Source organism: Malus domestica, chromosome 06 (assembly GCF_042453785.1).
Source record: "Malus domestica chromosome 06, GDT2T_hap1".
Lineage (NCBI taxonomy): Eukaryota > Viridiplantae > Streptophyta > Magnoliopsida > Rosales > Rosaceae > Malus > Malus domestica.
The window spans coordinates 1,263,034-1,334,476 of NC_091666.1; the positions used below are offsets into that span (position 1 = coordinate 1,263,034).

The 71,443-nt window shown below is 38.4% G+C and overlaps 5 protein-coding genes and 1 pseudogene across 6 annotated transcripts in view; 3 read left to right on the top strand and 3 right to left on the bottom strand.

The window, feature by feature from the left end:
* Positions 1-2,114, top strand: part of LOC103409417 (abscisic acid 8'-hydroxylase CYP707A2-like) — a 3,327-nt gene extending 1,213 nt beyond the window's left edge. The window contains exons 3-7 of the mRNA XM_008348235.4: positions 122-520; positions 625-805; positions 904-1,010; positions 1,101-1,219; positions 1,406-2,114. Coding sequence (XP_008346457.3) covers positions 122-520; positions 625-805; positions 904-1,010; positions 1,101-1,219; positions 1,406-1,505 — 906 coding nt within the window. The 3' untranslated portion in view covers positions 1,506-2,114. The remainder of the gene's footprint in view (positions 1-121; positions 521-624; positions 806-903; positions 1,011-1,100; positions 1,220-1,405) is intronic.
* A 12,771-nt stretch (positions 2,115-14,885) lies between these two features.
* Positions 14,886-18,758, bottom strand: LOC103436757 (uncharacterized). The gene is made up of 6 exons (XM_029104364.2): positions 18,533-18,758; positions 17,051-17,253; positions 16,760-16,927; positions 16,168-16,278; positions 15,647-15,713; positions 14,886-15,561 (listed from the first exon to the last, which is right to left on the bottom strand). The coding sequence occupies exons 2-6, from the start codon at positions 17,222-17,224 to the stop codon at positions 15,269-15,271; spliced, it is 813 nt and encodes a 270-aa protein (XP_028960197.2). The 5' UTR covers positions 17,225-17,253; positions 18,533-18,758; the 3' UTR covers positions 14,886-15,268.
* A 651-nt stretch (positions 18,759-19,409) lies between these two features.
* Positions 19,410-33,459, top strand: LOC103436758 (decapping 5-like protein). 2 transcript variants are annotated; one of them, XR_011581889.1, is made up of 7 exons: positions 19,410-19,721; positions 20,891-20,991; positions 21,854-21,925; positions 22,053-22,907; positions 32,405-32,558; positions 32,695-32,802; positions 32,910-33,459. XR_011581889.1 is itself a non-coding variant. In XM_029104365.2 (7 exons), exons 1-7 carry the CDS (start codon positions 19,592-19,594, stop codon positions 33,057-33,059), a joined length of 1,611 nt encoding a protein of 536 aa, XP_028960198.2. In that variant the 5' UTR covers positions 19,461-19,591; the 3' UTR covers positions 33,060-33,459. The 2 variants fall into 2 exon arrangements, 1 of the variants encoding a protein (XP_028960198.2); XM_029104365.2 differs by having other exon boundaries at positions 19,461-19,721; positions 32,405-32,599.
* Positions 33,460-33,494: 35 nt separating this feature from the next.
* Positions 33,495-36,010, bottom strand: LOC103436755 (protein MODIFYING WALL LIGNIN-2). Its single transcript, XM_008375206.4, has 3 exons — positions 35,648-36,010; positions 35,274-35,521; positions 33,495-33,866 (listed from the first exon to the last, which is right to left on the bottom strand). Exons 1-3 carry the CDS (start codon positions 35,750-35,752, stop codon positions 33,617-33,619), a joined length of 603 nt encoding a protein of 200 aa, XP_008373428.3. The 5' UTR covers positions 35,753-36,010; the 3' UTR covers positions 33,495-33,616.
* Positions 36,011-61,405: 25,395 nt separating this feature from the next.
* On the bottom strand, positions 61,406-64,428 carry LOC114825590 (CASP-like protein 2A1). Its single transcript, XM_029104366.2, has 3 exons — positions 63,552-64,428; positions 62,045-62,162; positions 61,406-61,908 (listed from the first exon to the last, which is right to left on the bottom strand). The coding sequence occupies exons 1-3, from the start codon at positions 63,863-63,865 to the stop codon at positions 61,630-61,632; spliced, it is 711 nt and encodes a 236-aa protein (XP_028960199.1). The 5' UTR covers positions 63,866-64,428; the 3' UTR covers positions 61,406-61,629.
* A 2,192-nt stretch (positions 64,429-66,620) lies between these two features.
* LOC114825564 (galactinol synthase 1-like) lies at positions 66,621-68,644 on the top strand (annotated as a pseudogene).
* Positions 68,645-71,443: the final 2,799 nt, after the last annotated feature.

The window sequence follows — 71,443 nt, forward strand, 5'->3', positions numbered from 1 at the left end:
CCGTCGGACAGAAGATCAACGGACATAAATTATCCAGGATGTGTCATAATTAAAATGAGATGTATGGATAACATATTCCATATTAAATTGTTGTACTGATAAACAATTATTGGTGGTGCAGTTCACATTCAATGTTGCACTCCTTTCTATATTTGGTAAGGATGAGATTCTGTACAGAGAGGATCTGAAGAGGTGCTACTACATTCTTGAGAAGGGTTACAATTCAATGCCCATTAATCTTCCAGGCACACTGTTTCACAAATCAATGAAAGCAAGGAAGGAGCTGGCTCAGATCTTGGCCAAAATTATATCTACAAGGAGGCAAAGGATGCAGTTAGAGGAGGAGGACCATAAGGATCTTCTGGGATCATTCATGGGTGACAAAGAAGGCCTCACTGACCAACAAATTGCCGACAACGTCATTGGGGTCATCTTCGCTGCCCGTGACACCACAGCCAGCGTCTTGACTTGGATTGTCAAGTACCTTGGGGAAAACCCAAGCGTTCTTCAAGCTGTCACTGTAAGCATTCTAATCATCCAATTCGCTTTTTTTATTTTATTTAAAAACATTCTAATTTCCTTTTTTAGGTTGTAATTAAGTTGAATGGGATGTCATATTTACAGGAAGAGCAAGAAGCAATAATAAGGTCAAAAGAAGAAGAAGAAGAAGAAGAGGAGAAAGTTCTGAGTTGGGCAGATACCAAAAAGATGCCCTTGACCTGTAGAGTGATTCAGGAGACACTAAGAGTTGCTTCCATTTTGTCTTTCACTTTCAGGGAAGCTGTGGATGATGTTGAATATGAAGGTCAGTAATTACCAAACCAATGATTTACTTTTTCACCTTTTTTAACTTGAAAGTTAAAATCTGTTTGCTGATGATCTCAAATATGGATATGTTTTCAGGTTATCTGATACCAAAAGGGTGGAAAGTTTTACCACTTTTCAGAAACATTCACCACAGCCCAGAAATCTTTCCTGACCCTGACAAATTTGATCCCTCCAGGTTTGAGGTACACAACTCATCATTCATTCAACAGATATAATGGCTAATGTTGGAGATAGATGTATACTCATTACCTTTATGTCATTGTGTGACACAGATTGCTCCAAAACCCTATACCTACATGCCATTTGGTAGCGGGACCCACGCATGTCCAGGGAACGAATTAGCCAAGCTGGAGATTTTGGTCTTTTTACACCATCTAACAACAAAGTACAGGTGGGTATTTTCACTTATTTTGGTAGTTTTGAATCTTGAGGGTGAGGGTAGGCATGCAGTGGGTGTGCTGTGCCTGCGGCAGTGGCAGCACTGCAGAGCTGCTAGCACCACCTCCTCATGCTTTAACTTAATTTGTTGATCTGGTTGTGGAGGTGGCTGACATGTTATGTATGTGGGATCGTGCAGGTGGTCTATGGTTGGTGCACAAAATGGCATACAGTATGGCCCTTTTGCTCTTCCCCATAATGGCCTGCCCATCAGATTATCTCCTAAAACTATCATATAAAACCCCCATAAATCATAAACTCCCAAAAACATTCCAAGTCCCCAACTTTCAGACCCTCCCTCCCCGTTCAAGCTAGCTACTTGACATGTATTACCATTTCATGCATGAGGAAGAAACCCACCACTCCAAAGTCCATTTCTTATTGGCTGAAAGAGATAAGCAACATAAAATAAACACGTGAGATTTAAAGAAACATATCGTACATCTTCATTGCTTTCATATGTCCCATTAATATCCCAGATGACTGAAAGTCACTGAATATTAGGGACGTGCCCTCCGAAAGTCAGAAAGTTCAAGATACAAGAAATTAAACATGTTACAGCAGAGGAAGCCAAGTGTACAGAGAAGAGTCTTCCTACCAAAACATGATATGCAAACCATATCATGTTTTCTTTTTCTTCCCTTTATTTTTTTTTTCTTTTTTTCTTTTTGGCATGCAAGAGATCATGAAGAGGAAAATTCCTCACCCAATGTGATAAGTGTATTTAAGTAGGTAGGAGTATACTAATTTCACCATAATTTTCTTCTTTACTTAAATAAATGTAAACAGCCGCAAGGCAGAAATGAAGATTCAAATGAATGGAATTAACAAAGTTAATTTTGTTCTTATATTCATTTTTTCAGTTTTAACCTCTTACTTGCATGCATCGTAATATCCCACCCAGAGCCGGTCCAAGAGATTTTTGAGGCCCGGGGCGACGTAAAAAAAAGTATCCTAACTTCATGTAAGAAAATTATTTATTTTCACACATAAGACATCGATAAAATTATACTTAGAAAAACACTTCAAATTCAATAATTTAGAAACACAAAAAAACTAATTTATTTTGTATTGAGAGAGAGAAACAAAAAAACTTCGGGCTTACAAGTAGATAGATGATGAGTTTTGTTTTCCATCTGAACTTTGAATGTGTTTTTGAATAAATCGTGAGGTGTTTTTTTTCTTATTTACTAACCTTGTCAATATGGGACTAAAAAATAATGATGTTCTCAAGTCTTTAATTGATAAGTATTATTAATGAATGGACACTAAATTAAACATTTTGATGACACATCATATAATTTGCAAATTTGGTCTACGTATTATTCTTTGTTGAAGATTAGACTTGAATTAAAACGAATATTTAAAAATAACAACCCACATAGCTACTAGATAGTAACTAAAAATAAATTAACAACCAAACAAAAATTTGTAAAAATTGAAAAGAATAAACATGCACATAGCATTTCGAACTTATGACCAAATTTTAATTAATTTATACTCTTATAAAAAGAAATTTGTAAAAAATGGAAAGTAAATAAGCACACATGGTGTTTTGAACCCAAGACCTCCTCATTATTTTCAAATGACAAACCACCACTTTTAGTTAAATTTCTGTGTCTTTGAAACAAATTTTATAAATTTATACTCTTATAAAAACTTATATAAATATATCACCCTAATAATTTTGGTGCCCCTAATTTTTTTGGGCCTCGGACGGTTGCCCTGCCTGCACTGGGCCTAGGCCGGCCCTGATCCCACCACTAACACTAGTATATATTTACTTTGATTATCATAGTTGCTTTACATGGGCAGGGTACTAATGGCAACTTAAAATAAGCGACCTCAAGCCAGTCTATAGAACGCATGAAAATTATTAATAGCCTATAGAACGCAAGAAAATTATTAATAGCGCTCTTAAGAAAATTATGTGCATGGCTCATTTATCAAAATGTAAAACAACAATTGTACTTCTTAGAGTGCATGATGGTTTTTTTATTTAGCGCCAATAACAGCTTTTAAAGAAAAAAAATTCAATCATTCTTAAGCGAAGATGTATATTTTGTTTACTCACTCATTTTCTTTCGCTCACACGCACTCCATTTTCTCGTTCTCAATTAATTTTGTATGTGACATGTTTAGGCAAAGAAAACCATTTTATCTATACAAAATGAAAAGAGATATTGGAAAAGAATGCCAGATTACTCACGGCACTCTCTGATAAGTCTTATATACCATGGAGGGTACAAGATACATGATTCATATACACATGTTTTTGACTTGGTGCATATCTCTCTCAATTAGGTGAAGATAGGACCATCAATCATTATAATGTCTTGCTAAATTTAGACAGCTGTAGTTGCGTAGACAACAGTAGTGTGTATATATATACTATAATTGTGTATATACACATATACACAAGATATAGGGACGATACATAACATCATTTTTTGTACACATCTTTTGACACACGTTTTCATTGGGCCCACTTCGTAATGTATTTCAATGATCCGAACCATCTAGCTTTTAGATCTTCTCTCAAAGATCATGTCCACAAAAAATCAGCCAAATATATGAAACCATGTGATCGTTACGGTTTCTTTATAGAACCGTATTCATCCATTTTCGTGACTACAAATGAATGTCATATTAGTTTTGAATGTCTTTTTTTATTTTTTTATTTTTTTTTTGTAAGGATGATCTATATACAAATGATGTTCTAAAAGATAGACGGTTCAGATCATTAAAATATATTTATGAAGTGGGCTCCAAAAAATATGTAACAAAAGTTGTGTAGAGAAGTAGTACCACGAATCCGCTCTCAAACATATATGCACATATATATATATATATTAGAAAATCCATAAACAACGATTATGGCTCTGATATGTGTTGTATGTATATGCCTCATCAGCAGCAGCAAGCAGCCTAGGGGATGGCATGGCGTACACGATGTGCCATAGAATGGGTTCTCATTAGTTGAATTTATGGACTACTATATCGAAAATATTTTTTGGTGCAAATTTATGTCAAGTTTCAAAAGAAATTAGCGGTTACAACTAATTACATTGATATTGCTTTAATTTAACAAACTTAATAATCCGATAAGTGTTGATTTTTATCACATAAAGCCTCCTTATTTTAAGTAGTGAAATCATTTGTTTATAAATAATATTCTCTCAAGTTTTCAAAATGAATTTACTTGGGAAAAGTTTTCTTCAATCTGAATCTACTATAACACTCTAATATTAATAGTATTATTTTCTTGTTTAGTGTGCTTGTCAACATGATCACGTCTTGAGATTTGTGATATATAACTTAAAATGGAAGAAGCAACTCCAAAAACATGCGGCAAACAACTCTTGGACCCAACCTACAATGTGGTTTGAACAATAAATCTTTCATTTTCTTCTATTACGGGACCCACTTCATATCGAATTTCAATTATCTGAACTGTGTAGGTTGTAAATCTTGATTCATATATTATTCTTGCAAAAATTCAATTTAATTAAAAAACATTTGCTCATTCAATTGTCACGAATAAATTTCAATGTATCTTATACCATAGTGTTCGTCAAATTTTTTAACTGAATTTTGTTTTAGCACAAACGATATTATTTACAATAAGGGGGAGGGGTGGACTTAGCCTCACAATAAGCTAGCAACAATGTGGTTCAAATTCGCCATTGGCGAAAATCGAACCTAATACCTCTCACTTATATGTGAAGAGGAATACCACTAAACTGTAGTACTAAGTGGATTTAAACTGAATTAGATGCCTCAAATATTTCTGATTTGATCACTAATAAGAAGATCTATAAGGTGCAATTTGAAAAATAGATGGTTCAGGTCGTTGAAGTTCGATGTCGTTTGGACCCCACAACTAATCCCTAATTTTTCTTTAAATGGTGTTCCCTTCACTTAAGATTCTGCATAAATAATAGATGAACACATGTTTTAGATAAAACCACTTAGTACTACGATTTAATGATATTTTTTTTCATTTGTAAGTGAGAAGTTTTAGGTTTGATTCTCACCAAAGACGAATTTGAGCCACATTATTGTTAGTTCATTGTGAGGCTTATCCCACTCTCCACCATTTTAGTGTAGATAATATCATTTGGTTAAAAAAAATCCTATATTTTGCTATTTATATCTTTATAGATGAAGTAAAATAATGAATGTTCCAAACCATGAAAACATATATATTGCATAAAAAAAATATCTCAACAGATTCATCAAGGCTGCTATTGAGATTCCCAAGGTCTAAATAAGCATATTAAGATGGACCTCTTGGGAAGTTTTTGTCATACAATCAAGTTTTATTCTTTGTATTGTTACTGTCCAATAAATATTTATCATGTATTTAAAAAATTGACTATCAATCTAATAAACAATTATCGCGTGATGAATTGGTGAAGTGAGAAAATCTCTTGTTTGGTTTGACCTCATGTACTAAATTTTCTTCGAAATTAATCACAAAGATCTTTGGTTGTATATCATGTCAAGAAAAGGGAAACGATCAAACACATCGAAAACCTATATATTTATTATTTATTTCGGGTGGGAACTAGACGTGCTCTAATGTTTAAGTTTTATTTGACCTCATTAAGTTTTCGAGATTGAAATATTAGTTTATTTGAGTTTCTTTGGGGTTATAACTGGTTCAGTAATATTCGTTGTATCGCCCTAAGTCAATCATTCATGAAGTCTGTTATTATTTTTGATAATTAATTTATTAATCCAAATTAAAGGGCAAGATCATTTTTGGAATGTGATAACCGGTCCTTAACTTTACGATTTTATAAAAAATTTAAATGAGTGAATTGACGAAAATGCCCTGGAGGCTAGATTGTTGACTTTCGTTGACCGCCTTTCGTGACGCGAACGAGTTATTATTTTACCGTACTCTTGAAGTTCTCAACGGGACGATCGTGTAAGCATAATTTGAATCGAAACCGGAGTTACGATAAGGGTTTTAAAGAACTACAAATCCGAAAAGCACTTTTGTAAAGATTACTATCTATTATTTTATATATTTTCCATAATTATTATATTATTAGTTTAATATTAGTAGAGAGGTTGCGGGAAAAAGAAAAAAAATGGAAGGAGGAAGGGGCAAAGCTGCCCAATCGATAGGGGAGAGAGAGAGGTTTGCCGAATGGGAGAGGAGAGAGGAAGGAAGGAACCAATAGGAGAAGAAATAAAGGAGGGAAAAGAGGGAAGAAAGAAGAAGGGGGAAGAAACTGGGTCACCTCCTTGACCCGTTTTGTGACCCGACCTAGTTGGAAACAATGGAATTCGTGGGTTCCGTTGACCAAATTTTGGTGATTTAAGCCGAACCACCACCTGGGAAGTACTCCACGACCCAAAAATCTGATAAATATAAGGAAAGATGGAGCAGTTTTGTCATGATTAGGCTTGGAATTAGGCTTGGAATCACGAAAAATTGCATTGGTGGGTGCAACGGGCCACGTCGGTGATCGGCCTTTTTCGAAGGCAATCACATCAATCTCCACCACCAAAACACTTCTTTTAAGGTCTGGAACAAAGCCCAAGCTGTGGTAGAGGTGTCAGAGCTCACATGGAAGTCGAATCGAAACACACCAAAAACTAGGGTTCTGACCGTTGGGAAACTTCGGGTGTTTCTCGGCCGAATTGGACTTGGTCACATGTATAAAACTTACTCTACTCGTTGAGATCTTCATTCTTGTAAAATTTGAGAATTTTTTGAAATAATTGAATTTTCCGATGAGTCAAGACAGTTGCCCGTCGTGTGCGGCGGCGCATGGACCGAGACCCCACCTGACCTTCCTAGACTAATTTGGATACCCTGATTCCATATGTGACGTTCGATTGACGAAATCTCGTCGTAAGACTAGTTTTGATAGAGACTGTCACTTGGACATTAAATGAATCGATGATTCGACTGATGGATCGTCACTAAACTTTAAAACGTTATAGTGTGTAATCTTTGATGTCATAATTATATCTATGGCTATGAATGTTAGTATGTTGACTAGAATTATTGAATCGTTATGGCATGCTTATATTTATTTAGTTTGCTCATCATTGCTGCACCCAAGTGTTAGTGCTCGCCCAGGGTCAGGGCCAATTTTTCACGTGTATGTTCACCTTCGCACCGCATGCTTGCCTTGGATCCAAGTAGGTGACAGTCCTATCGTACAGATTGCATTAGGTAACTCCGACTTGTAGGTGACTGTGAATAGTGCCAATCTTCACGTGATTGTAGCACTAGAGCATATATTATGATTATACCCAGTCCTGTCATACAGGTTGCATTAGGCGACTCCAACTCGTGTGCTAGCATAGATTGATGAGCATCAGTTCAATCGTACAGGTCGCATTAGGCGATTCCGACTTGTGTGCTAGTATAGATTGATGAGCACCTGATTTTACTTATATTACTGTTGAGATTTTATGATTTTGGATGTCCTGCCCTTAGTTACGAGATATTGTGCCATAATGAATTCTTGAGCTTTTGCAGGCTACAATAAGTTTTTTTATACTATATGTAATAATTATATTTTGGAAACCATACTTGTTTTACAGGAAGGGGTTACAATGTTTTCAGAAAGGTTTTTATAAAACTTTATTTTCAAGACCACTCACCGTTGTTTTTCGCTCCTCCAGGTTTTAATAGTTGAGCTTTCTTATCGATGAGGATTCGTGGAAAATCTTGGTATTGGAGATTACCTTCGATGGTATGATTCTCAATCCACTCTACTGTACTTTACTTATACTTTAACATCACGTGTGAAAGGGGTTCATTCCTGCTCACAGTGCACTCTTATATTTAGGTACTTTTAGGTTTAAATTTATTCACATTTTCCATATCACTACACTTTATGGCTTCGTCACCTTCTAGGTGTTGGCCATCACAGCTCGATTCGGAGTCTTAGTGGACATTCCGGGTTAGGGTGTGTCATGGAAGCATAGTCTTAACCAATTATAAATACGCTTAAACAATAAGAAAATAGTTTGAGTATGATTGTAGCGATTGACATTTCCCTTAAGACCTCCAATTTTGTGATCTAGTCAAAATATAGAGTTTAAAGTTATGGTCACTTTGAGATGGTAGTATTAGATTAATAGTGCTTTGAAGAATTAAAATCTTAACCTCTTCGATCGGCACTCAATTAAGGTATACACATGTGATGCCTAGAATACATCTTAGTAACATGGTATTTAGAGGTAAGAAATCCGGAGACTTATTAATTTAGCGACAAATATCACTCAAAATATGTCCGAAAACCTTATTTTAATATGGTAGTTTAATTCAATTAACCATATTAATTCAATTAAAATAATAAATTATTGAGGGGGCTAAAAACTAGCCCCCTTTGGTTGGAGATGGGTTTTTTGTCAAACGAACTATGTTTTGGCCTATGGCCCTTTGACCCTCTCGGTTGAAGATGATATAAAATATGGTCTGACACTGTTCATTAAAAAATAATTTATTACAGGACTATAGGGCTAAACATGGCCCTTTGGCTCTCTTTCGGTTGGAGATGGCCTAAAGGGGCCACCAGTTTTATTTATTATTATATTTTTAGTATATAAATACTATAAAAGTAGGATGAATAACACAAAAATCTTCTAGCATAGTGGAAAAGAGTGCATTTATTTGCTTAATGTCTCTGGCTTAATATTGAGTTGAATGTTGATTGTTGTATTGTGATTCCCTGATTAAAAACGACTTAGTTATCATGCCTCATATTAGAATATATAAAGAATTGGTTGAAAAATTAGATTATGTAAACTTAATTATTACATATGTGTCTAAAAACGCGAGACATGTAATATTTTGGTAATGTTTGTATATCTTTCTTCTTTCAATATTAATTGACACACCCCGACCGAAATCAAGGCATGCTGGCTGTCACGTGAGGGTGACGTAGCCATGTGCACAGTGCGGAAGCAATAAGGATAAGAAATATATGAATAAATAAAAACCAAAAGTTACTAATGTGCACTCATAAGCTAGAAGTGCTAAGAGTGAAATACAAGTATAAGTACACCTAATTAGAGCGTAGAAAGTCTAGGTGCTATCCAGTAGGACAAGTACTAGTCATACAGTACCAAAAGATGTCCTAAAATTATTTTAATATGTCAGAGCCGCCGAGATCCTCGTACGCCACCAACTGCAAGCTTACCTAAAACCTGGAAGGGCGCAAAACAGAAAATGTGAGTGGGCAAAAACAAATGTTTTACAAAACCATTTCATTTCTCAAAAGTTCTAACCCCTCGCCGTAAAACATGTATAATTTTCCTAGAAATAGAATATAGACATATGCATAAATGTATATGTAATTATCTCAATTCAAATCATGCTTCACATATTCATAATCATAAGTATGCCATGCCAAGATATAACAGAATAGGTAATTCAGGTGAGAATAAATTCAAGGAAAATAACATATTAGCTGGAACCCCTGTAGAAGTCTGTACAGCTGAATTCAAAGCTCAATATTCAATCTAGCCGGAGTCACTAATTTGACCTATACGGCACTACACTGCACACGAGTCAGAACCAATGAAAATGTATTTACGACAAGATTGGGTGTAATATAATTATGCTCAATACTACTTTTTCATGATAGCTAGGCGATAAGTCGCTAGTCACCTACGAATCGGAACCACCTATGATGGTCTGTACGACAAGACTGTGAACCTAAATTGGATCCAATATGAGCATATGGTGCGGGAGGTGACATTATATACAGGCATGTGCCATGTCTCTGACTAAATCATAATTACCCTAGGTGCAGGTTTATGAGCTCAATGTTTCTCAATCACATATCACATCATCGATGATTCACATAACCAAACATAACTCACCTGGTACTTACCTGAGCGTCCACAGCACCATAATTATATTTTATGCATCATATACTATATCATATACAAAATATAAATCTATATGCATGACATTCAAGGCATACTTTCATTTAAATGCATTTTCTGAGAAAATACTGAAAACCAAAAGCCCACTCACTGGTATGTCGAAGGGTCGTAGCCCCCGAGTCGCCCTTGACTGCGCTCGTTCTCGGGATAAGTCTCCCCTATATGCGAAATAACTATAAAAATGTCATTTAAAGCACATAGACAAAACTAGCTAATAACTTCTCATACATTGCTCAAATGGGATGTTTGAATACACCAACGTGATCTACACAACTCTACGAACATTCCCATATTTTTAGAATAATTTCTGACCACCCACGCGCGGCCACGCATTGGCCAAGGCACGGCCAAACGCGCTGCCCACACTCGAGCACGTGCCAGGCACATTGACGGTAACAGTGACGCCGTTAGGAATATTCCGTTAAAAGTAACAAAAGCTGTTAAAATTAACCGACGGCGTTAGGAATATTCCATCAAAGTTGACGGAATATTTCGTCATCCCTAACCTTAAGTCTCTGGCGACAGTCGCCGGCGCCAGAAACTTGGAAAATGTTTAAACCTTCATTTCTCGTCCATTTCTCAGTCAAATTTCACGAATTATATACCAAAATGAAGCTTAGGACAAGTAGAATAAACCCTTACAAGTTTTAGGACCTAAATCCCACGAAATCTCGTCGGGAAAATCCCCGATAATCCGGCCAAACTTAAAACTTGTCGTTCTCTCTATTCTAACGTCCAAATTCTTCCAATGAACCACTCCTAGCCTCGTGAAGACCTCCTTAAGCTACCTATAAGCCTGAAATCCCCAAAAACATGAGATTTTACGTTTACATGAATAAGACCTAAATCGAAGTTCGAGAGGAACTAGGGTTTTTGAAGGAGTTCTTACCTAAAAATGGTACCATTCAACTTGTATGAACCTCAGGAACATGATGGTGTCCTTTAAACCCTCGATCTGCAACTTTCCATTTGTGTTGTTGTTGGTTCGTACGTGAGGGAAGGAGAGACAGTGAGTCCGAGGAAGAGAGAGCATGGATGAGAAGAGAGAGGAAGGGTTTGTGTGTGTGTGAGAGTGGTCCACGTGGGTCACCAACCAAAACCACAAAACTAATTTCCAATTTGTTCCAAAATTTTGGGAAAAATGCAAGTTTGGACCACCATTTACATGCATAACACATCGCAACGCTCACATCCAAGGGTAAAATAGTCAATTCATGTCATCGATAATTTATTTCGGGACGGGCTGTGACATTAATATTTTATGGTATTTGATGTAGGAATATATATATATATATATATATATATATATATATATATATATTTTAATGTATTTAGCGAAATTTTTTTTTCTACATATCAATGTACAAAAAGTAGGGGGTTGGAGAACTCTAGGGTTCCACTTCGAAGGCTCGCCTAGAGCCCCCAAATTCTTAGGGTCGGTCTTGGAGGCGGTTTTGGGGGTAAGCAAAAAGGGCAAACGCACAAGGTCCCTAATTTTGAGGGGGCTCCAAAAAAAATTTGTCATCAAATATTTATATACAATAGTGCTATTTATTAAAAAAATTACTTTTATTAGCACATTAAAATCTCATTGTGCATTTTCTTTCAATTTTATTATATAATAATGTTATATATTAAGAAAGGGTTTTTTTTTATAATTTTGCATAGGACTCCCAGAATCTCAAGGACGTATTAAGTTCATTGAATTTTTAGAATTACAAGGCCAGTTCATCTTGTTTTAGTTTGCCCCCAAGAACACATCATTTTTGGATGCCTATTCGATTGTTTTAAGATTTGACTTATGCTAGCTAGCATGACTAGAGCTGAAGCATCGTGTACCTTTCTTCCATATCGCTTTTCTTTCTCCACTCTTCTTCCTCTCACATTTTTAATGTATTTTTCTTCTACCTCCAAAATCATAAAAAATGCGAACAACAAATTAAAAACGTAATGGTTATCGATTTTAAAATTTTCCAACGTGCATGTATTTGCAATCTGGTGACTCATCAACTAGAAACCTAATAAATAACAAACCTAATTATTAAAGCTAATAAAACTCAACAAAATCATATCCATAAACTGCCCTCTCCATTTCCACAACACCAAAAGCTACGTGAAGGACACATGTCGATTAACTACAAAATAAGCAGTTGGCTATTCAAAGTCAAAACTTTGAACGTTATGGAAAAGTCAAAGAGAGATCGATCAAACGGATATTTATGACGTGAGAGCTTTCAAGTTATGGGAAAGTCAATAAAGGCTTAGTTGTCATACACGTTATTGTAGTGAAATTATAATGTGAGATAGGGAGATGTTTGAAGTTATTGACCGATGCCATCAAATGTAGCAACGTGTTTATTCGTAGCTCATTCTTCGATTACAATACTTGAAAATTTCTTGTATATGAGGTGGTGTGTGATGCACAAAATTGAGTTGACTCTAAAATAGTTATCAATTTGTAATCTTCGTAAGGTTTCTTTGGTCATCAAGTGAATATAATACGTAAAAAGATAGAGATGCATAAGTAAACACAAGATATATGTGGTTCATCTTAAGTTAGGCTACGTCTATGAGAGGAGAGGAATTCTCATTAATACTATAGAGTTCACAAGACACAAAGGTTTAAGTTTAATCATTATTAGTGAGTTCTTGTAATGAATTAAGTATAATAAGATCATTAGAGATCAATTGTGGGAGAATGATCTCCTTTTATGGTTAAGGAGTGTTCCCTGTTTTTGCCCGCAATCGATGTGGGACTCTAGTAGCTTTATTCTGGTGTTGTTGACACGTGTTATGTTGTGATTAATCTCTTGATTGGAGAGGAACTCGTGTTTTGGCAAAGATGTCTCGACACGGACCCTTTAATAGGTCTTCCAAGATACTTAATTGATCGATGCTCGATAGTTTCAGAATTGATGAAGTATGGAACAAACAGTGTGCTAACAAGATCCCTCTACCATTGTTTCATGTTTAGATGAAGTACAGTAACCTCGGTAAATGATTGCTGGATAAATTGATAACCTTAGTTAAATTAATTTATTTAGTTCATACATTGTCTCCCTTTCTTCTCTCACTCTCCCTCCTAACTTCATCATCTCAACTACAAACGTAATGGTAATCAGACAAGAACTCTAAACTTTTGAGAATCAACTAAATTAAAAGTGCTGAAAAAAAGAAAAAGAAAATAGAACTAAATTAAAAGTGCAGTGCTTAATTGTACACAATTTTTATTTTCTTTACCATCTTCAGTTGAACCATTGTTTTTTTTTTCTTTTATAAATTTTTTTATCGTTATAATTATTCAGTGAAAAATAAAATTAAAATAAAAGTAGTGTAAAACAATGATGGCCTAACGTGAACTACCCAATCATAATCAATGTGAGCAATTGACTTGAAGTTGTTTAGCCTTTTTGGTTAGGAGAATGGAACAATGAATGCATTTACGTACGAACAACAAACACATAAGCTGGTTTTCTTTGACATGCTCTTTTTTAAACGTATGAGACGAACGATGATTGAACTTGGCTTCTTTTCTGAGCTCCAACTCAGTTCAAATATTAGATTGAAAGCAAATATTAGGCGATTATTCTCTTGGAGGAATTGAAAAAAGAAGTCCAATCTATTGCACTTTGGTATAAAAGCAGTCGTAATCAACGACGGATTTGTGAGTTTTTTTTAGGTGCGCAAAGCATAAAAGTTTATAAGGCATAAAAGTCTGTTGGTGCAAGGTCTTAGCCATGGTGGCGTCATATGGATTGAAGAAGAAAGTTGGGATGTAGAAATTTGAGGGAATTTAATGAAATTGGGTGAAATAAATTTTTCTTCTTGCGCTCCCAAACACTATTCTTGTCCAGCGAGGTCCTGGGCCACCTGCCTTGCCCAACTACCGAGTAGACAAAATCCAGTATAGTGGAAGGGAATTTCAAGATCTAGGTGGGGCATACGCCAGCCCTTACTAAAGAATAGATGCGCCCACGTATGAAGCTTTATTCTAAAAAGTTGACAATTAAAAATAATTTTATACTCTATGCAATTACTAGTGGATCGCCAACTTTAAAAATTAAAGATTATTATTGCACTCTTTTTATATGAAATGGGGGCACATCATTCATTTGGCTTGTATGGAGGCAAATTGTGAAGAAAATGGTGGTGGTATTCTACCACTTAAAAGTCCCCAAGGAATATTAGAGATCATTTAAAAGGAAAACTAACGAAAAGTAAAAAAAAACTTTCCTTTTAATGAAAAATCTTTTTTAAAGGTATAGTAAATAGTACCAAGGAAAGGTATAAATGTGGTTTTTCGTTAAAAGTAAACAGTACCAGGAGTGTTTTGTTAAAACTCTCTTATTTAAATGAGTTTTAATGATTTTTCATTTTTACAAAATTAAAAAAATTTGGGCTTGGGCTGCAGCCTTGCAGACAAAGCCCAAAACGCATGTTTGGTTTTGAATAAGGTAAGATCGAATACAATTATGCAGGACAAAGGAAACCATCAAAAAGTCGAAAAGGAATTACAAGGATCGTTAATTTGAGCAAATACCACTTGATCAACCCAATCATGAGGTAACGATATGATATGAGAGTTCTGAAGGGCAGGTTGAAATCACTATTGTATGAAGCACTTGATCTCGCTTTTGGCATAAGCACCCTTATTAGGAACCCAAAAAAAATTTCTATTAAAAGTCCAAATATTTCTAGAAAAGGCACTTGGAATTGCTTCCCCATATTACTTTAGCAAAACTATAAGAACCTTGTCAGATTGTTGTCAATCACACCACCAATCTTCAAATCATCATAGTTGTCGACGGCCAGTGCCAAGGTGAAAGAAGTAAAAACTACCTTCTCTGAATGCACCACCTAAAGAGATGATTTGAGATGGTATACCTCTAAGCATTTAAAACAACAAGCGGGATGCAGCCACGACCTGGAACTGAGACAAAGGCTTGATCCTACTCTTGACACTTCAGTTTTTCACACTTCTACACGACATTTTATTGAATTGCAAGGACAAAGGAGGAGCTCTTGAACGTCTCCAAACTCTTTCAAAATGTTAATGCATGGGAAGGAAGATTGCTCATGAAGCCATACCACCTTGTTGACTGGTACTGCCTTTGCCTTTGTAATTGCCGATAAGGTGGTGAGAAACAAATTTATTTTCCTGCTTCGTGAGCCGGAGGCGTTTCTTGATATAGAGAAAATTGTCAGCTCTCTGTTTGCCTATCTCCTCCTCCTCTTCCGGATAAATCTCCCTTAGCATCACCGTTAGTTGGTAATTTGGTCTCACTTTAGTTCCGTCATTACTTTTACCATGGTAGTAAAGTCTGTTCTTGCGGAATCCCAAGAATCCCTTTCCAACCAAGGCCCCAGCTGAGGGGAGAATACAGAACAGTGAGGATTGATTTTTATGAAAAACAATATAATAAATAGAGGGAACTTTACTGGCATTATTTACCAACTAGAAGACGTTCTGGATCCAACCCATGATTATAAGTTGCATCCGCCCGGGCTGAGTGAAGAGCCTGCAAACAGTAGCGTCTTACATAATGTTAATATTCTGTTATAAAAAGTTATGACTCTGAAGGAAAAATATATACCTCTAGAGGCTCTGTAACACATCCAAATATTAGACATTTCTTCATCCGTGAGTTCTAGATGAGCATAATTATGTAAAAAGGACCAAAGGCTAAACAACTTTAAATTCAAATACCAAATAATTCACAAGATAACTGAATTTTGTAAGAAAGGAATATTATTTTGCAAGAGAAAACACTAGATTATACTACTAGAAAGTGCATCTCTCACATTCCAGCCCTCTAACAAATCATAAATTCAGTTGCATCCATCAGTCCTGCAATCCTTGTATATAAAAACACACACACACACACACACACACACACACACACACACACACACTAAGTATTTCTCTAATCAAGAGACTTCCTAGCGCAACAAAGTGTGGAACGGCTCTATCACCTGATACACAGTTTTTGCAGCTTGCTTGTCTGTCACTTGCAGTTGCAGTAATGCATCTTCAACACGCATACCACGAACCAGTTTAGCAACCAAGTTGACCTTATTAGGACTCTGCAAGGAGGCAGTGAGCTAAAGCTAATAAATGTACGATCAGAAAATAACATAAAACATAGAACTTATAGAGCAGCCATTTAGGTAACAAGGCATCTTTTATATTAATGTGAAGATGCAGCCCTTAAATATCATTTAATGGAAAAAAATTGACAAACTTTGATAAAAAGGAATTCCTCCACTTGACATAAAGAACATCTGCAGACTTCCGTTTTGCAATGCTGTCTTTTCCCAAATACAGAAGCCCCCACCTTAACCCATAAATAAAGCAACAGGAACAATATGAATGCAACATCTGTTCTAAGTTGTTCAACAACCCTAAAGGAACTGACCCATTAACAGAGCTTTGAATAGAATTGAAGTGTTCCAACCGGTATGCACATTTTAATGTATAGCACCAACACACCCAAAAAAAAAGAAAAAAAACTTTAGAATCTGTTACAAACCATTAAAAAGATGCAATAAGTGTGAATATGGTAACCTGATTCATGCCCTTTAATACAAATTGAACTTGTGAAGGTCTAGAAGATGATTTCTGGTTTTGTTCTTCAATTTTTTCACCACTTGAAGCTGAGAGAGGAGTGACTGAAGATTGATGAGGTGCTCCATCAGATGAATCTGCAAGCAAGTTCCTTGAACTGGAAATTCCCTTGTGATATGGAAAGAGAATAAGATATATGACAATTTAAACAAAAGGAGAGAGAAAATCAGAAAAACCAAAGGTGCTGTAGCCTGTAATCGATTAAATGGAAAGACGAGTTTTGTGCATTACCAAGTGTTGAAAGTACTGATGAAGGGGCCTTGAGATGGTTTGGTAAGATGGTGTCTGGAGTTTTAGAAAATGAGAAGAAGAAGAAAAGTTTGCAGCAGACGTGTAACCATGATTCTCCACTCTTTTGCCAACATGACGGATTAGGGGCTGTACATGCCTCTGCCAACCCACCATGTCTTCAACAAAAGAAAAGAATTCTCCCGCTACCCCAAAAAACACAAATAGAGCAGAATAAATCAACCAATAAACAGATTAAAAAGAAAACAACATAAAATGTGCCAAACACCGCATTTAGCTGAACTAGGATTCAAAATGGTCTGGGCTGACCTTACATACTCCTTTTTTTTTCCCCAGATTCAAATTTTTATAGAAACTTTGTTAGTCTTTTTTATTTCTTTAGACTTACCCAAAATTATAAAACATGTTTAAAACATAAAGATGAACTAAATAACAAGATTCTAAAAAGAAGTAGACGGTGCGAATGAATTTTCATTAATAAACACAAAATGATACACCTAGTCAAAGGAGGCGTAGTGAACCTAACCCCACAACAGAGTATTCACTTGCATAAACAAAAAGATACACCCAATTATATACACACATGCATACATCTGATTTTTAGGGAAGAAACTGAGTAGTCACTTGCATCCACAAAATAAATCACTGCGTAAACTTGGCGATTTCCAGTAAGGAACTGACTCATTCATAAATGAAATCCAATTCTTTTTTGCATCTTCCAGTTGAAGTTCCAAAAAAGGTAAACATGGCGACAATTACCATTAAACAGTAGAGATTATATATGCGGGACCAGACCTAACTAGCAAACACAAGATTTTTAGCACCATATCAGACCCATATTCCTCACCGTACAAAAAATTAAGGATCTAGCTACTGTCCATAAAAGATCTAGCTTATGCTCTTCCAAAGTCTATTCACCTTCAAACAATTCCACGCTCTATGCGTATGATATGAACACAATTAACTAATCAAATCTTTGTGTGCATATCAGATATTAAGTTTGACCGTCTGAAGATACCTAAATGAAGGTAACCTAATTGTACATTGCAGCAAGCTTTAATTTGTTAATGGTTTTTTTTTAGGCTAAATTTTGACAAATTGAATGCAAGAAACTCATAGGCTGTGAATTTTCTTGAATTCAGGATTAAACAAATGGGTGTCGCACTTTTATTCCAGAAAAATCAGAAATTAGAAGACAAAGTCGTGTACGGTGAAGTTATTGAAATAATACCCATTAATTTTCACAGAAAATAAAGCAAAATGCGTCACAAATTAATCTTCACAGATATAATTTAGCTAATAAGCAGAACCAATAAGAAGGTTTTGAACCCAACAATTTCCAGAAGAAATAAAAACGAAATTAAAGATTTTCTCCACACATTGATAAACACAAAGGCAAGACATGAATTTTCTCAGCAGCCAAACACATTGTAAGGAAATCAAGATTTTTGGGAAGAAAATTACCTGAGAAAAGTGACCCAGAAAATGTGAGTGGTGCTCTGTTTGCGAGTGCTTGGTGTGATGAGGACTGAGACGGCGAGGGAGGAAACTGAGAGAGCAACAAGAGCGAGTCGCAAAGGGTTTAATGTTTAGGATTAAACTTTTCGCGATTTACAAGACTGCCCTTCGATGAGTAGTTAATTGAGGAAATCTCGGCTGGTTTCCAACCAATTTATAAATTTTTGTGTTTATGATCGAAACTGTTATATTATGAGTTGCCTTGTAAAGATTATTTTTGAATTCAAGATCGTTTAGTTAATTAATTGTATAAATAAACAGTTTGTAATGCTTTTATTGACTCCAACCATTTTTATAAAGTTTAGTTATTAAACGATCTCATATTTATTGATTTTTGCTAGACAAACCATTTTTATTAAGGTTCAGTTATTTCTTTCCTCTGCAAATATGACACGCATAAATCGAGAAATCATCCAAATTTTTTGATAAAAAAAAAAAATCTTAATGAAACACTTTCGGTACTGTTCATTTTTAACGAAAATGACATTTTAACCTTAAAAAATCAATCATGATACTATTCACTTACACATTTATTTTGTCATTTTAGTTAAAACTAAAGTTTTTGAAGATTTTTTGTTAGTATTCTTAAAAAAAGAATTAATGTTTTTATTTCTTATGTCAAAAAAGTTGCCTAATTAGAATTACTCAGCAAAAATTATATGAGAAGTGTTATTGGCACTCTAAAAATCTCATTCTACACTCTTTACAATTGTATTTTTCTTTCTTAATATAGAAAGTTTAGAATATAGAATGAGATTTTTAGAGTACTAATAGCAATTCCTAATTATATTTACAAAGTGATTCACAAGTTCGGCAAGGAAATACCGAAATAGAATAACAAACTACCCCCAAGGTTTTGGGCGCTTTTAAACCAACCTTTCACAATTCGCAGGAAAGGAGAGAGAGAGAGAGAGAGAGAGAGAGAGAGAGAGAGACAAAGCCCTAACCCTAATTCGAAAAAACAGCAACGGCTCTGAGAAAAACTTCATTTCATTTCCCTCGTCAATGGCGTCGACTGAATCTGGGGAATCGTACATCGGCAGCCTCATCACTCTAATCTCCAAGTACGAGATACGTTACGAAGGCGTTCTCTACTTCCTCAGCGTCCAAGACTCCTCCATCGGCCTCAAAAACGGTGCGTCTCGCGCTTCCATTTCTTCCTATATCTGCAATCTCCGCACATTTATACACACATATGTAATCTGTGTATGTATATGTATATATGTGCATTTGGTTGATTCGATGCCCATTTGAATCCGTACTCGTGGATTGCCTAGGGTTTAGGTTTTTCGGTCCCCAAATCTCTCTATGCATGTAAGTATACGATGTTTGGAAGCAAAATCTCATAACACACACACACACACACACACACACACACATATATATATATATATATATATATATGCATTGCAGCTAAGTTGTTGCAGTTTATGTCTCTCAGTCCTTAAGGACCATGGTTTGATTGATTGGTCAATGAATTCTTGCCACAAATTGTTTGGTTTGGAAATCTTTCTGTGAGGTTGAAGAAAACAGGTTTTGAAAGATCAATCCAGTCTAGTCGATTTATAATTGTAAAAAATTTTGATCTGCTATATGCTCGAGAAGAACGCGTTTGGAAATTGTCATTTGATGAAGATTGTATAGTTTTTCATCTAAGGTTAAATTATTCATCTGTTGGGGAGAGGTTTTCTGTGTTCATAACTTATGTTGGACTTGGTGATAATTCCATTTTAAGTTTGAAACATACATCCAGCTTTTGGACTCATTAAGTTGTTATTTGATATAGATGATCGAATTGTTTGAATGTTAAACAATCATTCATCTGGCAGAGAGAGAGAGAGGTAGATGTTTGCTATGTTCATTACTTATGTTGGAGTGAAATATAACCCCGTCATCAATTTGTGACATACCTCAATATACTGAATTGGATCTAATTTTCTTCCCCCTTGACCTCTTTTATAGTGAGTGGATGTATGAAAGTTATAGTACTAGGAGTTAAATTTGTTATTAATGTTCGGTTGGTTAACATTGTACAATGTTCATAAGGTTTCTATATAGTAATAGTCAAATATACACTAGGAGCGTTTGAAGTGAAATTTATCTTCTCTACTATGTCTACAACTTGTGTTCATATAGAACATATTACTGTTCTAAAAAATTTCACAAGTATTTACATCCTGTTTGTATTTTCTGACATGAAATTTTGCTAAAACAACTGTTTACATAGTTATAATTTGGTTTTTTGTCTTCTATAGTTGGGAAGTCAAATATTGTAAATGTATTAAGTTCTGTATGATGTTGCAGTTAGAGCATATGGAACAGAGGGGCGTAAGAAGGATGGCCCACAAGTTCCTCCAACTGATACGGTGTATGAGTATATTCTATTTAGAGCAACTGACATCAAGGTAAGAGGGAAACATTATATACTTGATTAACTGTTTAATCTTATCTTCTTTCTTTTATACTTTTATCGCTCCATATAAAGTTGTGTTGCTTTATTTTGGCTAGTTCTTGGTTCATGTTGCTAGGGACGAAACTATTATTATTTTTTACTTCGTATTTTTGTTTATTTCTAGTCTTCATTAGTAAATTTTCTTTATATCATAAAGAACAAGAAAAGAAGTATACAAAGAATAGAAAGTAGGGGGAAACAGAGATGAACATATGATAGAGATTGAAGAAGAGAAGAGAAATCAAAGAAACTAAGATTCATAAGATTAGTATAATTAACTATATAATAGGAGAAGAAAGTGTGGATCTTTGAACAAAATTGTGTTCCTTTATTAGTGTGGAAACTAAGAAACTTGTGCACACATGAATGATAAATCTATTGGAAAATTTTGGGGTATGAAGAAAGATTTGAGATAATAGTTTCTTTTCTGAAGCATGCAATATTCTGTGTGGCATTTTAATTGGTTTTTTTCTTTCTATATGTTGTATGTAAATCATTGGATGTGTCATCCTTTTTTTTCGCTTTTCATTGCTTTCAATATGTGTTGTGCCCTTTTGAGCTAGGGATCGCCTTTGAGTTTAATATCATCTTTTACCAGTTCTGCCCTCCTTTGTTCTATAAGTTTTCTTATGTGGCATGGAATGATACACACAGACATACATTTTTTTTGTTGTTCTAGAGAGGATTTTTATGAATGAGATCTCATTGGATGAAACCGTTCCTAGACTTTGTAAACAGATGAGTTTGCTGGGGTGATAAATTTTGTAGATTGCATCATACATGTACTAATAATTCTCTTGTTTTCACAATTGTAGGATTTACAAGTTAAGCCCCCCCCGTCATCTCAAAGAGAAGAACGCATTCACGAAGATCCTGCTATTATACAGGTATTGACATTTGGTTAAGTACCTGTGTGTACGATGCTCATACGTAAAAGTACATAGGCAATTATAATCTCTGTGAGTCAATTAGAAAATATGATTTCATATATTTAATTGATTTTTTTCTTTGCAGTCACACTATGCTGGGGCGCCTGTAAGTTCTCCACCATCAGCCTTAGTTGGAGGTAAAAGCTTGACAGAAACAACTCATTGGCAGGATACCCCTGCTTTGACTAGTAGAGGACAACATATTGGTGTATTGCCTTCTTATCATTATGGAACTGATGTTGGTCCATCAGGAAATACCTCTTCTACTCAACTTCCCAGTCCTCCAGCACTTTCTTTTCCAATGTATTGGCAAGGATACAATGGTGCATCACTTAATATGTCTGACCATCCACATAACCATATTCCTTTGCAGTCTTCATCTGCAATATCACATCCCTTGACAATGCAAAATAAGGCTCCTGGAAATCAGTCCTCTACAGATATTGGCATGGCAAATGGATCGGAATGTCTTACCCCCGTAATTTCTTCTTCTGCACCAACTTTTGTACATCCAAACTTTTCTGCCTCTGTTACTCCTGCAACTTTTTCTTCTCTTGGTATGCCTTCATCTTTGGCTTCACAGGTACCCTTACCATCTCATTCTACACCTCTAAATGCTAGCCGACTAACTATGCCTTTGTTTCCTTCACCTCGCCAAGACTTGGATATAAGTGAAACACAAATTGTTACAAAAGCTGTTTCTGATCCAGTACCAGTTCTACCTGCTCAATCCATGCCTTATCCAGGATCGTTTTCTGTGGGTTCTGATCTAGGTCCCTTGCTAACACCACCCCCATCTTTGTTAACTCCTGATCAATTGGCACCCTCTAGATCACACTTAGTGGGGGCTTTGATGCCAACCTCATCTAGTTCTATATCCATGATTCCTCCTCCCGCAACTCAAGCACCATTGTTGCCACTGCCCACTTCTACCCAACAGGTGAGATTGAAAGTAGCATTTTTTCATAAACTTTATGATAACTAAGTTTGTTTTTTTAATCCGCAATATTTTTTTGTTTTCCATTGCAAATGATTGTGTTTTTCAATGTACAAATATGGTGGCGATTTTCTAACAAAGGCTCTGTGAACTTCTGCGTCTTAGGTTTAGACCTGATGTTTATTCCATTTATGTGCTTTGGAACAATTGCCAAAGTGTCCTCTTAATTTAGTAATTGATAAGATATTTTCTTTTTGAACTCCGCCTATGTCTTACATGGCCGGTCCCAAGCCCGGATAAAGGAGGAGGGGGAGGGCGTCAGGTAGTCGACAGCCGGCACTCCATGATCACGTCGAATCCTTATGAAAATGAATCCAGAACAAAATCGCGCTAAAGCTAGGGCGTCACCCGTAAGTGGCGCGCTGTGTGGCCCGAGCACAGTGATAAGTGAGCAAGGGTCGCTGTATCTCCATCGGCACCCGGATGCAGTGTTAAATGAGCAAGGGGGCCATAGAAACTTCTTTTCGAACGACTCCACTCAAAGTTGTTTGGGAGCATATGCTCCTATCAACTTTACCCGGGACACACAAAAGAAGTACTTTGATCCTATTAGACGGGGGAGGGTGAAGAAGCTAGGACAGAAGGGTAGAGTTCAAGAGAGAAAAATGCGTTTAGGAACGTGGAATATAGGAACCTTAACGGGAAAATCTATGGAAGTAGTGGAAGTTATGGTGAGGAGAAGGATAAATATTATGTGCCTACAAGAAACTAAGTGGGTTGGTAGTAAGGCAAAGGATCTAGAAAACTCAGGGTTTAAACTTTGGTATTCGGGCACAAATAGAACGAGAAACGGTGTTGGCATCATCGTGGACAAGACCTTGGTACAAGATGTTGTAGATATCAAGAGGGTAGGAGATAGAATCATGGCAATCAAGATTGTAATAGGACAAGAACTTATCAATGTGATTAGTGCGTACGCACCTCAAGTAGGGTTGGATACGAGTTCGAAGGAGAAATTTTGGGAAGATCTTGGAGACTTGGTGCAAGGAATTGCTCAGACGGAGAAGTTATTTATAGGAGGAGATTTAAATGGACACGTGGGCAGGGAGACAGGCAACTATGGAGGTTTTCATGGTGGCCATGGTTTTGGGGAGAGAAACGAGGATGGGGAAGCTATCTTGGATTTTGCAATGGCATATGATCTCTTCTTAGCCAATACCTTCTTTAAGAAGAGAGAAGAACATGTGATCACCTACAAGAGTGGGTCGTCAAAAACACAAATAGATTTTCTTCTAATGAGGAAAGGGGATCGTATAACTTGTAAGGATTGCAAAGTTATACCAGGAGAGAGCGTGGCTAATCAACATCGCTTGTTGGTGATGGATGTACATATCAAAAGAGTAAGACAAAAGAACAAGACTTGGAAGTGCCCAAGAACTAGATGGTGGAATCTAAAAGAAGAAAAACAAGCCATTTTCAAAGAGAAGGTAATCACCCAATGTGTGTGGGATAGAGAGGGGGAAGCTAGCCAAATGTGGGATTCCATGGCTAGTTGTATCCGAAAAGTAGCAAAAGAGGTATTAGGAGAGTCCAAGGGCTTTGCCCCACACCAAAAGGAATCTTGGTGGTGGAATGAGGAGGTACAAACAAAGGTGAAGGCTAAGAAGGAATGTTGTAAAGCCTTATACAAGGAGAGGACCGATGAAAATGGTGAAAGGTATAGAAAAGCGAAGCAAGAGGCGAAGAAAGCTGTCAGAGAAGCTAAGTTAGCGGCTTACGACGATATGTATAAACGACTAGATACCAAAGAAGGAGAGTTGGATATCTATAAACTAGCTAGAGCAAGGGAAAAGAAGACAAGGGACCTAAACCAAGTGAGGTGCATCAAGGATGAGGATGGAAAGGTTCTTGCTACAGAGAACGCGGTTAAAGACAGATGGAGAGGTTATTTTCATAATCTTTTCAATGAAGGACATGAAAGGAGTGCTTCTTTAGGGGAGTTGAGTAACTCAGAAGAGTGTAGAAACTACTCCTTTTATCGTCGAATCCGGAAGGAAGAAGTGGTTGTAGCTTTGAAGAAGATGAAGCATAGAAAAGCAATAGGCCCAGACGATATACCAATCGAAGTGTGGAAAGTTTTGGGAGAGACAGGTATAACATGGCTCACTGACCTTTTCAATAGGATTTTGAAAACGAAGAAGATGCCAAATGAGTGGCGAACGAGCACTTTGGTGCCTATCTACAAGAATAAGGGCGACGTACAAAATTGCATGAACTATAGGGGTATTAAGCTAATGAGTCATACAATGAAGCTCTGGGAGAGAGTCATTGAGCATAGATTGAGGCAAGAGACACGGGTTTCGGACAACCAATTCGGGTTCATGCCAGGGCGCTCAACCATGGAGGCAATCTATCTCTTACGAAGATTGATGGAAAGATATAGAGATGGGAAAAAGGATTTACACATGGTCTTTATAGATTTGGAAAAAGCGTATGATAGGGTCCCAAGAGACATTCTTTGGAGGATTTTAGAGAAGAAAGGAGTACGAGTAGCATATATCCAAGCTATAAAGGATATGTATGAAGGAGCAAAGACTGCCGTAAGAACTCATGAAGGACAAACCGAAAGCTTTCCCATAACTGTAGGATTACATCAAGGCTCATCCTTAAGTCCTTACCTTTTTGCGTTGGTAATGGATGAGTTAACAGGACATATTCAAGATGATATTCCTTGGTGTATGCTTTTCGCAGACGATATAGTGTTGATAGATGAAACTCAGGAAGGGGTAAATGCAAAGCTTAACCTTTGGAGAGAAGTGTTGGAATCTAAAGGTCTTCGCCTAAGCCGATCAAAGACAGAATATATGGAGTGCAAGTTCAGTGCAAATGGAGGCCAAAACGAGTTAGGGGTGAGGATCGGAGATCAAGAAATACCAAAGAGCGACCGTTTTCGTTACCTAGGATCTATCTTGCAAAAGAACGGAGAATTAGATGGAGATCTCAACCATAGAATACAAGCTGGATGGATGAAGTGGAAGAGTGCATCCGGCGTGTTGTGTGACCGCCGTATGCCACTGAAGCTCAAGGGAAAATTTTATAGGACGGCAATAAGGCCGGCGATGCTGTATGGCACAGAATGTTGGGCGGTGAAACATCAACACGTACACAAAATGGGTGTAGCGGAGATGAGGATGCTTCGTTGGATGTGTGGGCACACGAGAAAGGATAAGATTAGGAATGAGGATATCCGGGGTAAAGTAGGAGTAGCCGAAATTGAAGGAAAGATGAGAGAAAATCGGTTACGGTGGTTTGGACATGTGCAAAGAAGGCCTACTGACGCTCCGATTAGAAGATGCGACTATGGGACAGAGGTTCAGGGCCGAAGGGGTAGAGGAAGACCTAGGAAAACTTTGGAAGAGACTCTAAGAAAAGACTTAGAGTACTTGGATCTAACGAAGGACATGACACAGGATCGAGCACAATGGCGTTCTAAGATTCATATAGCCGATCCCACTCAGTGACTTGGATTTTCCAAGTCTCCAACCAAGAAGTTTTCCTCACTCGGGAAATTAAGGGAACACTACCCCAACCTACATGCTCCACTCAGAAAGCTTCAACATACAAGCTTCAACAAAAGAAAATTCAAAGAACTTAGCGAAGAAGGCTTTGGTGTATTTAACACAATACGTTGAAATGAAGGAAAGCTTATTTATTGATATCCCCGATAAGCTACAAATATGTACATATACATGAGTCAAAATAAACACACAAGAGGGAGCCTTCACAAAGGTTGCTTAGGAGAAGTCTCAGCAGTCGGTAGAGCCCCAGAAAGAGAAGGCACCGGAGGGGGATCATTTGGAGTCTCAGTACTGGACAGAACCCTAGGAGGAGGAGGCATCAGAGGTTGATCATTTGGAGCTTCATTACGCGGTACAGCCCCAGAAGACGAAGGCAATAAATGCCTTTGGAACAAACCCACAAATCTCTGATGATCAAGTAAAACCTGACCATCAGTTTCCTTCATCTGGTCAAGCTTCCTCTTCATGTTTGTAGCATAGTCATGTGCGAGCCGGTGCAACTGTTTATTCTCATGCTTGAGCCCTCTAATCTCCTGTTTGAGACTCATCACTTCAGCCGCCAATGATTCAACTTGGCGGGTTCGAGCAAATAGGCGTTGGGCCATATTAGACACAGAACCTGCACACTGAACACTGAGAGCCAGCGAATCCTTAACAGCTAACTCATCAGACCGTTTGGAAAGTAGTCTGTTATCTTTGGGAGTGAGAAGGTTCCTGGCCACCACCGCAGCGGTCATATCATTCTTCATCACGGAATCCCCAACGGTAAGAGGACCAGTTTGGGAGACGAAGGATGGGCGCCATATGTTGTCTGGAGAAGGCGGGGCTGCCTCTTCAACAAGGTTCAAGTCAAAACGACGGTCGGAGGGGCCAGACATTTTCAAATGTGTTGAAGAGAGAAGAGGTCGGACAAATCAAGATATTAGAAGTGCAAGAATGAAGCTTCTACTGGTGGAGATTCAAGTGTGCTTTGGAACTTAATGCCAGCCTCTATAAAAATCTGCACTCGACGGAGCTTCAGAAATCAAAGAGGCGCCTGCTCAGAAATCGAAGAGGCGTTTGCTTTCTCAAAAGTTGGGCTGCTTAGAGATCACGAGGGTTGATCTCAGAAATCGAAGAGCCGTTTGCTTTCTCAAAAGTTGGGCTGCTCAAAGACCACGAAGGCCGATCTCAGAAATCGAAGAGGCGCTCGCTTTCTCAAAAGCTGGGCTCCCTAGAGACCACGAGGGCCGATCTCAGAAATCGAAGAGGCACCTACTTTTCCAGCCTTGTCAGCACCTGTCACACGCACACTCAGCTTTGCGGAAATTATGGGCATTCTGTCAAAGACTTCTGGGGAAGTAGAAAACACATGAATCTTACTGTTCAATCACCCACTTCCCACACGCAACAATAGCTCATGGGTACCACAGATAACTTTGCCAAAGTTCTCTGCCAAAGTTGAGCACGTGAAGCTTGCAGCTCCCACTACATCGCTCTGACCAAGAAGGGTAAAAGAATAGCAAAGAAACAGCACTAACAAAGTTTAGACCCATAAATTTTGAAGGTCTAGCTACCATATTATTACCCACAAGGGTAAAGGAACAGTACCACTGCTGGATAATTGGAAAGTCCATGTATGTCAACCTCTGTGCTTCGTGGCAAGGTAGACTAGCAAACATGCCCAACCTTTACTAACATTCGAGAAAACACTCCCAATAAGATTGCTTGCTCCAAAATCGAAGAGGCACCGTCCTCCGAATCTAAAGAGCCAGACTCCTAACATGACTACTTTCTTAAAAATCGAAGAGCGGGTAAAGGAACAGTACCATTGCTGGATAATTGGAAAGTCCCTGTGTGTCAACCTCTGTGCTTCGTGGCAAGGTAGACTAGCAAACATGCCCAACCTTTACTCACATTCGAGAAAACACTCCCAACAAGATTGCTTGCTCCAAAATCGAAGAGGCACCACCCTCCGAATCTCAAGAGCCACTCTCCCAACATGATTACTTTCTCAAAAATCGAAGAGACACTGCTCCCCGAATCTCGAGAGCCAGACCCCCAGCATGATTGCTTTCTCAAAAATCGGTGAGGCACCGTTCTCCGAATCAATCGAAGAGGCGCTCGCTTTCTCAAAAGCTGGGCTGCTCAGAGACCACGAGGGCCGATCTCAGAAATCGAAGAGGCACCTACTTTTCTAGCATTGTCAGCACCTGTCACACGCACACTCAGCTTTGCAGAAATTATGGGCATTTTGTCGAAGACTTCTGGTGAAGTAGAAAGCACATGAATCTTACTGTTCAATCACCCACTTCCCACACGCAACAATAACTCATGGGTACCACAGATCACTTTGCCAAAGTTCTCTGCCAAAGTTGAGCACGTGAAGCTTGCAGCTCCCACTACATCGCTCTGACCAAGAAAGGTAAAAGAATAGCAAAGAAACAGCACTAACAAAGTTTAGACACATAAATTTTGAAGGTCTAGCTACCATATTATTACCCACAAGGGTAAAGGAACAGTACCACTGCTGGATAATTGGAAAGTCCCTGTGTGTCAACCTCTGTGCTTCGTGGCAAGGTAGACTAGCAAACATGCCCAACCTTTACTCACATTCGAGAAAACAGTCCCAACAAGATTGCTTGCTCCAAAATCGAAGAGGCACCGTCTTCCGAATCTCGAGAGCCAGACTCCCAACATGACTACTTTCTCAAAATCGAAGAGAGGGTAAAGGAACAGTACCATTGCTGGATAATTGGAAAGTCCCTGTGTGTCAACCTTTGTGCTTCGTGGCAAGGTAGACTAGCAAACATGTCCAACCTTTACTCACATTCGAGACAACACTCCCAACAAGATTGCTTGCTCCAAAATCGAAGAGGCACCGCCTTCCGAATCTCGAGAGCCAGACTCCCAACATGATTACTTCCTCAAAAATCGAAGAGACACTGCTCTCCGAATCTCGAGAGTCAGACCCCCAGCATGATTGCTTTCTCAAAAATCGAAGAGGCATCGTTCTCCGAATCTCGAGAGCCAGATACCACAGACCACTTTTTCAAAGTGCTCTGACAGAGTTAAAACATGTGAAACTGGCAGCTCCCACTACCGTGCTATGACCAAGCAGGGTAAAGGAATAGCATTACTACTTGTTGTTAGGGAGACTCCTATATATGTCGACCTCCATCCCCAACGGACAGGCAGACCTGCAAAAATGCTCAACCCTTCATCATATCTGAGAGGGCACTCCCAACAAAGCCTTTCGAAATATTCAGCTTTCTTTCCCCCCGATAATACCTCTGCAAACAAGCTATACTAGAGCAAGAATATCTCATATCATCAGGGTTAAAAGCAAGAGTATCTCATATCATGCTTTTTCCCTGTTTTTTCTTTTGGCCTTGTTTTTACCTGCAAGACAAGGAGAAAGAGAGCAATCAGTCAGTACTTGGAATCAAGCTTCCAGCCAGGAATTGACTGCCTGGAACCCCTTACCTGATTACTTACCTGGCATTGCTCTCGAGTACTCATCTTCATCATCTTATGTTTCCAGGGAAGATTCCGCATCTGCTTGAGGAACAGATAGGGCAAGTGCGAAGGATACAAGGAAGCATGTGGAGACAAGCGTAACAGCACACGTGCCGATACATCCATTACTCTGTCAAAAGCAAAAGTATCCCATATCAGCAGGGTGGAACGTACTCTAGATTTGATGGACTTGTTTTGACCCTCAAATTCTTCAGTCGGCCTTATACTCTGGAGGAAACCAGAAAACCCTCCAGCTCAGTTCAAGAATAAGCCTGTGGAAAGTTACTTCTTCAAAAGCAAAAGTATCTCATATCATCTCTTCTCATTTTTCTTCTCTTTATCCTTCATGCTGCTGCAAGATGGGGAGAAGGTGAACAATCAGTCGGAGCTCTGATTGCTTACCTTGTCTGTCACCTCTTTCAGCAGACCCCCTAGCTCAGCGACTTGGGGGACTCCTACTACATGGTTTGTATCGCGCTTGACCAAGCCTGAAACTACAAGTAAGCTTCAAGTGAAATTGATACATTACCTTGTGCATCTCCACCAGTTAAAGATACCACCCCTGGATGGAGGAAGAGTACTTCCAGAGAAGATGCCACATCTACCTATGAGACAGATAAGGCAAGTCAAGACGACACCACACTCCGATACTTAGAAGTTTCGTGATTACGAGATCATTATCCCACAATATTTCGTAATGTCATTTGTACTAAATCATTCACTCGTACTCACTAAAGGAGAGCTTGAACCTATGTACTTGTGTAAACCCTTCACAATTAATGAGAACTCTTCTATTCCGTGGGCGTAGCCAATCTGGGTGAACCACGTACATCTTGTGTTTGCTTTCCTATCTCTATCCATTTATATACTTATCCACACTAATGACCGGAGCAATCTAGCGAAGATCACAAAAAGCGACCGTTTTCGTTACCTAGGATCTATCTTGCAAGAGAACGGAGAATTAGATGGAGATCTCAACCATAGAATACGAGCTGGATGGAAAGAGTGCATCCGGCGTGTTGTGTGACCGTCGTAGGCCACTGAAGCTCAAGGGAAAATTTTATAGGACGGCAATAAGGCCAGCGATGTTGTATGGCAGAGAATGTTGGGTGGTGAAGCATCAACACGTACACAAAATGGGTGTAGCGGAGATGAGGATGCTTCGTGGGATGTGTGGGCACACGAGAAAGGATAAGATTGGGAATGAGGATATCCGAGGTAAAGTAGGAGTAGCCGAAATTGTAGGAAAGATGAGAGAAAATCGGCTCTGGTGATTTGGACATGTGCAAAGAAGGCCGACTGACGCTCCGGTTCGAAGATGTGACTACGGGACAGAGGTTCAGGGCCGAAGGGGTAGAGGAAGACTTAGGAAAACTTTGGAAGAGACTCTAAGAAAAGACTTAGAGTACTTGGATCTAACGGAGGGCATGACACAAAACCGAGCGCAATGGCGTTCTAGGATTCATATAGCCGACCCCACTTAGTGGGAAAAGGCTTTGTTGTTGTTGTTGTTGTATAAGATATTTTCTTTTTGGGCCTTATACAGGGTGAGATGTTCCTAGGAAATTTTGACTATTAGAATTAAGAAAATGAGTGCTTTCACTTTTAAAAGAAAAAAAGAAAGAAAATGAGTACTTTTAGACTATCAAATGCTTTTAACTACTGTAAGTACGGTATAAATTCAAAAGTACTTAAATGCTGGTGTGGGTACGTGTCCACATGCTTGTAAAGATCTCACTAAGCTCTTGGCAGCATATATAACTTTAATGTTTGTTTGTGGTTTTGCTTGCTGGTGTGGGTGTGCGCACATTGCACTCATCTCTGCCATTGAGGGAGGGAAAGAAGGAATTTACAAGTTGAATTGTTTGTACTTGTATTGGGTGTGTGCATGCATGTCATGTGTGGAAGGGATGGATGGAAAAAATAAGTGATTTCTACTTTGAACCATGCTGCATTTGCTTTGCACTGTTTGAAACCTAGCTTTTGAAAATGATGTTTTACTGGATATCTCAGAAGTGTGCATTTGCATTCTGAATTACATATTGCTCTACGTGATGTAGATGTATGCACTTGAATAGTAATGGAAGCGTCTTGCACATTTTGAAGTGCATTTATGATCCTGTCGTCATGCTATTTTGCGTTTGGTATCTACATGGATTGTTACCCTTTTTGGGATTCCAATTTTATCAGTTAGCTTGATCATTGGTTGTGGTTTGAGGAAAATATGCATGTCATTTTCCATGCTTATCTTATTGAAAATATGAATAGAAGCAGAAGCATATTCTGATTATCTTTAGTTCTAGCTGTTTATCCTATTGGAAATAAGAATGGAAACGGAAGGGTATTCTGGTTATCCTTAGTTCTAGCTGTTTCCTGGATAAAATAGGACTTCTGGTAAAATTTTCATTGTTTTATGTTTTGCAGTCTCCATACTCTACACAGTTCACCGAGGAGTTTGATTTTCTAGCGATGAACGAGAAGTTTAAGAAGGATGAAGTGTGGGGATACCTAGGACAGGACAAACAAAGACATTCAACAGAAAGAGTGGATGACAGTGGAACTAGTGGAACTGGTCAATGTTTGGATGAGAAAGAAGGTGGGCTGGTACACAACACAAAGGTAGGACACGGATTTTGTATATACTGGATGGTTTAGCGGTTGAATGCAAATGTTGAGCTTGGAATTAATCATTTTTCTTTTTTTGTTTCATCCAGCCTGCATATAACAAGGATGAGTTCTTTGACACAATTTCATGTAGTTCAGTCAACCGTGGAGGAAGAAACGGACATAGGTTTTCTGAGAGAATGAAGCATGATACTGAGGTTTGCCACTCTATTTTATTTGTTTTTTGGTTGAATATTAAATCAGAAAGTGATCGTAAGTTGCTGTTGGGTGATATATTAATTTAGTTTTAATATTTCTGCCCCAGACATTTGGCAATTTCCAGCAGAGATCTAATCTTGGTTATGGTGGTTATGCTTCTGGGCGTGGTGGGAATTACCGGGGTCCATATCAGTGGGGAAGGGGTTATGGATATGGCTATGGAGGGAGGGGACGCGGTGGCAACATGCCCTTCTAATGCTGGATCGTGTTTCAATGTTCACTTGAGGTCTATGGTTCTCCTTAGCTTCCTTTTACCTCCTCGTTCTTGAAATGAGCATCGAATCCCAAAGGTAAATGTGTGGACATCTTGAGACTTTCTTGTTTTTTAGAGGAGTTTTAGAACTACCACCAACCGGACTGGTTCATGCCTTTTTAGTGCCCATGAGCTGGCCTTTTTGTGCAAATATTGTCCATGATACAATTGGTAAAAAGAGAAATCAAATTCTGGTGTGGTTGTGCCTCTCTCTCTCTCGTCACCTCACAATCTCCAGCATTAGCTTGGGTTTGGTTTTGTGCTTGTGTCTATATGTGTAATAGTTGAAACTGTATACATCTGTGTTTGACTACAATTTTATATCCATCTTGTTCTGCTCTAACTTTTGATTAGAAGCTTTGACACAAAAAAAAAACAAAAAAACAAAAGCTTTTTATTAGAAGCGATATTTCTATTCTCAGCTAGACTAGGGGGAGGGGGAGGGAGAGGGGGAGGGTTCGAACGCGGACTGTAGTGGGTGAAGAGAAATTTCTTATCTATTATGGCAGTCCACTACTTGTGCTTTGGTCTTTTACTTTAAAGCCATCTTCAACTCGGCTCCTCGTCGCGGTGACGATGATTAGGGCGAGTGTGCAACCGATTGCAATGAGGATGAGTATCCCTGAACCAATATAGATTCCCTGTCTAACCAAGTAGCATTCCCCATCCAGCCATCCTCGTCCGTACGGTTGCTCTCTGCTCATGCTAGTTGCCGTGCTCAGCAATGTCCCCCCTATTACAAAGCTCATCCTGCAAGCGCAACAATTGTCAATGGTCATTCAAAATTTACTATTTTAATCGGCATTTTGCACATATCAGATCTTAGTGGTTCTGAGATCGAGTCTGACTTCCATCTTCTTGGGAATTATTAGTGTTTGTACCTTATTTCACCAACCCTAAAACTATCAAGCACCGATCAACTATATATGTTGGGAGACCTACTGAAGAGTTCGTACCGAGACACCATTGCCGAAGCAAATGAGTCTCTCTAACTAGGAGTTCAATTACAATGCGACAATGTGTCAACACCAGAATAAAGTCCTTAAGAGTCCCACATCGACCGTGGAAGACAACAGGATACTCTAGATAAGCTTCATCTGTTCTAACATTCCTTAATCAACTTTATATTTTACTAATGACAATTATACTTGAACCCTTGCATTATGTAAACACTCTATTATTAATGAGAATTCCTCTACTCTTGTAGACGTAGCCAAATTTAAGATGAACTACATACACCTTGTGCATACTTTTTTTTATTTATCTTTAGTCTCTTTACATATCATCTACATTTGATGACCAAAACACCCTTACGAAGGTCGCTCCTTAACACTTTATGTTGTTCTGAAGTTAATCCGATTTGTGCAACAACGACTAATATTATTATAATAATTTTTTTTTTAAATATTGTCACCCCTCAAAACTACTTCAGTTTACATGACCCACATCGAGAAGTACTATTATGGCCTTTTATCTCATTTTGAACTTCTCATTTTCTTATTACAGTGTTGCACGATGATTTAAATCGAATCAACCTCAAAAATCAACTATGTCAATCAATCAAATATTATGCAGCGGAACCATGGCAATTAAGATTTCAATACGCAGCAACACTATGATAAAAGAAAATAATGGACCTAACAACCGTAACTTCGGCAAGTTAATTGACTGGGTAGGCGACTTCTAAATGATATCTTTTGACAAAAAAGAGACGTTTGGTTGATTTTTGGCATCTTTATTGACTAAGAAAGTAGACGTTTATTATGATCTTACAATATTACAGTATGCGAAGGAGAGCCAAGAAAATAAAACTAGAATGTTCGAATGAGAAGGTTGGTAGACATTCGAAATTTTAAACTATTTATAACTCTGTTTATTTAATTTGACAGATAACGATTATTGACACTCAAAAAACACGTCATCCTAAACTTGTTGTGTACAAAATCACAAGAGAAAACTTGTACATAAAAGAGTATCAGACGATATTTTCGAAGTAATAGAGTGGCGTAAATAATTATTTAGTCCAGTAAAACGGAGCACAGAGAAGTGTTGAGTTTGAAACTCTAGCGGTCAGCTATATTTTAATAGATTGCGTGGAAAAGATCCAAGTAATTAACTGTAAACAAAGAAGGGAAATTGAGGAGATTGAACACCTACCAAGAAATGGACAAAAGAGCCATCGAAACCGTCGGTCTTTTGGCTTTGGAGCTGGTGGTTGTAGTAGTGGTAGAAGACGTACCCTTCATCTTCTTCTTCTTCTCATCTCTTGAACAAACATAACTGCAAAAAATCAAATTTCCGACCATCTGGGCAGCAAGCAAACATATCAAGGCTGCAACTCCGAACCCAAATGCCTGACTTTCTGGCAAATAACACATTCTTCCCAGCAACTTGAGCTCATCGTCCTGCAAAATTAAACCCCAGAATTAATCAAGAAATTAACCCCTAATTAAATTAAGCAGTAACCATTCATTGTCATGATCAAACCGTATGTGTTCTGTATGTATGTGTGTGTGTATGTACGTACGTACCTTCGTTCGCTTAATCTCGGCGGCTATGCATGAAACGAAGGAGACGATGCCAAGGGAGGCAACTACAAGAAGAGTTAACGCCATCTCATATTGATGTTTCGCCATGAGAGTCGAGAAGGCTGCTCGAAACAAAAAGAGGCAGAGGAGGAGGAGGAGGCCGAGGTGGAGCCACGGAAGAGGAGGAGGAGGAGGAGACGGAGATTATACAAAAGGACATGGAAAAGTAGAGTGGTGGTGGGCTTTGGGTAGCGTTAGGTGTTAGAGACAGACAGTAGGTACCGGTCTTGCTCTGTAGTCGTTGAGACTTTCTTGCAACAAGTCTTTGATTGCTTGGAAGGAGAGGTACCCATTCCAAAACGTATTTGGATGAATTTGGAATATTTTCCAAACTTTGGACCGGACAAAACAACCCATTAATTTTTTTATTTTTAGAAAGGCTTCTTTAATCAGATATGCATCTCATCAAAGATTTGAAGAAATAAAAGGCATTTGCTGCTGCCACTTAGTAATATTGTCTAGTGATATTCCTCTTCATTTGTAAGTGAGAGATTCTTAGGTTCGATTCTCACTAAAAAGGGATTTGAACCACATTATTGCTAGCCCTTAGTAATATCGTTTGTTAAAAAAAAAAAAATTATTGACCATTTTTCACACTTTTATTTTTAATTAAATGAATAAAAAAGTAAAATAAATTATGAGACGAAAATCTCTTAATCCGACCTAAGATCTCTCACTTACAAGTGAAGAGGAATAACACTAGACTGTAATACTAGGTGACTTAATTATTGTTATTATCATTATCGAGTATAAATTGGGGAACAGTTGGTGGTGTTGGGTTAATGCAAAGTGCACTCTTGAAATTTTAGAAATAAGTGAGAGTATAATGGGGGAGGAAAAACCCATTATGACTCCAGCACCCGGAATCCAAATATTATCTAAATGTAATAAATCCAATTTCTCTAAATTTCATAGTAGGATTCCAAATTTCACATAGATCCCACCAACTTTTTCACTCTTAATATTCGTAAACATTGAAGTACTCTATAATTGAAATTCACTTTCGCGTTTTGATTAAGATTACTTTTATGTAAACGTGCCGTTTATGGTGATGGTAATATTTATTTAGACTTATAAGTTGTTCCAAGTTTTAAATCTTGTGGCTTGGCTTGAGATAATACGTAAATTGAAAGATATAAACTTGACCTATATATAGTTATTTATGCAAGTTTTGTGGCATTATTTTTTTGGGTGTTTTTCCAAGGAAATATATTTTTTATATGTGGTATACAAGACTCATTTGACTTTTATCACAAACGATTATGCTCCAAGTCAAATAAGAATTTACCCCTTATAAGAAAAGAAAATAGAATAAGAGACGACTTGGACTATCTCTATCTCTCACTGGTCACTAGTGTACGGTTGGGATCCACTGTCTGTAGAACCGCACTTCAGTTGGATGGACTAGAATTCTCTATTTGGAAGCACTGATGCTTCCACCGCTTGAGGTTGCTTTCATTATTCCTTTAAGTTTCTTCAAGTTTTCCTTTCCACCCACATGAATGACGATACGATTTAATATTTTATTTGAACAGTAACGGATTCGGGATTCAAATAATAGGGGTTTAGTGTTAAGGTCCAAATTTTTTTAATAAAAACACAGCGCGAAGTGCGCCAAAATATATCAGTTTTTTCGATGACGCATTTTGTCGAATATTTGGTGGTTTTGTTGTTGTCAACTAAACATTGTTTGTTATGTAATATTAACAAATATCGATATATGCCGAAACAATTTCATGAATGTTGTTGATAGAATTTATCGGGTGCTCTCGGCACAACCTGCTGACATATGTTTAGCATATGTTACATCAAACACTGGTTGGTTCATAATTGACCCATATCATTCAAAAGTCTTTGGAAAACATTAGCATGCATTTTCCGAACTCTAAATGATCCTGGGATCATCTTTGTGTCAGTGTACATTCGCCACTGTGTTTGAACTTGATGCATAATTATAATTGACTGATTGCATATTTGTTAAGTAGAAATCGTTGAAATAAAGAAAGATAAAGTGCATAACCCACAGTTGGCAAATTGAAAGTGAAAAGAAGAAAAATTTATGCGTTTTCAGTTGGGAGGATGAGAACTTTTTTATATTCCATTAAGGTGTTTGCTAAAGAGAGTTGCGAAAGTAGCTCTAAGATATAAGGTCAAAACTGGTATTGTGAGGATTATAATGGGCAACACACATAAGGGGAGGCCCAAAACCAAGAGGCCATAGCCAACCCAAAACCAAAAGTGAGATCACAATGCCGAACTAGCTTTATTATTTTGGTTTGAAAACTAAAAACAATTATCAAGCAGGTTTTTAATTTAAAAAAAAATAAACTGAAAAAAAAAAATGATCATCAAACGATCCATTAGCTTGCTACGTAAGTGTTTTCCCTAATTAAGCAGGATGGTTGTTGACGAGAATTTTTGCCATTGTTGAATTGTAACCACCAAGCCACGAATTTGGCTTGATGGAATGAAAAATTGATGCACGCCACAAATTTGACCCTTAACTAGATGACTATTTGACCAAGCAAGGAACCTCCTCTTTGTTTAAGTACTTCAACTCCCTTTGGGGTCAAGGGTGGTTAAGATTGATCTATGCATTTTATTGATTTTCTGGCCTATAGATGAAAATAAATGTATGAGGAATTAATTCAAGAATGTAGAGTGTGAGAATATAAAGAATGACAATAAAATAATAAGAAAGTAAGTACATAAAGTTTACACATACTCAATTTGAATACAAGATAATTAAAGGTGCTTAAACTAATAAAATTAAAGCAAAAAACTTACTTGAATCTATGAACTGAAAAGTAAATTAGTGTAAATAAAACTGTAGACATTGAAATTTTGGTGAAATAAGTATTGACAATTGTATTAAAATTACAACCCCCATTCATTTCACCTACATCATACGCTCACTTCACATACATCACACAGTCATCCCACCTACAACATCCACTTACTTCACCAAACAAATGGATGGTGGTGATTCATTCTCAAAGCCTATAAATAGGCTTCTCCATCAAGCAATAAGGAGGATTTTTTAAATACATTTTCTCTACTCTCAAATTGGAAGAGAATTCACACCACACCAAAGCCTTGAAACCTCAAAACTCTAAAACTCTTAAGCAAATCCCGAAGAATCAAGAAATCCCTCTTTGTTCTTCGTCAAAGTCCTCCTTCAAGATCAAGCCCCGACGGTCCTTGAAGAAAGTGTTCGTCATTCATCATCTGTTCATCCTAAAGATCAAGCCTTGACGGCCCTTTGGATCAACAACATCAATAAATCTACCCATTACAAAGATAGAATCAAAGGCTAAATTTGTAGAAGAGATTGTAACCCCTAAATCATTAATATAAATATTATTTTGTATACGTGTTCTTGTCTCGTTCATCGCAAGAATTCCTGTGTTTACAAATTTGGCATGCCCAATGAGACCTTTCTCTACCTCTCATCTCTATCTTTGAATCCGCAAAAAGCACAAATGGCATCAAAGAAGGCTCAAGTTGTTCTTGTAACCAATGCAAGGAACAAGAGCGTCATCGCTGCAGGTGGTGTCACTTCAGGCATCATAACTCAAAGCAAGGCAAGGGCTCTTTCTGCTACCTCTTCCACCCTTGCATCAACTCCGCTGAAGGAACAAAAGCACTCGAGGCACGAACCTGTGATCACCCTGGCCTCGCTAAGGGCGCCAAGGGAGGAAAGCCGAAGGAAGTGCTCTGGTTCTATGCTTTCCGATGCCGACTTAAGCGGCAGCTCAGCCATGCAAGTCATGACCACTGGAGCGACTTCAATCGATGAGCTGCTGGCTCATATGAATGAAGCGATCGCAAGGCTAACACGAATTGTGGAAGAAAAAGACTCACAAATCATTGCACTCGTTAACCAATTAGAGGCGCAGCAAAACAATAAACCCGACCTAAAGGGAAATCTACTAAAAAGAGAAGTTGGCGAAGAAGATGAGGCTCTGGTGGAGAAAGCCGATGTGAAGCTGGAGCCGGACCAAGCAGCGGCACTCATGGGATCTCTTTCTATCCAGCAGCTGCAGGAGATGATCGCCAGCATCATTAAGGCGTAGTACGAAGGAAGTTCACATGACTCTATACTATACTCAAAGCCTTACTCCAAAAAGATTGACGCTTTGAAGATGCTGAGGGGTTATCAACCGCCAAAGTTCATGCAATTTGGTGGAAAGGGAAACCCAAAGCAACACGTCGCCCATTTCATTGAGACTTAGAAAAACGCGGGGACAGAAGGAGATTACCTCGCCAAACAGTTTGTACGCTCGCTGAAAGGAAATGCTTTTGAGTGGTACATAGACCTGGAGCCTGAGTCAATCAACAGCTAGGAGCAATTGGAAAGGGAATTCCTCAACCGCTTTTACAGCACCCACCGCACTATGAGCATGGTAGAGTTGACGAACACGAAGCAATTGAGGGATGAGCCAGTCATGAACTACATCAACCGATGACGTAATCTAAGCCTCGACTGCAAGGACAGGCTCTCGGAGATCTCTTCAATCGAGATATGTGTCCAAGGCATGCAATGAGGGTTACATTATATCCTTCAAGGCATCAAGCCATGGACCTTTGAAGAGTTAGCCACCCGTGCCCACGACATGGAGATGAGCATTGCTCACTATGAAAAGAAAGAGCCAATCACCAACTTCAAGAAGGACAAGGTGTTTGCCCCAAATGTAGATAAAACTGGGAAGAAGCCCGCCAAGGAAGCTTTTACTATCAACACTGCGCCCATCAAGACCTCATCCGAGCCTATCAAGATCTCCTCCAAAACCAAAGCAAAGAAGATAAAGAGAGGTGAGCCTCCTCGCACCCAAGACAGGTACGAAAGCACCTTGAGGGAATTGAAGCAGAAGGCGTACCCTTTTCCTGACTCAGACATGGATGCAATGTTAGACAACTTGCTGGAAAAGAAGGTGATTGAGTTACCATAATGTAAGCGCCCTGAAGAAATCAATCGCGTGAACGATCCTAGGTACTGCAAGTACCATTGTATCGTGAGCCATCCTGTTGGCAAGTGCTTCGTCCTCAAAGAACTCACTATGAAGCTAGCGCAACAAGGGAAAATTGAGCTCGACCTCGAAGACACGGCCGCAACACATACTACTACAATTGCATTTGGATCCTTCGATCCTGTGCCTCTCCAAGCGATACCTGACCATTCCTATCAATGCTCAAGTTGCACGATACCTTCTGTGCAACCATCGTCGGGGGCAAACGAACAAGATGCACATACCAATGATAAAAAAGGATGGACATTGGTGACCTACAAAAAAACAAGGAAACCAAAACCACAAGCCATAAGACCAAAGGTAGAACAAGGGAGAAAGCACCGTCGCCGCAATAGTAGAAAGCCTAAAAAAAACATAAAAGCTGCTAAGCCAACGTATGCTGGGGAATCTATGGAGCAAGAGCCACGCATTCCTATCTTCTTGCACGAGTACTTCCCGGAGGACTTCTTCCAATAATGTACTATCACTGCATGTCACATGGTCGAAGTAGAAATGGAAGAGCCCTCAAAAGGCAAAGTTATCGCCACTAAGGGAGAAAAAACTCTCATGCTCAAAGAAGGTCTGCCAATACACTTTAGCATCAAGGAAGCGCTACGATTACCAAAGAAGATGCGAAGAACACTGGCAGCAGTCTTGGCAAGTCTTAACGATCACGAAGTGCAAGAAAGTAAGAACGAAGGCTTGAAGCTTCGACCACATGAATGTGCCACATGCTGTGCCGTCGAGGACGCAATCCACTTCACCGATGAAGACTTGTTGCTATGATCCAAGCCTCACAACCGTCTTCTCTTCGTCTCTGGGTACGTAAGGGAGCACAAAGTCAACCGCATGCTTGTGGATGGTGGATCAGCCATAAACATCATGCCAAAGTCAACAATGACTACAATCGGCATCAAGGCGGATGAACTGTCCCTAAGTCGTCTACTAATCCAAGGTTTTAATCAAGGAGGACAAAGGGTGATGGGCATGATCCGAGTGGAGATGTTGGTGAACACAAGTCAAGTACGATATTCCACGTGATTGATGCAAGAACTTCCTACGACTTGCTCTTAGGAAGGCCTTGGATCCATGCGAATGGAGTAGTACCGTCTACCCTTCACCAATGCTTAAAATTCTACCGAGAAGGAGTGAAGGTGATCTATGGCGACACCAAACCATTCATCGAAGCTGAATCACATTTTGCAGGCGCTAAGTTCTACATGGATGAAGACATGGTGCCCGAAGCTCTTCCGAAAAAGATCAAATCCATGGGCAAAGCAACACTTAAAATGAAGGAGTGGCAAGCCATGTCCAAGAAGCAAGAAGAAGAAGCTATGCCATTTTCAAGCAAGAACGATGATGAGCTTGCTAAACCTGCAACAACCAAAGGGAGCAAAACGCCCTCAAATGGATCAAACAAACCCGTCTTCCGATACATCCCGATGTCAAGAAGAAAGAATGGTCAATCCCATTCAAAACTGGAGCAAGCAAAGCCGATGCACAGCGGCATAGGGATAATGTAAAGTTGCTTAAGACGAATGCAATTTTGCCTCTCACACAGCCAAGCGACGCTAAGGTTGCAAGATTACCACAAGGCTTCGTAAAAGCTCTACCAAAAGGGGTAGAACCAAGCTTTCTCCCAACCAAGAAGACCGAAGAAGGTTTTGATCCAAACGCCTACAAACTCATGTCGAAAGCTGGGTACGATTTCACTTCTTCTTCGAATCCTGGAAAGAAGGTTTCAAACACCGTCAACAATAAAGAACATAACCTCACCGAGACTCAAAAGAAGTTGAAGAAGCATGGTTACGGAGTTAACAACAATAAAGCTGGACTTGGCTTCACTCTAAATGCACCCGTGAAGATTTCAAGCAAAGCGAAAAATGCTAGCACTCAACACATCAGCGTGAGCATTGAACAAGATCAAGAGGAGCCTAAATTCACCCCTCGAATGTCAGTCTTCAATAGGATGAATTGTTCAAGACCCAGAACGTCAGCACTTGATCGCATTGGTGGTCAAAACCGAACCTCCGTCTTCAAGAGGCTTAACAGGCCAACATCCCAAAGCTCTGTTTTTGAAAGGTTATCAAAACCTAAGGAGCAAAGCAACACGGCTAGCTCTCCTCCTCGCCAGTCAATTTTAGAAAGACTTAAAGACAACAAGAAGTTTTCTGGAAATAAGGAGACAACGTCAAAGGAAGAAAAGCTCGACAGGCTAGCAGAAAAAGGCAATATTCGAAGCTCAATTCCTTCAAGGATGAAGCGTCAAGCAATCTTGGAGGTTGACGCAAATGGACCATTGAAAGTAAGAAGGCGCACCATCATCCACACTGGACAATCTTCATGCCAACAAACCCAAGAGGACGACACTGAAGAGGAAGTCCAAGATGTCTTCCATATCATGATCCAAGAAGGCAAAGAAGACGAGATCCCAAAAGAAGATGTCACTGCTGTGCCACCACAACTTGAGGATGAGGGGCAAGCCACGGTTGACGATCTCAAGGAGCTCAATTTAGGCACAAAAGAGGAGCAGAAACCTATCTTCGTAAGTGCATTGCTAAGTGCGGATGATAAGCTCATATTTATATATACTTTACATCAAATTCACTTGTCTTTTCTTAGTTAGTTCCTTATATTTTTAAGCTATTTACTTTGTTTTTGTGTTTTCTAGGATTTTTCAAGCAAAGAAAAGAAAAATAGCACAAATTGGATATTAAGTAACAAATTCGTCAAAACTGCCTGTGCAGGTCAGCTGATTTTGGAAGCAAGTTGTGAACAACTCAAAATGAATTAGAGAATGAACCTCATATGCTTGGAAAGCTATGGATGTTTATTTTCTGGAGCATTTCGTGGATTGTTAATATCATTTTTGTAGAAGACGTTATGACCGTTTTAACATTGAAAGGTTCACAAGAGACTGGGCAGTTTGTAACTGTGATGAAAGGAAAAAACCCATAAATCTAGCAACTAAAATTGATGCAGCCAAGAACAAGCCAGCTGATACCTATTCAAATATAAGAGGAAATGAAAATAAAGATGAGGATTAAGTGGGAGTAATTGGCATAAAGGCTACCCAAAGAGTTACAATTGTTTTACCATTTCCTCTCACTTATTGTCATCACTAAATGGCTGTTAGTGGGGTGAGTTATGGAGCAGAAATAGGGCAGCAAGCATGGGCATAAAGGCTGTAGGTTGCAGCGGCAAAAAGGGAGTTTTTTGGAGAAATAATTTAGAAAAAAAAATGAAAAGAAGGCTGCAGGTGCAGCGGAAAGGAAAAAAGAAAAGGCAAGGCATCAACGTTGGGGAAGGAAGGAAGGAAGGAGGAAATCTTGGCATTCTCTTCTCTCGGTTTTATCTTCTCAAACTCATGTCTTTCTTTTGGTTTTATTTGATAATATTGTGTAACTAAATTTTTAGTAGTTAGGGGCTGTTTTGAAGCCCCGAATATGATTGCAAGTTTGTTATGACATTTTGTTTGAATTACTTTTATGAATGGATGAAAATTGGTTCACTACTTGTCTCATTGATGAATTCTTTATTTGTTTTCTATTGATGCATACGTAGTAAGCATATCTAGGATTCTAACGCTATGAATATGTGTGTGCCTGCCCTTGTCGAATGAGGACCTACATATGTTCTAGACTAGTACTTGTTAATTGCGATTAACATGTGAACCAATTTCTAGGATAAGTAAGACAATACCAGTACATACGATGCCTTGTGATGACTTAAACTCTTTTCATTCTTAATGATTTCTACTTGTTAAATCTATGAAAAAGCCATTCTAGATTGCATGCTAGGGACTAAGTTCAGTTGAAAACGCCATTCTCTTAACATACTACATAAGAAAGAGTAATAGGTTGAGTTTTAACATTGAGCCAACTTGAGCATCTTCATCCGGAAATAAAAGGAATTTGAATGAAACATAACATGTTTGCATGATTATTTGGTGGTGGATAGCAATTCCCCTAACTCGTTTTTCTTAATTTGTGAACTACTTAAAATTTGTTTCTGTCCTGTTTCTTTTCAATTTAATTTAATTTAATTTAATTTAAAATGTGTGTCTAGTGTCTTCATTTAAAATTTCGTAGAATTTAGATATGTGTAAGTCGGTCTAATAATTATTTTTCTGTGGCTGGTCAGTTTTTGTGACATTTTAAGTAGTGAGATAAAACAATCTTCTGCGGGAAAGACCCTTATTTTCATATGCTACAATTGACAAATCTTAGTGTTAATAAGGAAAATCAATAGGACATTTGTGTGCTACTTTGTGGTGTGCTTTTAATCCTATCAAATTTTTGGCGCCGTTGCCGGGGATTGTTATTTCTAATTACTTATTTCTCTATTGTTTTCTTTTCTTGTCTAATTAGTGTTTTTGTTTTTGTTTTTGTGTCAGGTACTCTTTGTAGTATATGCATACTCGAAGGTCCAAGAACTATCTCCCCTTGGATGATTACTCTTGGTACCGTCCGGCTGCGGACGTAAAAGTAAGCGCTTATTGGGAGGCAACCCAATATTTCTATTCATTGTCTTTTTATTTCATTTTCAATTTTCCGTTTGTTTTTGTTTTCTAAATTTTCTTGCATGCAAAACTGAATTATTTCTTTTCTTTGTAGGAAAATTTGATCATGCCCACCATTGGAGTTGATTGTAGAATTGGAGTTTGGGGGTCATCGCTTGATTTTACTGCAAATTGGGGAAGTTTTCAGTCCAAATGCTTTATTTTGTTTCTTACTATTTTATTTTATTTGTATTTTATGCATTATTGTGTTTTTTCTGACATTGGGAATAATGTCCAGTTTAAGTTTGGGGGTAAGGATTGAAAAAAAAATGACCAAATTGAAAATTTGAACTGGTTTGATTTGTTTTCGTGTTGTTTCTTTTTGTTTTCTTAGTTAGTTTTATTTACTCTAAACAAAAACACAAAAACATTCAGAAAATTTGAAAATTCCAAAAAATATTGTCTTGTTTTATCTATTGCTTTGAATTAGATTTTTGTTAGTTTCCCGACCCAATAATATAATTGGATTGAATTTGAACTACAGGGATCAAGAACTTAGTAAGCATGTGTTGTGTGAAATTCCTTATTTTCTTGTTAGCCTTGTACATGTTTAATCATTTGTGAAAAACCAAATCCACATAGCCTTGTTGATGTGAAACTAAAGTATGATTTAAAGCTTCGCATGTGAATATAGTAACCATGTACAACCTATGTGAGTTTTTGAGCCAATTGAAAGTGTGTGCATTTTTCATACACTCATATTCTTTCATGTGTGATGAACTTATGTGACTTACATCTCTAGAACTTGCGTAACGATCTTTCGAAATGTTTGTCATTTGATTGCATGAACTTGAAAAGGATAGAGGCATTAGGTTTATCACCATGGCCCAAATAAGCATGTTTCCTAAAGAAAAATGATATCATTAGATTGCCAATTTGAGTCGTATATATTAAGCCTTTTATTTCTTATCACCAGATTTGTCTACCCTTATACCTTAAACATTTTTCCTTACCCTTTCCAAGCTAGCTAGTGAACAAAGTGAGATTGTCTTATGAGAAATGTTTGTCAAGTACTTTGAAGGAGTTTGGCAAAAGAATAAGTGTGGGGGCATTTCATGTTTGTATTTAGTATGTGCAAAATTGGTTCAAAAAAAAAAAAATGTATACAAAGCAAATAAAAAGTTTTTTTTTAAGTTTCAGCATAGGGGTGTGGTTGGAGGTATTAGCATAGTGGTTGGAGAGCTTGAGTTCTTATAAATCTCAACAAGAGAATTGCTTGCAATGTAGCTTGGAACTTGTCTTTACTTATCCTTTCATTTCTATAACCCTCTCCCTAAGCCTCATTACATCCAATAAAAGTCCTCTTGATTTAAGTTTTGAAATTATGATTGTGGAGATGAGATCTTTATGCAATCTTATGGTAGATCTTTCACATTTGATTTACAAGGATAAAGAAAGCAATATGTCGGAACCTCCACTCAAACTCCTGGTAAGGAACCGACTGCCTGGAACCTTTCCTGGTTGCTCACCTAGCACTGCTTTCGAAGTACCCATTATTTCAACATCTTATGCTTCAAGAGAAGATACCACACCTGCTTGGAGAACAGAAGAGGCAAGTTAAAATGATGCATCGAAGCATGTGGAGACAAGCGCAACAAATACATGTGCTGATCATCCGCTACTTCTTCAAAAGCAAAAGTATCTCATATCATCAGGGTCGAAAGCAAAGGTATCTCATATCATGTTTTTCCCCTATCCTTTCCTTTGCCCTTGCTCTTGCTCTTGCCTGCAGAACAAGGAGAAAGGAAGCAATCAGTCGGAACCTGAAATTAAACGTCCGATCAGGAACTGATTGCCCGGAACCTTTGCCTGGTTGCTTACCTAGCATTGCTCTCGAGTGCTCATCTTCAACTATTGACGGGTCTCGAATTTCATCGGCAAATATTCAAGACAGTTGATATGGCGTTAGCTCTTTACACTGAAGCTGCCAAGCATGGATGAATAGCCGAAAAGTGATGCTCTGAAAGACCATTTAAAGGCAAAAGGTTGCGCACCACTTCTACTAGGCAAAAGAAACAAGCAGAGATGAATGCAGCACGATGAGCTGGAACAAATCATTATGGCTGTACACCCTTCTCGGCAAAATTGCATAATCCAGACAGAGGAGTCTAAGTCAAATCCAAGCCCGCCATCATTGCTATAATCAAAGAGCTCGAGAAGCTTCAACAACCTTTCACTGGCATTGTCACTGAAGAGCAAAGTCTCGACACCCTTGAAGATCATACCGTTAACCAAACTGCTCAGGGTTTATATGAAAATGCTGCGAACTTCTTTGATCTTTCAAAGCAAATTCTTTGCAGCATTTGACCTTATCCCCTGACCTTCTTCAATATGAATGGGAAAGATTGAACAAAGAAACAGACCATCACCTCCGCCTCGTGCCTGCCTGCCAGGTTTTTAAACCTTGAAAACTACTCAAGATCAAGCCCCAACGACCCTTGAAGAAATCACAAGTCCTATTCAAGATCAAGTATCCACCACCCTTGAATCAAATCCAGTTCAAGATTAAGTCTGTGGAAAGTCATTTGGAGGAAACCATAAAACTCTCTAACCTAGTTCAAGATAAAGCTGTGGAAAGTCAACAAGCGCAACAAAATACCTGCCGATTCATCCATTACCAAAGCCAAAGATCATCTACCACATGAAGCTCCTTGTGGTCCAAATTTCATCCAAGATCAAGCCTCGACGGCCCTTGAAGAAATTTCAAACAAAATTCAAGAACAAGCCTTAATGGCACTTGAAGAAACTCCCAGTCCAATTCAAGATTAAGCCTTAACGGCCCTTGGATTGACATCTACATTAAGGGACTTCAAAACGCATCTTCTACACATGACAAGCACATGTATACAACACGCCTTGAAGTGGGGGCATTTGTAGACATTGAAATTTTGGTGAAATAAGTATTGACAATTGTATTAAAATTACAACCCCCATTCATTTCACCTACATCATACACTCACTTCACATACATCACACACTCATCCCACCTACAACATCCACTTACTTCACCAAACAAATGGATGGTGGTGATTCATTCTCAAAGCCTATAAATACGCTTCTCCATTAAGCAATAAAGAGGATTTTTTACATGCACTTTCTCTACTCCCAAATTGGAAGAGAATTCACATCACACCAAAGCCTTGAAACCTCAAAACTCTAAAGCTCTCAAGCAAATCCTGAAGAATCAAGAAAGCCCTCTTCGTTCTTCGTCAAAGTCCTCCTTCAAGACCAAGCCCCAACGGCCCTTGAAGAAACTTCCACTAATTCAAGATCAAGCCCTGACGGCCCTTGAAGAAAGTGTTCATCATTCATCATATGTTCATCCTAAAGATCAAGCCCCGACAACCCTTTGGATTAACAACATTAACAAATCTACCCATTACAAAGATAGAATCAGAGGCTAAATTTATAGAAGAGATTGTAACCCCTAAATCATTAATACAAATATTATTTTGTACACGTGTTCTTGTCTCGTTCATCGCAGGAATTCCCGTGTTTACAAAAACGTATTACATGAAAAGTAATGGATAACAAGAATACAAAGGTATTTCAATTTGAGGACTAGTTTCACAGGGGACGAGGTACTTGTTAAAGACTTTTCGAAATCGAAAGGAAAAAATCATGTTTTTTGCTTAATATGTCTTTACGCAAATCTTTGTATGACTCAGACCCACTCTTGTCATATCACCATTTTGATTGAAGATTTGTTGAGCAAGAACAAGATCACCGTTGGATGAGATACCCCTTCAAGTGTGATAGACCTTATCTTCTAAATGGTCGGCTTAAGTGGTCACCTTTCTAGTGATCGACTCTAATGGTCAACTCTCTAGTGACCAGCTCTCCAAAAAACTACTTGGGATGACCACTTCCTCAAAGTGGAAGCACTTCAAAAGACCACCTTTCCAAAGTGCTTTATGAATGGCCACCTCTCTTGAGTGCTCTCTACGAACGATGACCTCTAGCGAGCGCTTTTTACAAAAGGTCTTGCATATCTAAAAGACCTCGGTTCAAGACTTCCTCGGCCAAACAGAACAACAAAAGAGAAAGAGGATCATCTTGCCTAACACCACAACTACAACAAAAAAAACCCACTGAAGAACCATTAATTTCTTTCATAGCAACACCATCAATATGACTCGTATTCCATTTAATTCTGATGAGTCGATCTTATTCTATATCATGCCGTTTAGTTTTTTCCATGGGCCATGCCCACTAGTTTTCTCGCACATGCCCACGACTATTTTATGGGGTCATGCCCACTAGTTTTCCCATTGCCCTCTTGGTAGAATAGTATCAATGGGCGAAAGTGCCGCGTTCCGCTGCGGGTTTTAAATTCGTAGTTTACAGCGATTATGAATCATTTTCTAAATAAAAAAAAAGGATAACAGCACACAATAATGAATTGATACTCAAAAGCCACCAGCAGCTTAATTGCATTCACAGACGCATATATCACTATACACTAATTCGTAGTTTACAGCAATTATGAATCATTTTCTAAAAACAAAAAAAAAAAGAAAAAAGAAAAAAAAAGAATTTGGATAACAGCACACAATAATGAATTGATACTCAAAAGCCACAAGCAGCTTAATTGCATTCACAAACACATATATCACTATACACTTAATACATAGTATTTTACTTCTAAAAATCCCCTCAAACCACAAATCAATACATTCATCTAAATAATTAAAAAAATAACAGAATAACTAAACCAACATGGTAAAATAAGTCTTTAAGCTACATTTAAATTCTATTTACATCAAGAGCATATGTGCACTATTAAAGGAGAGATTTCTAATTTACAGTTATATACATTTCCAAAAGTTTCTCACATTGATTAGTTCGTTCAGTTTGCACTTGCATTTTACTAACTTTATGTTAAGAGTTCTATGTACAACCAAAAATGCAGACATCAACGACTAAAAGGATGGACTTTCATACAAACAAAATATGCAAAGAGAAAAGCACAAGCAGATACTTGAGAGAGAGAGAGAGAGAGAGAGTGTGTGTGTGTGTAATCAGAAAGCAAGCCGAAACATACACATTCCCGATTTTCTAGGAAGTTAACATCATGACAGAATATTCTAAAAGAGAAATTAGGTTCTCCTCCTTCATTTTGCTACTCCATTGATTAAAGTCTTATTCCTTTTCAATTTTTGATCAAGGTCATTGGGTATTAATAACATCATTAATTATTTCAGTAATAAAATATTTTTTTATTTCTAAATATATTCATTTAATGTTAAAAATGTTACAATTAGTATATTTATATTTATGACTAAAATTTTTATCATATATTTTTAGTTTTAGTTTGTACCCATTTTTAATTTGCAACCCTTTTTTAATTTGCAACCCTTTTTTAATTTGTACCCATATATTAATTTCTTTTTGTGCCCATATTTTTTAAAGTTTTATTTGGATTTGTACCCATATTTTAAAAAAAATTTATTTGTACCCAATTTTTATTTTGCCAAATGTACCCATGCTAATTATATGTACCCATTCATGTAATTTTTTCAAATTTTTAATCTTAAAATGCACTCATTCTTAAATATACCAATTTGTTATATGTAAAATGTACCATTTTATATATATATAAAATCTATTCCATTGTTTTCTAATCCATTTTTAAACTTATATGGGTACATTCTTTTTTCTTTGATTTTAAAATGTATCCATGTCAAGTTTAATTGAAGAAATTTACTACTGTTATTAAGCCTAATATCTTTTTTATTTTTTATTTTTTATTTTTTTGTGATTTTGAAGAATGTACCCATGTTTTTATACAATAATTTTTTGGTTAATTTTGATGAATGTACCCATGTTTATACACACACATACACACACTCACACACACAATAGTATATTTATATTTTAATCCCACAAATTATGGTTTTTTTTATTTAAAATCTCATTTATATAAACAACTAAAATTTTTAATTTTTAATTTAAAAAATATAGTAACATACATAGAAATAAATTATCACATTAATTTCAGGGATATGATCAAAAATTGAAAACCAACAAGGTTTCAATCAAAGAATATTCATAGCTAAAGAACGTATCCAAAGTCTCCCTATTCTAAAACAATATAAGAGCATTAACATGCATAAAATTTCTAGGAAAGAATGGCAACACAAATAATCTTCACTAAACAAAGCAAGTACAGATGATGTTCACAGAGGACTACAAATCAACATGTTCCATCTAAAAAGGATCACCATAGTCTTCTTCCTGCCATTATGTTCACTAACTTATACTGAGCAAAAACGCCTGTGTTCCGCTACAGGGAGTGCATAAGTATGATATTGTACCATCAGATTTATATTGCTATTCCTATTCCTTTTTGGCATCATGTGCAAAAAATGTAAACTCCAAGCAAGAGATTAACTTTGATACATAATTGTTAAAATGAGTATAAAACTAACTTGTAATCACAGCAACAATCCATATTACAGATCAGAGATAAACACTGACTAAAACGTGTTCATCCATGCAAACAAAAAGAAAGCACATAAACAGTTTGCAGTATAGCAAAATCCATAGCCAACAAAAATAGGCATATTGTAGTAGCATATATTTTAATAAAGGCCATCCATCGTTTCGTGTATAGGACATTACTCATTTAATAATATAATAACATGCAAAATTTCAAGATACAAAACTCTGACAATAGAAATGACATAGTGAATGACGATAAACACGTTATATCATAAAAGAAAACTACCTCAACAGGTCATCCATCCACCACAAATACGTCTAAGGAGTAGCCATTAGTCGTCAAGAAAACATGTGCTTCACGGATGTTATTTCTTAAATCTGAAGGGAATGAAGAAAGCTAATGAAAAATGACATAAGTTAGAAAGATGTGACCATACTATGGTTCCACTTCTGCAATTATCTTGGATTCAACAACATAAACAACGCATATAATATGTATCAAATGTACTGAATAGTCTATTGCCACCCTTAAATTCATTTTCCACTTATTTCAGACTTTGAATGTTATATTCTGGCCCGGGCCCTCACCACATCCCGGGCTAGACTTCGTCGTAGCACGATATTGTCTGCTTTGGGCCCCGATCATGCCCTCACGGTTTTGTTTCTGGCTCAGACCGGGATGTGACATTGAAGGCTATAGATTTATAATTTTATATTAAACGAAAGAAATTATAATGACAACGAACTCTTCAAATACAATGTCTTCTCACAATTATATTTAATACTCAAGCTTAATGTATTGAGGCGTAATCGTGGTAATAGTCTAGACTCTAGAAATGACAAAAAAACATCTGACGGAGAACCATAAAACATGAATGAGAGTTCGAACCTGAATGAACTTCCTGCTTCATGGAATGCTGCATTACCATTTGCATGTCTAGTGTCTACACATCTCTTAATTACTTTTTGTAGATTCAACATCTAGCTTTTCTCCATCTGCCCTCACATGTTATATATGAATTCCATTTCCTGCATGTTCAGCAAAGTTATGGAGTTAATTCTAACTGAACCTGGACAGACTGGCCAATTAACATTTGGTTAATTGTAATTGTAAGTCCAGTTCGGGCAATCAAGTAAAAAACTTCGTTTGACCATACTTGACCAATCCCGAAACTACTGAGCATCGGTCAACATTATACCGTCAAGGATCCACAAGAGTTTCCCTCCAACCAGGAGGCCAATCACAGTGCGACACGTGTCAACACCAAGAGGCCAATCATAGCGTGACACGTGTCAACATCAAAGACTAATTATAGCATCACACGTGTCAAGGCTAGAACAAAGCTAGAGACTCTCTTCTATAAAAGGAGATCATTCTCTCACAATATTTCCCAATGTCATTTGTACTAAATCATTCGCTAGTACTCACTAAAGGAGAGCTTGAACCTATGTACTTGTGTAAACCCTTCACAATTAATTAGAACTCCTTTACTCCGTGGATGTAGCCAATCTGATTGAATCACGTACATCTTGTGTTTGCTTCCATGTCTCTATCGATTTACAAAGTAACAAAACTTCACCATTTTCCTTTCTAAGTGGTAGCCCAAAACTCCTTCTTCATATATATTTGTTATGAAAGTTGTTAGGCCCAAAGAAGAGGAGGCCTATGCAATTTTTTTTTCTTTGAATTTTTGAATTTCCAATATATATATATATATATATATATATATATATATATATATATTAAGCTTTATAGGTGAAGCTTTGTAGGTGAATTTTTGGTGTTGAAGCTTTGTAGGTGAATCTTTGAGGTTGAAGATTTGTTGGGTACCATGAATTGATTTTGCTTCACACTATCTTGATCAAGAGTGTGTGAAGCTTTTGTAGGTGAAACGTTTGTGTTGAAGCTTTTGTAGGTGAAGCTTTTGTGGTGAAGCTTTTGTAGGTGAAGCTTTGGAGTTGAAGCTTTTGTAGGTAAAGCTTTGGAGTTGAAGCTTTGTAGGTGAAACTTTGGTGTTGAAGCTTTGTAAGTGAAGCTTTTGTGTTGAATCTTTGTAGGTGAAGCTTTGGAGTTGAAGCTTTTGTAGCTTGTAGGTGAAGCTTTGGAGTTGAAGCTTTGTAGGTGAAGCTTTGGAGTTGAAGCTTTTGTAGGTGAAGCTTTGGAGTTGAAGCTTTGTAGGTGAAGCTTTTGTGTTGAAGCTTTTGTAGGTGAAGCTTTGGAGTTGAAGCTTTTGTAGGTGAAGCTTTTGTGTTAAAGCTTTGTAGGTTAGGAGAAACTTTGGAGTTGAAGCTTTGTAGGTGAAGCCTTTATAGGTGAAGCTTTGGAGTTGAAGCTTTATAGGTGAAGCTATTGTGTTGAAGCTTTGTAGGTGAAGCTTTGTAGTTGAAGCTTTGTAGGTGAAGCTTTGTAGTTGAAGCTTTGTATGTGAAACTTTTGTGTTGAAGCTTTTGTTGGCACCATAAATTGATTTTGCTTCACATTATCTTGATCAAGAGTGTGTGAAGCTTTTGAGGATTGTAGTTGCCCTCCATTGATGAAGCTTTCTTGACACCATAAATTGACTTTGTTTCACACTATCTTGATTAAAAGTGTGTGAAGCTTTTGAGATTTGTGGTTGTCCTCCATTGATGAAGCTTTTGATTTCCACCATAAATTGGTTTTGCTTCACACTATCTTGATCAAGAGTGTGTGAAGCTTTTGAGAATTGTGGTTGTCCTCCATTGATGAAGCTTTTAATTTCCACCATAAATTGGTTTTGCTTCACACTATTTTGATCAAGAGTGTGTGAAGCTTTTGAGAATTGTGGTTGCCCTCCATTGATGAAGCTCTTGTTGGCACCATAAATTGGTTTTGCTTCACACTGTCTTGATCGAGAGTGTGTGAAGCTTTTGAGAATTGTGGTTGAACTCCTTTGATGAAGCTCTTGTTGGCACCATAAATTGGTTTTGCTTCATACTGTCTTGATCAAAAGTGTGTGAAACTTTTGGCATTTGTAGTTGCCCTCCATTGATGAAGCTTTTGTGGTGAAGTTTTGTAGGTGAAGTTTTGAGGTTAAAGCTTTGTTGGATACCATGAATTATTTTGCTTTACACTATTTTGATCAAGAGTGTGTGAAGCTTTTGAGAATTGTAGTTGCCCTCCATTTGTTAAAGTTGTTGAATTTCCCAATTTCCTCTTTTTTTTTTCTTTTTCTTTCTTTTTTTTGGGAAAACTAGAAATTTGAAAATGTGGGAGAGACAATATATACAAATTTTGCTTCCACACTGTTGAGCAAGAGATTGTGATGCAAGCCACACCTTGTAATAGTCGAAGGTTTGGATGAACCATATAAATTGAATTTGCTTCGAACGGTCTTGATCAAGAGTGTTTGTAGCTTTCTACGAGTTGTAGTGTTTGCATTGTTCTAGAGGAGAAATGTCTGAAGCAGATGCAAGAGGACTAAAGAGTTTGATCTTCGTATGTCATACACTGAAGCCGTTGTTGGCTTGCAATAAGACTTTATTGTTGACTATAACTCTTGTTAGACATAAGTGCTCCCCTAGTTGAGTTGTAAAGCTTGAGGGTTTTTGATTATTTGTGAATGCTAGGAGTTCACATGTACAAGTTGTACCACTCGTCTTCTGGTTGGTGGAATGAATGGTGAGTTGCTTTCATCACTTGGTTGGTGGTACGAATGTGAGTTCTTTCATCACCTTTCATCACATTTCATCACCTAGTTGGTAGCACGAAGATGAGTTCCTTCTTCACCTGGTTGGTGGCATGAGTGGCAAGTTGCCAGATGATATTAGAGTACGGGTTGTACATTTCATCACCTGGTTGGTGGCATGAAGATGAGTTCCTTCTTCACCTGGTTGGTGGCATGAGTGGTAAGTTGCCAAATGATGTTAGAGTACGGGTTGTACATTTCATCACCTGGTTGGTGGCATGAAAGAGAGTACGGGTTGTACATTTCATCACCTGGTTGGTGGCATGAAGATGAGTTCCTTCTTCACCTAGTTGGTGGCATGAATGGCAAGTTGCCAAATGATATTAGAGTACAGGTTGTACATTTCATTACCTGGTTGGTGGCATGAAGGAGAGTACGGGTTGTACATTTCATCACCTGGTTGGTGGCATGAAGACGAGTTCCTTCTTCACATTTCCTTACCTGGTTAGTGAGAATAAGTGCAAGGTATCGAGGCACATTGTAGCAAGTGTCGAATGACACAAAGTATGTTGAACCATTTCGAAGTACAGTTGGCTTATGTATGGATGTGTTGGAATGTATGATGTTTATGTATGAATGTGTTGGAATGTATGATGTTTCGATATGTGAACCATGTTGGTTGTAACACATAGTATCACATACTTTGTGTCAAAGTACGCAGTGGTGGAGCCACATGGAGACTAGGGTAGTCCAGGGGCCATCCTAGAAATAAATTTATATTGATTATGTAGTAATTTTTGCAATAATGTGCATGTGGTGTGTTGGTATGTCAGGTTTTAAAGGTTTCATTAGGTCCTGAGGTCGACGCCTGCTGACGGAAAGCTACATTTTGGTATTTTTTTTTACCATATATAACTACCCTTCTGCTAACATTCTGATTTCTTTTAAACCTTTTTGTTAGTTCATATAAAACAAGGTATATATATTCGGGAGGAAGATTGAATGATATTTAAAAAAAAAGTATCGTAATAATAGCTTATTTTTTTGTTAGTTCATATAAAACAAGGTATATATATTCGAGAGGAAGATTCAATAATATTAAAAGAAAAATATCGTAATAATAGTTTGAGCTAGTTATAACGTTATTATCAATGTTGCGTTAGATGTCAACACAGGTTCTATTTACTATGACATCTCTCAATACTAATTTTTTCATACAAATTTTAAAGCTCCATCACTCTTGTTTGATTCAAATTTTCCATGATATTACTAATTTTTTTTCATCAATTTAAAGGCCCCTTCTAGCATGAATTTCTAGCTCCGCCACTGAAAGTACGCATGTTGAAGCTCTAAGTTAGAGTATAGGGGTAGGTCAGTGTAGACCAAGTGTTCCAGTGCTAGGAATGCAAAAGACTCAGAAGAAATTGTTTGAAATCCCTCTTCTTTAAATATTTTCCGAATGGCTTGTGTGACAAAAGATCTCAAGCGGTTAAGGGTTAAAACATTTGTAATGTGTATGCCTTCTTATAATAGCATTTCCTTCAGTACCTAGTCCTCCACTTTGAAAGAGTGAGGCTTGGCTCCATAGTCATAATAGTCGACGGTACGTTCACCCCTGGTTGTCTTGATACGAACTTTTATCCCTCTTGTTGTAATGGGCTTGCTGAGATTAAAAATTCTTCCTTTTACCAAGAGACAAATACGTTTGGTGACTTAGCGAGTAGCTAAATGAGGTAGGAGATGATGCAATGGGTGTTTGAATGGCCAAGATTTCCTTACTTGGTAAAACTTGACTTCCACTTCCCACTTGTTGATAGGGGTTAACCATATGGGGGTTCCCTTGGTATGTCCTTACTTCGGCGGAGGCGTGGTTGTAAGCCTATGCCATCACCTCATAATATGTCTTCCAAGTGTTAGCATTGATTATGTGCTTGGAGAAACAATCATGTAGGCCTGCCGTGAAGGCTTTGAGGGCGGTTTTGTCATCTGCCTCAACGTAGTGAGAATACTCATGGCTGAAGCGATCGGCATACTCTCGTAGTGACTCGTCCGGCTTCTAGCGAATAGTGTACAAGTCATCTACATAATGTAAGTGATCGGTCTAGAAAATGTGTTAAGAGACAAAAAGTTTCCTTAGTTCCTCAAATGATTCTACTGTCTTGGGTGGAAGACGACAATACCAGTTTAGAGCTCCGCCAGAGAGGGTGGAAAGGAAGAGAAGACATAGCTCTTCGTCGGTGTGCATCCGATATGCCATGGTGGACTCAAAGAGGTTAAGGTGTTCAATCGGGTCCTCCCTTCTAGTATAAAGTTGTAAACCAAGCTTTTGTTTTGTCTTCGCTTGAAGGGAGGTGTCGAGGATCTTATTTGTGAAAAGGTCAGGCCTGGGTTGGTTCCAATTAGGTATCTCGGCATGACTTTTGGCCTTCAACTTGTTTATTTCCTCAAGGAGCTGTAGGACAAGGGGGTCCTGAGTGGAGTCATGTACCATTGGAATTTTCTTCCGTAAGTCTCCATCGTCTCTCGGAAGTAGGAAAGTTTGAGCAAGAACGTGTGATTTTTCCTTGGACTCGCCGTACTGACTTCTAGGGCGAGTCTGTCAGAATACCTCCGAGTCCTCTGTACCTTCATGTTCCTCTAGGACCTATCGTTCCTTTCTTAGATAGACAGCTGGCTTGGGTCATGGAAAGGGACCAAGTCTTTCAGAAACCTTTGGGTCATTGATCTCCGAGCTTATGTGGAGGGGATTCTCTCGACGTTGCTTGAAGAAGTCTCGGCAGTCACAATAAACGACTTTCGATCCTTCTAACCCTTCTGCAATGAGGTGTCTTCCTCCACTTCTCCTGCTTCGGGTCGAAACAACTGGGTTAAGAGAAGTCTTATGTTGATCAATGTTTTGATGATTAGCTCGCTCTTTATCAGGGATACCTATGTCGAAGGAAGGTGACCCTCCGTGTTGGATGGGGCACCCAGATGATGGTTGATGTCCACAGGGGCAACAAGCTCGTGTGTTTGAGTACGCCTAGTTTCGTGGAACGTCTCGAAAAGCTTCTCATATTGTTCTTGGAGGATCTCATTCTTTATTGCTATCTTGTTGTTCTAAGCCTCCAGCTCCTCGACTATAACTTGAAGAGCAAGCTTCTTTCCTTCCTTCTTTCGTTGCTTCGCTCTAGGTGCAAGATGGGTGTCATTCTGTGTGTCGTGGCTTCCTCCGCTCCCCATGTTGGAGAGGGATGCCTAGTCAAAAGAGAGTGTACGAATGGTGGAAACCAGCTTGACAAAACTGAAGAGAGTGGGAATAAGTGTCGTTCCCACATACGACGCCAAATGTTGATGCACAAAATTAGTGAGGACTTTGGTACAACAGAAAGTGTCAAGTTTGTGACCCTCACTAGATTGCTTCGGTCACTAGTGTGGATAAGTATGTAAATGGATGGAGACAGGGAAGCAAACACAAGATGTACATGGTTCACCCAGATTGGCTACGTCCACGGAGTAGAGGAGTTCTCATTAATTGTGAAGGGCTTACACAAGTATATAGGTTCAAGCTCTCCTGTAGTGAGTACTAGTGAATGATTTAGTACAAATGACATTAGGAAATATTGTGAGAGAATGATCTCCTTTTATAGGAGAAAGTCTCTAGCTTTGTTCTGGCCTTAACACGTGTCATGCTATGATTGGTCTTTGATGTTGACACATGTCGCGCTATGATTGGCCTCTTGGTGTTGACACCTGTTGCGCTGTGATTGGCCTCTTGGTTGGAGGGAAACTCTTGTGGATCTTTGACGATATAACATTGATCGGTGCTCAGTAGTTTCGGGATTGGTCAAGTATGGTACAAACAAACTTCTAATCTGAATAACCAAGCATATTTACACATTATATTCCTCTTTTTGGTTCCCTACAAAATACATTTTGTAGGGAACCAAAATATCATTCAAGACCACAGCAATATGCTAACCTACAACCCATATCGTCATTCCAAATCTGTGAAAAAAAAAAATCAATACCAATTCAAATTCAAATGCCAAAATTATCCAATAATGTTTTAAAATATTACAATTTTTTTTTTCGGCTTAATCAATTAGTTTAGCTTCAATGACCTCCTCAACATTTTGGACAGGCAAGAACTTTGCCTGGAGAGCGAAAATACAATAATATTTAGATGAAAAGTAACCAGGTTCCTATCACAGTAATATGCCAAACAAAATATTATTCAAGACCACACTAATATGCCAACCTACGGCTCATCTCGTCGTTCCAAAATCAGTGGGAAAAAAAAAATCAATGCCAATTCAAATTCAAATGCCAAAATTATCAAATAATTTTTTAAAAGATTATAATTTTTTTAACTTCATCAATTAGTTTAGTTTCAATGGCCTCCTCAACATTTTGGAACGGCAATAATTTTGCCCTGAGAGCCAATATCTGTCAACAAAAACTCCACCTTAAGAGCAAGTTCACCCATGGACATTGCTCGGGGGACAGGGGAGAGGAAAGGGCCCGAAGCCCGATGGACAGTGCTCCAGCCTTGGAGAGCCCGGGTGAGGGTGGGAGCCCAAGGGCTGGGAGGGGTGGGGAATCGCTGGGCCTGCAGCTCGAGGGCCAAGCCTTATTTAATTTTTTTTGTGTCAGGCGCGTGCCCCACACTCGCGAGTGGGAACGCGTCGCCCGACCGGAAATCAGGCACCAGGGCCCACACGCGCAGAGATGCCTAGTGACCGATGGGAAGCCACGTGGCTTCCACGGTCCGTTCGATCCCAAAAGGTTTAAATACCAGCCGTCCGATGCAAGGGCAAATTCATACACCCTTCCAAAATCCTAGCAATCGATGAAAATTTGAAACCAAAAAAAAATTGGGGGAAATTAATCTATTAATCAAATTTACTTGAGGAGATGGAGAGGGCAATTTTCGCTTGCCTTCAGTCAAGATAAATTTGTAAAATGCAGTGGTGGATGAAGTGGTGGCGGCGGCTGTCTGGGTTTTGGGTGAGCAACAGCGATCTGGGTTTTGAGTTTAGAACGGTGTGGAAGAATATGGGTGGTGAAATTGATTTGGATGAGCAGGTTGTCGTGTGGATTCGAACTACAACCAGAAGGAAAAGGTGGTGGGCGTGTCGATTCGGACAGGAGCAAGAAGGAAGAGGTGGAGGAAGAAAGCCGCGAGCGGACCACCCGTAAAACTGGGCATTTTAGTATTTTCACTGTACACCGTAAAATAAAGGAAGGGAAAGAGCGTTTGAAGGGGGGTAAATCTGTCCTTTAACTGTGCTTAGGAACTTAGCTGCTAAACTGGGTTTTAATATAATATAGAATTTCAGATTGGGATATAATAAACACATTATTTTTAACATCTACACATGTTTAATCTTATTCATAATTTTCGTGTATTTATTCAATTTTGCGATCCGAGTTTCATAAACAAGAGGATTTTTAAGAAGCTAAAAAGAGTGTCACCTCCTTTCAAATCATAAGGAAAAATCCACTACATGTGGAAAGAGGTGATTTGCATGGGGGCACAACGATTTTTCCATCAGGGCCATGGGCGGTAGCCATGATAGGGACTAATTGCGACATGGCAGCTGCATTACAAATTTAATTTACTTGAACCGAAGGGCACAACAGTTTCAAGTTAGAGGAATCGAGATCAAACTAATGTGACATGATTGAGGATTCTAAGGTCATCTCCAATGGAGAACGAATGGGGTGATATAGCCCATTTTAACAAAAACTTATCTTTAATAGGTTGGTTAAATAGAGGGTAATGTTAGGAAGATCAAAATTTTAAACTCAATTTTGCAAACCAAATAATATGGTTGTTGATGATTGTATTATTAAGTGTTGATTAACATGTTTATTTCTTATTGACGACATATCATTTGGTTTGCAAATTTATTTTAAAATTTTAGTCTGTCTAGCATTACCCTAAATAAAATCGTGAAAAAATTCAAAGGCAAATGACTGATGAGCCAAAAAAAAAAGACCCCTACGTGATTTCATCTAAATAAGCTATTAGGGTCCTAAAGCATTTAGTTACAGATCACTACTAATATTGGTCCTTTGTATTATTGATTGGAAATTCAAGAAACAAGGCAGTAATCCAAACACATGATAACCATCATATGTCACAAACAAGCTATGTAACTTCTTTATCATTCAATAAACATGTGACCGGCAGTACACTAAGAGTCTAAGACCAAATTTGAAAAAGAAAGGGCTGGTAGTGAATTAAGGAGAGAGTGACTGGCGGTGACTGGCCGGTGATCAAGCGTGGAAGGTGGCGGTCTGAATGCCCTTGATGGGGTTGGCGACAGGGTCAGGAGCATCATACTTGCTGAAGAGTTTATAGGAGGAAATGAGTGAAATGAGTGCATAGCAAGTCACCGCCACAAATGTAATGGCAACAGAAATTGTGGCTTTGTGACAGAATCCGCCAAAAGATTCACAAGCTGCACTCCAGGTTGCGGCTGAATTGCCCTTGTATGCCAAATAAAGCACCTCCATTGACGCAGCTCCGGCAGCCAGAACTAAGTAAGTGAGCATCTGGGTGTGTAACATTATAGTTTACACAAACTTCATTAAAAGTCCAAGAGACGGGAAATAGAACTTTTATTATAGACGGTAAATAGTGTGAATAACAGCTTCCAAAAGTAAAAAATACATGAAACGAGATAATTACATGATCAAGGAAGAAGAAAGTCCAGGCTTGAGACTTGGTGGCCGCACGAGCCTTGGCTGCAATGATAGCGGAGAGAAAAGAATAACCGGCACAAATGCCATTGGCGTTCACCAAATACCTGCAACATCCATATCATCTTTACAATGATTTCAGACGACAAAGTTCTAACTGTGTTCTTAGTTATATTTAATATAAATTAATTAAAAAACTTATATAAAAAGATTAAAACAGTAGAGTTAACAATCATTTAAAAATATATATAAAGTAAAATCCGCCTGGTAATGTTTCTTCAACAACTTCATCTTCCTAATGGTGTCGCGTTCATCGGATTCCTCATCATGGGTTGAAGAGTCGTGGTCGTGGACCTTCACAGTTTATGGATTGTATTTTTTTTAGAGGCCTATTCCTCTTTCACATGCCATGTTTTTTCAGTACGATTGGGTGATTAATGAGTTACCATTCACCCTGGAAATGGCGGAAAAAGAAAGCCATCTCACATGAATACCATGTGTGGGAGTTCTATTGGTAACCAATATGATGATGTTTTAGTTTAAATTCTGGAAGAGAACTAATAGCTGAGTATTCCAAAGCTAAATCTAGTGTATCATAACGATGTTCTACTCTAAAGTTAGGGGATATTATGCTAGGTAAGCCACACAATAACCATCCATAACTTAGTATCGAACTTGACACAAATATGTACATGTTTATCATCCATGAGAGTCATACTTGAAACATCTCGCTTAGACATGTGATCAATTAAATATCATTAGACTAGCTAGTTGGTTCTAGTAATTGTGATCTTCAGTCTAAAATTACTAATTTCCATTAGGATAATGCGCATGTTTTCCAAGGGGACCTGTTTGTCTCTCCACTTATAATTAATATATCTTCACCATATGAAGTTTTTAATCGAAACTGTTTATACTCTTTATCATCATTTAAGATCATATACGCAAGAAGTCATTCAATTTGAAGATTGTTTAATCAGTCATATGCATCAAACAAATGAATGATTTATTATAAAGATGCTACTTGTTACTAAAACCGTCGATTGATTTAACACGCATAGATGGCTAAACGAGCTCCAAATTGAATGATCTTTTGCAGATATGATCTTTAGATGATGATAAAGGGTATGAACGGTTCTGATTATGAAGTGCATCTACTTGAATTATAAATGAGGGACAAGTAGATTCCCCTATGAGTGGAACACAACTATTATTCTTTCCATTATATTCACTGTTATCATGGACAATAAATTAAATAAATTATAGTAATTAGTCTAAAAAAATTGATCCTTCACATATGGATTGTGGCAGCAGTTAATCATATTTAGATTGATTATTGTATCTGTCACAGTGCATGTGAACTTGAAGATTTTCAACTTCGATTCTAACATTATTCTAAAGACTTACAAGAAAAGGATTAAAATCTGGTGATATATAAAATGGAGAGCACATATATGTCTGTGTGTGTGTGTTTGTGTGTGTATATACATACATACCTGAAAGCTCCGAGATGGGAATAGGAAAGAGAGCCAAAGTCATTGGTCTGGGAGTCGTGAAGCATGACCACAAGAGCCACCACGCAAGGAGCAATTGGCAGCAGCCGGAGCAACGTCTCTGCCGTACGCAAGCTGCTGCTACTGCTCCCATCTTCGTCTCTGGGCCCCATCCCCACCACTTCCATTGGAGAGGTTGGAGCAGCTTCCTTATCTACCACATTCATCTTCTGTTTCTGTTGCTTTGCCTGGTTTGATAGCTTCCCTTCTCCGTGATCCCCAGCTTGCTTGCCTCTTTGGTCTTTGAGGACCTCCATGATGTCTTAACTAGCTGCTAGCTACTTTATTAATGGAACTTTAATTGCGGAGTGGGTGTGGAGAGCAATCAATGCCATTAAGGCTCACCGCGCATTTCCATACAATCACGTACCAAACGTATGATAAGAACTCGCACATAACTTCACCAAGTTTAACTGATTACATAAAACGGAGGGATGCTACGGGCCCTTTCTTTTTCTTTTTTTTTTTTTTTTTTTTGAGAGTATCAATCACACATCAAACAAACGAGAACTTATTTGGTATCCTAATTAAGTTCAACTTTTTAAACTCAATAACATTTTGAATTTTAGTCCTTGAATTCTTGTTCAGTAGAACTTTTAAAAAATTAGATTCACCAAGAAGTTAAAAATATAGGTTTTTTTTAAAAAAAAAAAACACTAAAGATAAGTTTATAGTGGTTTTCTTTCTATCACTCTCTCTCTCTCTCTCTCTCTCTATTTCTATTTTTCCTCTCCTCACCCTCTCATTCTTCTCTTCTCACATCCTCACCCTCTATCTTATCTCTCTCTTCTTCTCACTGTCTTTTTATCTGCTCTCTCTCATTATCCTCTCTTTCTTCTCTCTCCTCACCTCCTCACCATCTCCTTGCCTTTCTCTCTCCTCGCCCATTATTTCCTCTCTCTCTCTCGAGCTTCTCTCTTTCTCGATCCTTTATTTCTGTTCAAGGTAGTTTGAATTCAAACAAAGAGAAAATATTTTTTTAAAAAAATTAATCAAATAGGATTTTGAATATTTGATATTAAAAAATATGTATATTCTTAAGAGATTTTCTTTGAAAATGTTTTTAAGAACAACCAAAGTTTTTTGGGCCCTGAGGGACCTTACATATGCTTATAAGTAGTTAAGCTATTCTCCATATTCTCAATTAATTTTATAGTAGAACCTCAACTTTTTTGATATTATCAGAGCATGTTGGCCCACATGACACGGAGACGTATGAAATGTTAAATCTAATGTAAGATATGGAATGGAATACTATAACTAATATCCCAAAATAAATATGATAGTGGGTTCACCCCTACAAAATATATACAAGTATGTACACTAAAAAAAAAATACAACCCTCGTTAGGCCAAGACAAGCCCATGGTGCACAACTGAGAGTCCCAAAAGAAATAGTACAAGAGAGGATAAATGGGTAACCTAAACGCTCTAAGTCTCTAATCTCTGCACTACTACCCCCACCAACTTTTCATCATCTACTCAGACCTGTCACCTATACAATCAATGCCTACAACATGGGAATGGTGCACTGCGCAAACAACAACCTGGATAAGCTGCGAAGCTCGTGTGAGTGACCATAATACAACATATGTGATAATCAATAAAAACAGAACATCAATCACGGTTTATAGTCAAGTCACTGAAAACTCCGAAGGAGTCACCCGGACATCCAACGGCTTTTCTAATTCAAACCACAAAGATTCTCAAAAACTATCATTCATAAATACACTAAAAACTAAGGCTAGAGTGACGCAGTTCGGCCGAAGCCTACACTAAGATATAAGGATCGTCCATTGCGGATTAACCAAGCACGATTCATAAATATTATGGTCTCCTATCGCGGATTAACCAAGCATGACTATTCATGTACCACTGCTACATGGTGCAAACTTAGTGTCACCTAACCTCGTGACACTAGGGTAATGGTCCTCTACTAGCCTTCACGTTTCTCAAACATTTCAAATATATATTTTAAACCACAATTTATAAACATTTCAAATAGGCAAGTCACATAACATTTCATAATGTAGATCGATGGCAAACTTTATAAAAACAATTATTTAGCATAAAACATAATTTAGAAATCCATGCTGTATCCACAAAGTATACTAGCATGGGAAGTTTTCATGGTAATAACTATATCACATACATTAAAGTCACTCATCCGGAGTCCTCGATAACGCACCCTAGCACGATAATCAAGATCACGTACTATCATTACCTAAGACAAAGTACCAGTCCACATTTAGAATTCTTTCAATAAATCATATAATCAAAAATTCTCATACGCTCCCCCTACAACAAAAGAAGACAAATCGAGACATGTTGATAAAAAGTCAACGGTCAATGGTAGGGTCCACAACCCTATGTAACTTGGTCCGTAAGATCCAGCCACTGGATTTTCGATTCGTAAGTTCTCAAAGTCCTCAAATATTACATATAATAATATATTAAAGTTTGGTGGCGATCCAACGGTCGGATCATCGTTTGCTATATGTTCAAGTGGCGGACCTCAACGAAAATATACTCAGACGATGGAATTTTGTCAATCAGATGTCAAATATGAAATTGGGGCATCCAATTAAGCCTAGGAGGTCAAGTGGTGTCTCGGCCCAAGTGCCGCCGCATGCAGTGGCAAGCCACCCCAATTCACAGGAAAAATCACCTAATTCCAAAAATGATCAAATTACACCAAAATGAAGATCATGAGGAGAGGAGTAATTTTTATACCTGGGCTAAGGTCCAATTTGGCTAGGAAGTGGCCTGAAAATTCTTCGAACCGTCAGAAACCCAAAAAATGGGTGAATCTCAATTCATCTACTCCGGTGATCCGCCGCCCCCAAACTTGTTTAGGGTTTGTTCCTGAGCTCAAGAAATGTCTAATGGTGGTGGTAATTGAAGGAGAATGTTTCAGAAATGGTGGATCGCCGGCAAGGGTTTCATAGCACTGACATAGGTGTTCTTCGTGGAATCATGATGAAATCTCGTCGATTTTGGCTATAATGGAATGATGGGATGTCGTGGTGATGTTGGTGGTTATGGGAGGTTGAAGTAAGCTAGAAAAATTGACAGAAAACCCTTTGGAATAGTTGCACGAAACGGGTCAGGAGATCGGGTCGCCGGGTCTGAAATGGGTCGAAGGTTTGGGACCTGGTTGGCTGTTCTTCTCCTCTCTCTTTTCTTTCCCTTCTCTTCTTTCTAATTGGGCAGTCCCCATCTCCTTTCTCTCATTTCTCTTCTCTTCTTTCCATCATAGCCACACACGTGGCTTCATCATAGCCCTTCCTGCTCCAGCAAAGCTGAAGCCTTATGGAATTAAAGGTCAAAATGATAAAAATATCCTTGACTTTATTCATTTATATCTCATTCATTAAAACTCTGATTTCCGAACGGTTTTCGCCTATGCACTCCTGAGATCAAGCTTTATTCAAAAGCATTAATTATGACCTCAATAGGTCTACGAATTTTAAAAGATTTGTTTATACCATACTTAGGGCATCCGTATTTAGATCTCGTACAAATACTCGGGGGACTTGAATGTAATTATGTAATAAAGGAATGGGCAAATATGTAATAAGTGAGGAGCCCTTATTCTATAAAAGGACTCATCACCCTCACAATTGGGGGAGGCCATTTCTTAAGCCTTCTCACCCCTCTCACATCCCCTCTGATATTTAGAGGTTCTCTCCCTCACAAACAGATAAATACATAATCAGTGTGGACGTAGCCCAAACCTTGGGGTGAACCACGATACATCTTGTGTTATTTACATTTCTTGCAGTTTCACGGTCGGATTTACGTTGTTCCAAGACCTCCAGTTTTGTTCATCAACATTTGACGCCGTCTATGGGAATCGATACGAAAAGTTGTGTCGATTCTCTTTCATTTTTTCACCTCCACCGTGAATCTACAAAATCACAAAAAAACCCAGAAACGGAAAAGATCCAAATCTCAAGCACTCATCAGCTCTCTATCTCCCTCCCCCATGTTCTCGATCATAATCTGCAAGTCCTTTACTTTTGCAAAGAAAATCCAAAACCCATTAGTTTTCATCCATCTGAATTCGAAATCTCCCCTTCCATGGCTTCACGAAAGCTTCTGGATTTATGGGTCGTCGTCTTCTTCCTTATAGCCCTATTCCTCCGCCTTGGCTCCACCGAGAACGTCAACTGCTACTTCCCCGATTTCAACTTCTGAAACCTTACCTTCCTCGGTGACTCACACATCCAAAACGGCGTTGTTGGCCTTACCCGCGAGCTCACTGTCCCCTCCTCTAGCGTCGGCGTCGTCATCTACAACAACCTAATTCAGTGAGATCGAACCTGTTTACCCGCTCGAGAACCATACCCAGTTCGCCATGGTAGCCACACGCCGTAATACCAAATCAGGTACTGCTAGCAGTGCCCAGAGAAGGTCCAGTGGCCCACATCGGAGCTGGGCCCGCCTCCGTCATTGTACTTCAATGCTGGCATGTTCGTGTTCGAGCCAGTCCTCGAGACCTACCATGACCTGTTGAGGACTATCAGAGTGACCCCTCCGACCCCGTTTGTAGAACAGGATTTCTTAAACATGTACTTCCCGAAAATATACAAGTCAATTCCTTTGGTATACAATTTGGTCCTCGCCATGCTTTGGCGTCACCCGGAGAATGTGAAGCTGGACAAAGTCAAAGTTGTTCATCATGGTGCAGCATGATCGAAGCCGTAGAGGTATACAGGGAAAGAGGAGAACATGCAGAGGGAGGACATTAAAATGTTGGTGAAGAAATGGTGGGATATATACAACGACGAGTCGCTGGATTACAAGAAGGCAGCTGGAGTAGCAGGGGCATGAGGAGTTGTGGGTCCAGGAGCAGCTTTAGGTAGTGAAGGGGTGAATGTGCAGCCGTTCATTGACGCTCCATCGTCTGGAGGAATGCAAACTGCAACCTTCAAGAGAGAGAGAGCTGCCATAGGTAAGCCTCCGAGCAACGGCGGCCCTGCCTTCTACTTCGTCCAGTCTAAGATTCCAGTGGTCTGCTGTGGTTGGAATTGAGATGGGGACAAGGTCCTATCAGAAATCAGGCTGAAAAAGAAAGGCAATGGCGGACAAAGCAAAAGGAAAAGAGAAAGAAAAGGGAAAGTAAAAGCAAAAGCAAGTAAGTGTGTCTGGAGATTGAGAGATCAAATAAAGGAACAGAAAAGAAAAAAAACCATGTTGTTGGGAGAATATTTCAGAAAGCAGAAAAGAGGAAAGCAAAAGGGATGCACATAGGGACACTGCAAAAGCAAGGAATAAGCACCCCACCAGAATGATGTAATTTATTTTCCTTATCTTTCGAAAATATCTGTATAAACCCCATCAAAGGGTATAAATAAAAAAAAAAAAAAAAAAGGGCAAGCCCAAAATAATGGGCTGCAATGTCATGTGGATGGCGAAGGCCCATATGCCTAAAAGAGTCAGGCCCTCTATTATCACCAACCAGGTGACCAAAATTACGTCCAGTACTCCAAAATTATTCGGCAACCTGCCGCTATTACCACCAACCAGGTGATCAAAAGTACGTCCAGTACTCCAAAATTATTCGGCAACCTGCTGCTATTACCACCAACCAAGTAATGAAATGTACAACCCCGTACTCTAATATCATTTGGCAACTAGCCATTCATGCCACCAACCAGGTGATGAAATGTACAACCCGTACTCTAATATCATTTGGCAATTAGCCATTCATGCCACTAACCAGGTGATGAAATGTACAACCCGTACTCTCATTCATGCCACCAACCAGGTGATCAAAAGTACGCCCAGTACTCCAAATTATACATGAGCATTACTCATGTCATTCATACATAAACATTCATGAGCATCACTCATGACAATCATACATAGACATTCATGACCATCATTCATGTCAACATTCATGAGCATCACTCATGACAATCATACATAGACATTCATGACCATCATTCATGTCAACATTCATGAGCATCACTCATGTTAACATTCATGAGCATCACTCATGGCAACATCCATGAGCATCACTCATGTCAATCAACATAAACATTCATGAGCATCACTCATGACAATCAGCTTCAAAAGCTTCATTTACAGAGCTCTAGCTTCAAAGTTTCACTTGCAAAGCTTCACCTACAAAGCTTCAGTGCATGGTATACAAATACCGCCTCCGAACAACAGCCACTTCGGCCCATACATGGATTCAATTTGAAGTCTTTAGTCAATAGACTCTATTGACCGAAGACTTGGGGGACTACATTATGTACCATATATTGGGCCTCAACTGGGCCTCATGAAAAATACATAGGGGACTTAGCCCATTATTTATGTATTGAGGAGCGAGCCCTTATTCTATAAAAAGGACTCCCTCACTTTCATTAGAGAGCACCTATTATTCATGTACTGAGGAACGAGCCCTTATTCTATAAAAGGGACTCCTTCACCTTCATTAGAGAGCATCGCCACCAGCTGAGCAAACGCCTCACCGCGAGCATCACTCCTAACCCATCACTTATGTACTGAGGAGCGAGCCCTTATTTTATAAAAGGGACTTCCTCACCTTCATTAGATAGCAACGCCGCCAGCTGAGCAACCGCCTCGCCGCGAGCATCACTCCTAACCCATCACTTATGTATTGAGGAGCGAGCCCTTATTCTATAAAAGAGACTCTCTCACCACTATTAGAGAGCATCGCCGCCTACTGAACAACTGCCTCGCCGTGAGCATCAACTCTAGCCCATCATTTATGTATTTAGGAGCGAGCCATTATTCTATAAAAGGGACTCCCTCACCTTCAACGCCACAAGCCGAGCCAACCAAGGCAACATAAGCCACAAGCCGAGCAGCCTCGCAACATGTGCTACTTATAGTTAAGCATCATTTCACTTTGAGCACCGTCTCATATCAAGTACCAGTTCAAGACGACATCTAGTTACTTCGGCCCACACAGGGACTGAATTTCAAGTCTCTAGCCAAAAGACTCTCTTGACTGAAGACTTGGAGGACTACTGTTTATACCATACTTAGGGCCTCCGTATTTAGATCTCGTACAAATACTCGGAGGACTTGAATGTAATTATGTAATAAAGGAAGGGGCAAATATGTAATAAGTGAGGAGCCCTTATTCTATAAAAGGACTTCTCACCCTCACAATTGGGGGAGCCCATTTCTTAATCCTTCTCACCCTTCTCACATCCCCTCTGATATTCAGAGGTTCTCTCCCTCACAAACAGATAAATACATAATCAGTGTGGACGTAGCCCAAACCTTAGGGTGAACCACGATACATCTTGTGTTATTTACATTTCTTGCAATTTCACGGTCGGATTTACGTTGTTCCAAGACCTCCGGTTTTGTGCATCAACAAGATTAATTGCTAAAATTCATACCTTGTAATAATACAATTTAAATTCGTAAATTATCGGAGTTAAAATAAACTAAAAATAATGTAAACATGAAATACGAAATACGAAATTTAATAACGAAATACGTAATTAATAGTGAAATTCTGGGGACGGGATTTCACACCACGTGTGAAGCCTAAAGGTCACATATACTCTTCGTCACTCTGTTTGTGTTGTCCATGAGTTAGGATTGAAAATTCGCCGTGAAGGGGCGCGTGAGAATATGGGGACAAAGTCCCACATTGGTGAGGGACCAAAGATCAAGTAAGTGTTTATAAGAGGTTGAGCTACTCCTCATATTGCTAATTGGTTCTATGATAGAATCTCAACTTTCTTCAAGTCTCACTTCTCAGTTAGATCTTCTCATTCTATTTTTTTTTTGGCTCATTTTCTCATCTTCTAACATAACACGATGATTGAAACCATTTATGTT

What these genes read in the sequence shown, in the direction of transcription:
- LOC103436757 (XM_029104364.2), bottom strand. Translation starts at nt 17,224, where the DNA reads ATGGTGGGTTGGCAGAGGCATGTACAGCCCCTAATCCGTCATGTTGGC. An exon ending in CTGCAAAAACTGTGTATCAG is followed by an intron (nt 15,714 to 16,167) that starts GTGATAGAGCCG and finishes TACTGTTTGCAG; the next exon opens with GCTCTTCACTCAGCCCGGGC. An exon ending in TCCAGAACGTCTTCTAGTTG is followed by an intron (nt 15,562 to 15,646) that starts GTAAATAATGCC and finishes TTCTCCCCTCAG; the next exon opens with CTGGGGCCTTGGTTGGAAAG.
- LOC103436758 (XM_029104365.2), top strand. Translation starts at nt 19,592, where the DNA reads ATGGCGTCGACTGAATCTGGGGAATCGTACATCGGCAGCCTCATCACT. An exon ending in TTAGAGCAACTGACATCAAG is followed by an intron (nt 20,992 to 21,853) that starts GTAAGAGGGAAA and finishes TCACAATTGTAG; the next exon opens with GATTTACAAGTTAAGCCCCC. An exon ending in TGCCCACTTCTACCCAACAG is followed by an intron (nt 22,908 to 32,404) that starts GTGAGATTGAAA and finishes TATGTTTTGCAG; the next exon opens with TCTCCATACTCTACACAGTT.
- LOC103436755 (XM_008375206.4), bottom strand. Translation starts at nt 35,752, where the DNA reads ATGGCGAAACATCAATATGAGATGGCGTTAACTCTTCTTGTAGTTGCC. An exon ending in CCGAGATTAAGCGAACGAAG is followed by an intron (nt 35,522 to 35,647) that starts GTACGTACGTAC and finishes TTAATTTTGCAG; the next exon opens with GACGATGAGCTCAAGTTGCT. An exon ending in GCTCTTTTGTCCATTTCTTG is followed by an intron (nt 33,867 to 35,273) that starts GTAGGTGTTCAA and finishes TTGCGCTTGCAG; the next exon opens with GATGAGCTTTGTAATAGGGG.
- LOC114825590 (XM_029104366.2), bottom strand. Translation starts at nt 63,865, where the DNA reads ATGGAGGTCCTCAAAGACCAAAGAGGCAAGCAAGCTGGGGATCACGGA. An exon ending in TCCCATCTCGGAGCTTTCAG is followed by an intron (nt 62,163 to 63,551) that starts GTATGTATGTAT and finishes TGGATGTTGCAG; the next exon opens with GTATTTGGTGAACGCCAATG. An exon ending in CTTTCTTCTTCCTTGATCAT is followed by an intron (nt 61,909 to 62,044) that starts GTAATTATCTCG and finishes TTACACACCCAG; the next exon opens with ATGCTCACTTACTTAGTTCT.